Here is a 64,238-nt window from a genome sequence, read left to right on the forward strand (position 1 = left end):
TTAAAAGCAACAATAGCTATAACATGCTATGCTGTATGATTTACAGATCTCGACGACTATATTTTGCATATCCCACTAATCATCAACAAATCAACTACTACAGCTTAGTATGTTATGTAATTCAGATACTGAGTTCCTCCTCCCCTTACAGTTCCATAGTTACTTTTCCTGGAATTGTGTTACTTTTCCCATTTTAAAACTCTGTTAGTGAAAACACATCCCATAGTTCCATTTCTGTGCAGTGACCTACATTTTCAGTAGTAAATGTATCTTCTCTTTTTCAAGCTTAGCTTCCTTGATCAAGTGTGCCATTTTAGCCAAGAACTCCTTCAGATTTCCCAGCAGATGTGGTTCTGCTTCCAAGAGCTGCACCCAGATCTTCCAGATTTCTGACTTGCTATACAAAAGGAGAATTTATTGTTTCCGGGTCAATATTCTGGTTCAATTACTTTTATTATTTTAGCTTATCCCAGTTCTAGTTGAACATGAATAAATCAGCATGAAAATGTATGTTAAGACTGAAACATTTCTATTGCCAGCATTGAAATATCCATATTTCCATATAAATTGTCTTGGAAGTGATTCATTTACAGGTAAATCACACAAGATTGTGGGTAAATGAGATGTAATAATATATATGCTAACTTGGTTTCAATCACATCAATTGACAAGTGTAATACTTGCTGCTGGTACTTGGTGTTCCATACAGCTGTAGATAACAGCTGCAAAATATGCTGCATAAGGTTAAATGGAATATCTAGGGATACAGGGCAGGAGGAGTTACACAAACAAACAAAAGATTTCTAACTATGCTAAACAAAGCAGCTAAAACTAATTTTGCTGGAAAATCAGAAACAGATTTTACACCTGATTAATGGAATTTGGGAGTTCTAGTAAACAAACAAAAATAAAATGCCACAAGTCTTGTTTTTGTCTATCCTTTCTGTAGTGGGTCTTTGACTCCTGTGATGGTGCTTTATTTTTCTGGTGCTTGGGGAAATTTAATTTTGTGTCTTCTTTAGCTAAAATTGCATGGCCAAAACCCAAGGCTTTGCTATTAGATTTCAACGGCACAATAAAAGAATTTATAGACATCTTGTAAAATGGATGGAGATAAGATCTTCATCAGTCATCTTTCCTTTAAAGCTTATGTGATCACCTATATCATCTTCCACTTTTAAGGCCCTTATATTAATTTAACCCTTTTGATTTGTATCAAATCCATTTCTCTTTCACCCTTTCCCATTCTGCTTCCATTTAACTGTGAGAATTAGTATGAAACATATGTAAAACTATCATATTGTTCTTACTCTTCAAAGACATTATCAGCTCCCAGTTGATTAATGAAAGACTCAAAGTGTTTTTTCTCCTCACTATTAATTGCCTCCAGGGACAAGTTTGAAGTTGCCTTCATGAAAGCTGTCTTCCACTTCCTTTATTATCAAGGTCTGTGAGCCCAAAAAATGCCCTGCAAATAAACAAATAAAATCATGCCACATGCTCATGTGGCTTAGTAAAGTATCATGGAGCTACTATATGAAAACTCCTTAGTGCAGTGTTTCTCAACCTTAGCAAGGTTGAAGATATGTGGACTTTGACTCCTTGATCTCCATCCCCTCTAAGGCCATCTATAACAAGATAAAATGAAAAAAAGTGGGCAGGTGGAACAAAAGAACTGACTTTTGAATTTTTATCAAGGTTTGCTCATTCACTATTGAACTCCTTAATCACACTAAAACGGAGTAACTGAAAGCTTCACTTTACCTGCATATCAGATCGTGGAATATAAAACTTCTTTGTTTTCATCAATCCCAGTTCTTGTCCATGACTTCAGAATTAAAAAAACTCTTCTTCTGAAATAGAATATCTTTGTAGACTTTCACAGGGGCTTCTTCTTGCTCCCAAGGACTAATTCTAAATGTTCTGCCATTAGCCAACATTCTCTACTTGTACATGATTGACAGCTTGATTGGGTGGGGAGGATGTAAACATCCTCAGTAGCCATTTTATTTTGACATAAGAGTCACATGTGGCACAGTATTACTATTTAACTGCACTAACATTTCACTCACAAATTTTTGTACAACAAACCAAGCCTTAGCTAAGTGAAGCATAGTTTATATAACACACTGAACCACAAATTATTTTTTTCCGATGGCTGTGAATTCAGATAATTCAGAACTTCAAGATTCTTCAGAACTTGAAGAATCCCGTGGTAATTTAGGGCAGCATTTCTCCACCCCAACAATTTCAAGAAGGGATAGGGATTTCAAATTCCAAAATTTACCAGCTAGCATGCAGGGTACGGAATTATGGGAGTTGAAATCCTCATAACTTGAAATTGCTGAGACATAGAAACACTGGTCTAGGGAAAGGGTGTCAAACTCATGGCCTATAGGCCGGGTGCATGACATGCTGGCCACGCCCACACCCGGTTTAGCAAAGGGATGATGACGTGATGACATAAGTTTGACACCCCTGGTCTAGGGCATTGTATAAATCCAAGCATGAGTAACTGATCAAAGTGAGTTGGTCCATGTGTACAGTATCAGTGCATTTGCTTGCTAATTGAGACATTTTTAAATTAAACTCATTCAAAGGTTATAGGAATTAGAACCAGGAATATATATTTACATACTTCAGCATCCAGTTTGGACAGTTATAGAAATTTCCTGATCTAGTAAATATTCCTGGGTTCTGAAGTTATTGGCTACCTAAGGCTTTAAATCTACCTAAGTAGATTTCCTGCACCTGGAAAGAAGAAAACATCTTTTATATGAGTGATCTGTTTTCATAAGGAACTACTTTCATAATATCTGATCTCTAATTTCTAACTTCCTGGTTCTAATTTGGCTGTTACTAAGCATCAAACTCAGACGATAGATCAACAATGCTTATAGTCTGTAGACATTTTAATTTCCCCCACACAAAGATTTTTGTGGCTTATGATAAAATATATATTTAAAATGTCCAGCTGGCAGGTGTGGGGAGGCTGTAGCATGTACATAGTTTGCAGACAGTTCTGTGCTCAGTACCCAGCTTTTCAAGCTGATGGATCAAGGAGAACTGCAAGAGGAAAAATATACTCCCTCCTACCATTTTTAGGGGGGAATCATAAACACTGTAAAGCAAGCTATAAAACATGTTTAACATAGATTTTGAAAACAGAGAAATTCTCAAGAATCCATGTTTGGGTCCCAGTCCATGTAACATACTGCCAAGCTCATTCAGTTTCTGTAGCCCACTTTCCTCTCTCTCTCTCTCAAAAGTGCTGTTACCAGTTGCAGCCTAGTGAGCAACTTTCTGCCCCATATAGTGTCCACATTGACAAATAAGTTCTACATGAGTTTATTACATGCCAAAAGCAAATAACATATGTACTTTTTTCCTACATTGGCTGCTGGAGATTTTGGGCTACCTGTATTCCAAAATCAAATCCTAGTACCACTTTGGGAAAATCTTAAGAGCTACATAAGTTATCTCTTATAGGCATTGTGTTTTATAGGCATTTTCTGCTTTTAACAACCGCTGATGAGATTTCACCTTGTGAAAAGAGGCACAATAAGGAAAAGTCAGTGCATTTTAATATGCTGCACTTGGCTTGTTTTTTTGGCAGCAACTCAGTTTCGGAGACTGGATTCACAGATGTTAAGCCATAGTTTGTTTAAGTACAGGTTCTAAAATAAGTCAAGAACTTAGCTGGGTTCACTCAGTCATAAACCAGGAATTCCAATCTACTGTAATTTAGGGGTACTTTAGGTCACATGCTAAACCAAAACCAGTCAAAAAAACATTATGTCTTAAAGTTATGTATGAACCCAGACCCAATTTCCACCATTAAAATAAAATCTAACTTCAATATTTTTTTAAAAAAAAAAAAGCCTTCTCAGCCAAGTCAGAAATAAAGTATAACTTGAAATTTAACCCTGGCTGAACTCTTAAGAAAACTTACCTGTCAATAAAAAGACAGAGCATTTACGGTGCTCTATGGTGCAGGATTCATCCACTTTAAGAGATGGTTCCCTTTTTTTTTTCAAGAGGAAGTTAGTGCAATTACAGAGCAGAGGAGGGGGGGAGGTTTCATCTGCTGGTTCATTTCACCAGCTGCTCTGAACCATCAATTTGTCATTTTCATTCTTGCTCAACCCACCTCTGGTTTAGTTAGAAAAGGACTATCCCCCCACTTTTAAAAAAAGATTTAGGCACCATTTGGCTTCAAAGCAGCGCTTCTCATGCTGGGCAATTCTGGGAGTTGAAGTCCACATGTCTTAAAGTTGTTAATGTTGAAAAACACAGCTTTTAAGGGCATGCTGGAGGCTACATTTCACAAAGCAGTGAGACTGAACTCAGGAGAACACCTAAAACTGACTTTGTTTCTTTTGCATTTAATTCAGATTAAATAACATAAGGATTATGTCCCATTCTTTTATGTATGTCTGTAATCTTATATTACATTAAATATGGCATTTGATAACTTTTAGCATTCCCTGAGGACAATCCTAAGATTCTTAGGGACCATTCATACTACTGACATATATTGTATTTCTCAACATACCTTTTGGAGAATTTGGCTTTTTTCCACATTTAATGCAAACTTAGAAATTTGTTACACAGTTACTATTTGTTGTGCTAAATGTAAGTCAGAAGCTCAAAATGAAATTATTTTTCAAATCAACTCTACACAGGACATATTTCCGAGTAAATAAAGGATGGCAACAATTTATCACAAATTCATGTCAATCTCAGTTCATACATCTGTGACTGAGGTAGAAATATACTAATACTTCAATATTGTATAATATAGAAAAAATATAGTTTATGGCATATAAAGCACATATTTATGCAAAGGTGAAGTCATGAATTTCTATGCTGGACGTTTGCCTGAATCTAAACTGGTCTGAGATGGCAGTCAAGAATTTTTTTTTTCATTCGGGTTACCGTAATTACTATTTTTCCTAACAATACCTGACTGTGTAGTAACCTACTTCCCTTTCTGCTACATTGTTGATTGTTAATGCACATTGATTAGCTGTTATTAAAAGGGACATTTTAACAAGCAATGGTGCCTTTGAATTAATGTGTGCATTGCTTATCTCATGCTAAGTTAAGACTTAGGCACCAGATGTCACAATCAAAGTTAGCCTGGATAGAAGCCATAACATCCTACAAAATTCAACTGTATTATGAGTTGATCATTCTAAAGGGTCAATATGATTACAGACCCAGGCTCTTGGTTTTTTAACCTAATTCATAGTTTATGTAAGAAAAGCACTTCAAATATTGCAGAGTACGATAGTAACTATGGACTTTTGTATTTTATTGGTAATCCCTAGAGTTTAGACTGTCTTATCAAGAACACATTGTATATTAACTTTTTTCCAAGCAGGATTTATTAAGTGTTTCTAGATTATGCTATGAAAGATATGGAAATCTCATACAAACCTCTCTCTCTCTCTTCAAGACTACTTGTATAGAAACCAATCAATTGTACTCTAATTTCTTATCACTTTTTCCTAGGTTTACACAATGTCCTACGGTAATTATAACAGATTGTTTTGGCTTAGTGTATGGATCTCAGCCACTGTAATTAATGATCCAATGTCTTTCTGTAAACCCAGATAATGGTGACTTATTCAGTAAACCATAATTAAGCAAACTAATTATTAAAATACAACAATGGAAGAGGCTGTGCTTGATAGAATTGCTATTTCTATACTTCACTTATCTATGTTTAATTGAATCATGATTTACTTACTGGAATGTCAGGTTTAAAGGAGATTGGCTAGTCTGTAATTCAGTAGATTGTTCCACTGAGTTTTTATCTTGATAAAATCTTTTGTAAAGTTCTTTACCCTCTAAAACTATTATTTTTAAAGGTCAATCAAATGTCATCACTGGATGGAGCATTAGTTTGCTCAATTCTAAATGATGCATGCAAGAAATTCACACCAGACAAAGTGCTGTTCCATTATGAAGTGCCTTTATTTTACTCCAAGACTTAGTTCAGCAGCATAATATTCACAACTGGATTAATGCTCAAGAATCCCAGCATTATCCTGAATGTAAAAGTGCAACTGTCAAAGTGTCTAGAGAAATTCTAACCAAAAACTTCAGACGACCCTAAGGAAATGTATTATATAAAAAGTGCCTGAAGCTGTTTTTTGATAGGTTGGCCCTTGTGCAGATGGCATGAACCAACATGAATCTCCAAACTCAAGCAAGCAAGCTTCTCTTTCATGGTTAGAACTGAATGTTTGCAAGCTGCAGATGACCTGTTAAAAGAAGCAATTTCCTACAAACACCACGTTACCCTATAGTGACAAAATTCTGATAAGGGACCCTTGTCCCTAATTTATTACAAAAAGACAGCAATAAAGCCATTGTGTAGGTAAGCAAATTTGCCCTTAAAATGGGTTCCAAAGTTTTGATTATAATAAGGCCTGAACTTTTGATTAGAATAGCACACTGTACCCATGATTATTTGATAGGAAAGTGCAGCAGCAAGTATTCATAATAACCCCAAATTCCAAGTAAAAGTGATCTGTAAATTAGATTATCTCATATTAATTTAAGTGATATAATTGCCAGTTTGGCAATGCCTCTTATTTGAAGTCACTTGGAAAACACAGGCAGCTGTAGGAATTAGAGAAAGCAGGTCTGGGCTGAGTCCTTATATCAGCTTCTATCACTAAGTTGCTATACCAGTGAAATAAGGCAATAGAAAATCAAAGATTATAGTACATCAACCCTTGCTGGCACACCCTATTTTTCTTCACTAATCACTACAGTGCTACATAATTACAAAATGAATGAACTGCATTAAAGATGATTCAATAGCTAATTAAGTTGGTATAGAATATACTGTATGGAAGAAGCAAGACAGTAGTGAAGTATCATATTTTATGATTATACCTCCCACAAATATTATGTGTTGCATCTTCTGTTTTTTGTGTTATTGGGAGACAATTATATCATATTCCTGTAGTTATATAATAAAAGGACATATAAATTACCCAGAAAAATAACTGGTAAAGGCTACAATATTTACATATTTACAACCCTACCCTCTTCACAGCAGTGTTACAGTTTAATGCACACTTGTTCCCACCATAACCATAAATTCTTCATCTTTTAAGAAAATCCCTTACCAGCCTGAAAAAACCCCCAATCCATTCTCCCCCTCCCTCACAATATTTCTTTAAACACAATAGAGTAAAAAGATGTAGGAAAATCAACGTCTAAGATATTGTCCTATACTATTCTATTGATTCCTAGACCTGCACCCGCATATAGTGAGTCATCATATCAAGCTTTTCCTGAGGCCCATAAAAGGTGACAAGTGAAATGACACATAAAGCAGACCTCTGCAGCTAGCAGAACTTAGGTTGGCCCTTTCTTGTATCCATCAACACTGGCCCCCTACACACTTGCTTTAGATATGATCTCTCCTGCTTCAACAAACATACATAAAGATTTTACAATAATTCATTGCACATAAGGCTCCAGTGCTATCAATGATTTGTTTTTTAAAAAAATCATTCTGAAGTGTTGTACTAGTGCACTAAAACAGTTTACATAAAATAAGAGATTTCTGGCTCTTCAGAGAATGAACTGTAATGCTGATTAGCTGGTCCTTCAAAATAGCCATCCTGCATGAGTTCACTGGGTGTGACACCCAGGTAGATCATTCCAGCTGATAATAATAAAGAGAGGTCAAAATCTTCAGCCAACAGAATGACATGGATGGACTTTGCTTGCAGTGTTGTTATCATGGCTTTGGCTTATATGGGCTAGTTCGTCGCTTTGAACCATAAAAGTCTAGAAAAGAGCAGAAAAACAAATTTACTTTTTTACTACAAGGGATAAGACCAAGTGCCCAAATAGGATTCAACCATGTCCATAACTCTACTCACAGATTTGAGTGCAAACATCAGCCAACAAAGTTTGAGTTTGAGTTTATTGGTCTTGTATGCCGCCCACTCCCGAAGGACTCCGGGCGGCTTACAATAAACAAGGGAAGGGGATAAATAAACAAAACAACACTTTAAAATAACACAACAGTCACAGTTTCCGTGGGGCTGGATATTCCGAAAGCCCCCCGGCCTGCTGGAGCAGCCAGGACTTAACGGCTTTGCGGAAGGCCGGGAGGGTAGTAAGGGTCCGGATCTCCACGGGGAGGTCGTTCCAGAGGGCTGGAGCTGCAACAGAGAAGGCTCTCCCCCGGGGAGTCGCCAGCCGACATTGGCTGGCAGATGGGATCCGGAGAAGACCTAACCTGTGAGATCTAATCGGTCTATGGGAGGTAATCGGCAGGAGGCGGTCTCTCAGGTACCCAGGTCCGATGCCATGTAGGGCTTTATAGGTAACGACCAGCACCTTGAAGCGGGTCCGGAGACTAATGGGTAGCCAGTGCAGCTTGCGGAGGATAGGTGTGACGTGGGTGTACCTGGGTGCACCCACAATCGCTCGCGTGGCTGCGTTCTGGACCAGCTGAAGTCTTTGAACACTCTTCAAAGTCTTGCATCTCCAGAACTGCCATAGCTTTGGTAAACCTTAATATTGTAGTGTTTGCTTGTGTATTAGGGCACACACTCAGGAAATACATTTGAAATAATAATTGTATCACCAAATGCCAGTTTTTGTTTCCTTTTCCTTTCTATTGTCACAGGAGACATGCAGCCTGATAAATGTGATTAGGCAAAACGAATACTCCATCTATAATCTTACATATTTTTAAACCAAATACATAAAATGCTTCAACAGTGTCTTTATACACATATTTGCTATGTCTACAAATTAAAATGAATTTACTTGCACAATTTCCAATGATGAATGAATGCTAAGTTTGTTCAAGATTAAATTCACACACACAAGCTGACATATCACACTGTTCTTAACATCATCTGTGGAAATTATGTACCTTCTAAAAGTCAAGACACAAATGCCCAATTTTAAATCCAGTATTAAGCTTTTGAACTCAAATTGTGATTTTTAAAAAAAATGGGATTTGGGTTTTATAAAATTTCATTTCAGTTCCCGTTTTGACTATTAACAACTCCTTAAGTTAGCACAAAGAACAAATAGACCTCCTCGTTCTTACCTTTGATACTTGTCTGCTTTCTTTTCAAACATCTGGGGGAATCAGCCTTACAAGCTTCAAGGCCCACCTGCCCTGGTCTTTCTGTCTTTGTGTGCCTCTTGAAGAGTGCTGGAGGACTCCGGCTCTTTTCCCCTGTACAGCTGTTTTCCTTTGTGTGTTCCAAGAGATCTGGAGATGGCAGCATATTTAGATGAGAGACCTTTTCCCATTTGTAATTCCCTTCCAGTGGGGTTTCTGTTTCAAAGTCAAAGTTCCACTTTTGCTGGGCTTCTTCCAGCTGGACCTTCATCAAGGACTGAAAGTCCTTCTGGAGCTGTTCATGATCAACCGGTCCAAAGAGATTTCTGCATAGTTTCCTGCTGCAGGAAGGTTGAAGGATTTTACTCTCAGAAAGAGGCATGTTTCCTATTGGGAGAAAGATCAGGAGTATTTAAAAAAGGAGAGGTTACTTTTTGCCTCCAAGCCAGTAACAATAAAAAAATAATACAGTAACTAAATCTCCTTGAAAAACCTATCAGGGTAACATTAAACATTCTGCTTCAAATTACTGGAATATGACAAAAATAGCATGATTTAATGTAATTAATTAAAGAACTTCAGTATGTTTCAAAAGAGAGATAATGTATTGAGGCATCATTATATCTAGTGACACCAGCTAAGTCTGACAGAACTGAAATTAAAATGTCATTAGAAACCTTAGTTAGAAAGCAAGTGTGGATGAGTGGGACCCTTTCATATTCTGGATACAAGCCATATCTCTAAAAAAAAAAACACATAGAATTGTACTTATGAGATGCTCAGGACATATTTTACCAAGAGTTCACCCTGAGAAAGAAGCATATCAGGGAATATTTGAAGAATTAAAGTTTCTTTGGAGTAACTTTTACTAGCTTCCAAGTAGATGCTCTTTGCCCTATACATGTCAGTATTGTTCTTCCTAATGTTTAAACAGTTTTGAACACAGAAAAGAGTTGCCCAATAGTTATAAGTAATGAAATGCTTCTAATCCATGGAGAACTAAATGATTTACACAACCCAAATGTTAACTTTGTTGTCTCATGTAATCTTTTCCTTACTGGAACATTACCACTAGGCACCAGAAAAGGCAGGTACGATGCAAAAAAAATAATAATCCTACATTTAAGATACAGCATTTTGCACTGTGCAGATATTGTATATGTTAAGATGGCCTATGAAAGTGGAAATTTCCATTGTCAAATATCTACTGTTTATACATCACCATTCAGATAGGCCTAATGTTTTATTTCAGAATTTCTGCTTATTTTCTGCATTTATTCACTCCAAAATATACTTCATACAGCACTCAAATATTTCACCTACTTATATTCTGAAGTACTGTTAAAATAGAGATTAGAACAACATCAAACTCTGTGTGTATGTGTATGTGTGTGTGTACAGACACATATACATACATACATATGTGTATATTAGCAATAGTACCTAGACTTATATACTGCTTCACAGTGTTTTACAAATGTCACCATATTGCCCACAACAAGATGGGCACTCATTTTACCAACCTCGGAAGGATAGAAAACTGAGTTAACCTTGAGCAGGTCAGGATCGAACTGCCGAACTACTGTGCAGCGGTCAGTCAGCAGAAGTAACCTGCAGTGCTGCATTCTAACCACTACGTGACAACGGCTCTAATGGAGTTTGCATTAACTACTTCAATGTATTTGATATCTTTAACCAATAAAGAGCTACACTTTGGTGTCTGTTCATTACCTCTCCTTCATTACAAAGGATCATCACAAGGCAAGTAGCTAAGGCTTATATTCTGTATCCATCCAATGAGGCCATCCTGCATTAATGCCATTTTTCAGTTATGAATCCCATTAATGAAGAGCAGACTACTAGAGAGCCTCCAAGCATAATTTCTGACTAGTGTATAAACTAAAGACCCATTTCATTCTTTGGCAAGTCACCTTTATTTGAATATATATGCATGTTTCCATGCAGAAGCTCTGGATCAAAAACACAATTGAATTGCAATACCCATGTCTCTGTTTTATTTGGTCGATTCTTTCCCAAACAGTTTTGACATCTGCATTGCCCAGCATACTGATATTGCTAAAGAAGAGGCAAAGAGATTAAAAATAGTAGCAGCCTTCACATGCCCATTACACGCAGCTATGCCAGATGACATCAGACATCAGAGCACTAGTCACATCAGAACAAGTCCAGGCAGGTTCGTAACTGCCAAGGACAGGCCACAGCTTCATGAGTTTTTAATTCACCACTTCAAGTCACCAAAACAGGATGCTTATCAGATATTTGCAGTTCTCAGCTATTTACTCCACAAATATTAATCCTGGATTGCGTTTCTTTATTCTTGTTCTTTCATTGGGAACCAGTTTCCAATGAAATGGCAGGCATGTAGGTCTGTGGAATTCTGAAAGTTGAAGTCCATACATTTTAAAATTGTTGAAGTTGAGAAACATTGGCCTAGCATGCAAACAGACAACAAGCTAGTGGACTTTTGACATGCTTCAAAAGGAGTGAAGGAACAACCAACTGTAACAACATCTGTCTGACAACAGTGCTTGCATCTCAACTGAGTTAAGGCAATCCACATAGCACCAAATGGATCCCAGATCACAAATACTTGTAGATCGATGTTTGGAGGGAGGTATCATTAAAATATACCATATTGTATACTGTATGCTTTCAATATATGACCAAAACAACTCTGGGCAAGATTTTAGATGGCTTCTCCTAACGCTCCAAAACCCCTAATCACTAGAATTCTGCACCAAAAAGAGACCAAGCTAGCTCTATTTTTTATGACCTTCTACCAGCAGGCAAAGTTTCTCAAGACTACACATTTCTGGTTTCCAAACCAACTTTAGTGAAATATATTTTAAGTGTTCATTTCTCAAAATATATCGTTTTAAGTGTTATTCAGAACTTTGTTGCCTTCCACTTGACCAAATATGACAAAATATAAATTTAATAAAGCAGTTGAATACACACATATACTGGTTCAGTTATCAATGAATTTAAGCAATAAGTTTTTAAGTATTTTTTATGTCATCCACATTCCCCCAAAATGTACAATTAATTTTAAAAAGTAGTCTTGGTTAATTCTAAGTAACTGAGTTCCATTGTGGACACTTGTATACTAATACACTTTGTGGACACTTGTATACTAATAGGAGCTCTGTAGTGCATTAGTGCATCTGACTTGAGAAAAGAGACTTATTTGTGGCTTCATATCCCCAACCACAATGGGTTATAGCGTAGCGTGTTCCTTGAACTTATCTATTTACTGATTCAGTAAGCATAACTATGTTATGCAATTGTTTTGGGGATTTGTTCTCACATCAAAATTCACTATGAATTTTCACAAGTGGTTCCACTACAATGACTTGGTTCCCAACACAGAATAGAATAGAACACCTCAAGTTATTAACCGTGGTTACAAACCATAATGATGGAATCCTCCTAAATGCTAAAGCACAAAGAAGGAAACCGCATTACAACTTACACCATGAATCCAGCCTTGCTGCCTGTCACACAACTGCCAAAACTAATGTTTTAGTTTGGCTAGTAGTCCAGCTTCTCAGTACCTATCAAAACCAATTGCTCTGGGATCGTTACCACTAACTTCCCCATAACTTCCCCATCGTTTTCCAGAAATGTTGGTTTACAACAGGGATCCCCAAACTTAGCAACTTTAAGACTTGTGGACTTCAAGTTGCCACGTTTGAAGACCTCTGGTCTACAACAACTCCCATACTCCCCTTAACTTCGGCTGCTGTGAGTTGTCATAAAATTATTTGCCACCTCTTGTTATCAGGAGACGGATCTCCGTAGATAACAACGCCTGCTGATGGAAGGAAGTACAGAAGAAGACGTAGCCATCTGAAATCGCAGCACAAATTTAGCCTCCGCTTACCCTGCGAACTTGAATTTACCGTAGTTGCTCTCTGCCAGCGCCAGCCAATCAAAATTTAGGTCACCATTGTTGAAACAGTAGCTATCCTCCCTCTCTCGCCGCCAGCCCCCCTCCCCCCCGCCCTTCCAGCAGTTCAGCGACCCGTCTCGCGGCTGCAAAAAAAAAAGTTTGTGTCGCGCGATTGCCCGCTTTATTTCAACGCTGCAAACCGCTCTGTCTCTCTCTCTCTCTCGCTTCTCCCACTCGACCCCCGGCGCAAAGCCAAACAGGGGGACTTCCTTATCACCCCAGGAGGAGCCGAGGAGATATGCGAGACGCTCACGAAGCTCGCCCGGGCGGGAGGGGGTGTTGGTGTTGGGTTGGGTTACGTCATCTGGTACCACAGCAGCCGCGTCACGTGCCGGGTTGGAAGTTGCGAAATCGCACTTGCCACACAGGCCGACAGGATTCGCTGCCAGGAAATGGGAAACGTGCGCCGAATTTACTACGGCTCCGCCTCTTTTTGTTTTCCTTCCCACACAATATTGGCCCTTTAGGGGCTTTAGGATTGGAGCTCTTTGGAGGTGCGTTCTTGACTTCACCCTACCCAGCCGCCTTTGTGCAAAGGAATGAGAAAACTCCAGGCTCAACCCACGCCCGCCAAGTGGCATCTTTGGGATTTAACCTAGGTGCTTCTTCCTTAAACCAGCTTTACGGTCTCTACCCCACTCCCTATCCATCTCTCTCTCCCTCCCCCTTGTTAATAAGGGAGGGGGGGAAGGATGGACGAGAATTCCACAGCTGCTGAAAGTTCATAACTCGGACCAGTAAACAAAACCAGCCTCCGTCTAGCCGCTTTCCTGCCACCGCCTCCAGCGCGTGCCCGAGTTTGCGCGCCACTCTTTAAAAAAAAGGGGGCGGGGGGGTGGGGCAACAGCATAGCCGGGCTGAATTATCTAAACAGAGCAAGAACAAAAATAAAACTCCGTTTGGGAACAAGGAGTTCCCAACCGAGACAAGAACATCGGCGGGGCGGGGCTGGGCGGAGAATCGGAAGAACTCGTGCGTCTAATGGCCCAGCCCTTCCAGTGACACGGGCTATTTCTGCTCACAGAAGCCGAGGGAGACCTTAGGGGAAAGACGCCTCTTTCGCCAGGAAGGTGGCATACCTTCCCTAATCAAAACGAAGGCGTTTCCAAACGTCCCCAAACTGGCAGGGCTGGGCCTACTCTCTTACATCAGCCCCAGAGAGTGACTGTCACTGAATCACTCCCGACGGCCGCCGCCTGACTTCCCCACCCTCTCACAAGCGGCAGCCGCAGCCGCCTCCTCCACGCCAGGGCATGCCCTGACAGAATCCTTTCCTAGGCAAAAAGTATAGCGCAGCTGCTGACCCAAGAGCACCCCTTTTGGTGAGGCTGGAAAAGGCTCCTATAGCTCCTCTTACAGGGACTCGGCTCTGGCCGTGGGCATCACCACTACCCTATTAGACACGCACGCACCCGGTTCTAGAAAGAGCGCACAAATCAGTTTCGCCTCCGGGAAAGAGAAGTCCTCCTGACAGAAGTCTTCTTGTCCTGCTTTCTTTTCTTTTTCGATTTTATCTCCCCCCCCTCCCCAAGAATGTCTCTCCGATTATCAGCCCAAACTTGCTACTTCTCCTTTTGCTGCGACGTTTAATTTTGGTGTTTAAAAGAGAGCGAGCGAGAGAGAACGAATAAATTGTACTCAAAGGCAGGAACATCGCAACCCGTCTCTGTCCTCCGTACCGCGGTCTCAAAAACTAGATTTTCGGGAATAGGCGGGCAAATCGACCGCAATTCAAAGTTCGCCCATCGAAGAGATTTGAAGAACTTGGGGAAAGAAGCGTCCCAGCTGACGCTCTCACTTCCAAAAACGAGTCTAAATCTCATTTGGCGAGTTATCTTCCTCCTGGGAGCAAGGAGGGAAAGCGGGAAAAACAACCCCACCATCACCTAATGGGCAGCGAGAGGAGGTGGGAAGAACAGGTGGAAGGACGAGGACGTCTCTAGGGGAATGCAGAATCTGCTAAAACCGGGATCCAAAGGGCGGGGAAGGCAGAGAATCACTAGGGCTACTCGGTTCAGGTTCCATCGGTCCGCTGATCTTTCCTTTTCCTCGCCAGACAACCTTCCATTTCATAGTCACAAACTGTATACAGGGAATTAGTTAATTAGCCCATCGTAAGAGGCCGCGATGCTCCATCCAGAGCCTCTTAATCCAGAAAAGGGGGGAATAGCAAATTCCAAAAGAAAGGAACATAATCCCAGCCCCGAAGCACACAAACACACACACACACAAACCCAAAAAACACAACCTGACAGTACCTGCGCGCGTCTGGAATTGCCAAAACAGCTCTCCCAGTCCAGGTAAGGAGATAAATAGAACTCTGATATTCCTATAAAACGGGACCATATATTCATAAACGCATCCGAACAACACGCCCATACAGCACTGATGCCATCATAGTCCAGCACCCTCCCTACAAACAGACGGGAGGGGGGGAGGTGTAGGTTAGATGCAACGCTCACCTCTCTCAGCCGCACAAGGAAAAGCGCCCTCTGGTCCGCAATTCTGAGCTCCGCCGCTCCTGCAAGACTACATAAAGCCTGCAGAAGCCCGCCTCGCGAAGAGGCGGGGTTTTGCTGCTTCTCTCCCTCCTAGGAATTTCCGAAGGTCCGCCTTGCTAGTGAGGCAGCTTGCTTCGGATCGTTCGTGCTCTCACGCACTGACCCTGGGAAGGAATCGGACGCGTCCACACCGAGACGTGAGAGGTAGCTTAATTAACTTGCCCGGGGTTAATTTAAGAGTCTCTCTCTCTCAAAAAAAAAGTACAGCCTCGACTAAATTTAAATTCAAGCAGCCTAAAACCTTTTTAGGTTTTCTGTTCTGTATTAACAATATTCACAGCTGATTCAAACAGCCTGAGAGAGGAAATTATGACCATTTTTTTTCATGGATGAATAAATAGAATAGCCTTTCACAATCCAGTGGCTTCCTCTTCTACTGGACTGTGGTACAATTCCCAGTGAGTATCACCCAGAAGTGCAGTTTAATTCAGACTATCTTTGTGTGTAAGAACAGATAGAAATACAAGCAGACTGATTATTATTACCTATATGAACGGCAGGGAAGACAGTAAACAGTAACAGAGTGGGAAGGGACCTTGGAGTCATCTAGTCTAGTGATGGCGAACCTATGGCACGCGTGCCACAGGCAGCACATGGAGCCATTTCTGAGGGCACATGAGGCATTGCCCTGTCAGCTCCAGTGCACATGGGCATGCTGACCAGCTGGTTTTCGGCTGTTTTTCGCCCTCCAGAAGCTTAAGGGAAGCCTCCTGAAGCCTCTGTAGGGAGAAAAACGGCCCAACGGGCAACCCGGAAGCCCGTTCCCAAACTTCCGGTTTGCGCATTGGGCTGTTTTTCACCCCCACCCACCCCCCACCCCCGTAGGGAGAAAAAAGGCCCAACAGCAACCCGGAAGTCGGAAAATGGGCCCTTTCTGGGCCTCATGGGTGGGGAAGGCCATTTCTGCCTTCCCCAAGCTCCTAGAAAGCCTCTGGAGCCTGGGGAGGGCCAAAAACGGACCTACAGGGCCCACCAGAAGTCAGAGAATGGGCCATTTCCTCCGGAGGACCATCACTGATCTAGTCTAATCCCTTGCTCACTAGGGAGACCTATACTAGGGAGTCAAACCACTGACCTTTCTGATCGATAAGCTCAGTGTCTTAGCCACTGAGCCACCTAACCAAGCCTGACAAATTTCTGCTAGATATAATGCCATATTCAGAAAAGTAATCCCCATTCAAAAACTTACCCTCCTCAAAATGCCGGGCACAACAGACAGTGAGGATAGCTTAGTCTTGAAGGCAGTGCTGGATTTAGGAATAAACCAAAGAAGCTGCATTTTACGGCTTCACAATCCACAGCGCCTCACAAAATTTCAGAACATCAGTTTGTTGATTTTGCAAACAAATTTGTTATTCATTATTAATAAAGGTGATGCTAATTGTCAGCATTTTGTGTATATATATATATTAATGTGTCAAAATTGTTTAAAATGTATTTAATATTTAAGTACTAAAATTGTATTTATGTATGTATTTAAGCTGGCCGGAACATTCTGGAAGTTGGAAGTCCAGAAGTTTTAAAGTTGTGAAGATTGGACATCCCTGCGCTAGTATCTCTCCCTTCCCTCTAATACGGAAATAAAGACACATTTGTGGCCTTCTTCCGGTCATCTGAAGTCAACAGCCTGATGTCTTTTTATAGTTTCTGCAAGTATATTTAATAAACTATTATGGTTTCCAATATACTCCTCTGAACTGATTGTTGAGTCTGTGCACTGAAAAATATATTACCTACATTCACAATCTGTATCAGGAAAATCAAAATTACCTGAACCTGTTTTTTTATCCATTCATTTTTTTTCCGTCTCTTTAAGCTCAGATCCTAGGAAGTGGTGTTGTCTGATAAGGCCTTGGTATGTGAATAGAGCCATTTAAAGCAAAATATGGAGCCTAAAATATTTACATTTGTTTAAATTAAAATAATATTTTGATAAAATAATCACAAAATTAGGATCCTTATTCTCATATTTTATTTGCCTGAGGATTAACTTCAGCTCTTTACTGTACTTGTAAATGCAGATCTCGGTGTGTACATGTGTCACCTCTTCTGTGGGAGCTACATTGGTTGCCAATTTTCTTCCAGATGCAATTTAAGGTGCTGGTTGTCACCTTTGAAGCCCTTCATGGTTTGGGACCCAACCCACTAGAGTGAAGAGGCAAGGAATATTGTGGGTCCCATTCCCTATGGAGACACATATGGTGGGACCCAGAAAAAGGGCCTTTTCTGTGGTGCTCCCTCCCTCTGGAGCATCATTCCCCTGGAAATTAGACCCTGACACACTCTTTCCTGAAACCTCTGAAGACATGGTTCTGCCAGTGGACCTGGGGAAGCCAGAGCGGGAAGAGACCATTAAATGGCTGGAATGGGTGTGTGTAGTCACCGGGATAGCGGGCTGAGGGGTCATTTTATTTTTATTTATTATTATTATTTCTTTTATAATGTGTTTTATTTCCTGTAAGTGGGTCACCTGTGAGCTAGCCATATACATTTTACAAATAAATTCATAAAATGAATAGCAATAGCACTTAGACTTGTATATCACTTCATAGTGGTTTATATCCCTCTCTAAGCAGTTTATAGAGTCTGCATATTGCCCCTAACAATCTGGCTCTTCATTTTATTTCATTTTTTTATATTGGAAGGATGGAAGGCTGAGTCAACCTTGACCCTTGTCATGATTGAACTCAGAGGTGGTATTCTACCGGTTCGGACTGGATCGCCTGAACCGGTAGACCAAATTGCAGGTGGCTCTGCCCACCCATGCCCAGCTCTATGCCATCCCATTTAGGCCCTTTTTCCACCAAAAGTGCATGTGCGGAAGGATCTGCGCATGCTCACATTTGTGAAACAGTAGGGAAGGTAAGTGTATACCATCCCTGACTGAACTTCTGGCATTGGGCAGAGTCAGACCACAATATTACATGCTATCCAATGCATCACCACTGTGCCATCAGGGCTCTAAATGAAGGATCACAATAAGCCTTCCCCATTCTCTGGTGGCCTCCAAATGTATTGCATTTCAGTTCCCATAATAGCCATTAAACCAATATTAAATTAATTAAATTAAGTTAAATGCCACCCAGACTCACTTGATAGTAAGATGGATGGCATATAAATTAAATAAACATAATAAAGGCTGGCTGCAAGAGAGAATTAAAACCCAATAATCTGGATCAACATCATATATTTGTTATATGACAACATCATATATTTGTTATATACCTTGTCTCTGGCCAATTTCTTTTTAGAAAAGACAAGATTTCCTCATTGCAACTATATAGGAGAAAAAAATTTATAACTCTGGAATATTTTTTTCATGTAGAAAATCCAGACTCCATAAATAGCAGAGTCACTTGGTTGAGTTCAGCGGGTATAGAAATTGAATACATGAATAAAAATTAATATGTGTTGTTTCCCCTACAAATATGAGTTGTTGTCCTCTGAGTATTGCTGAATGTCAGTTGCCAAGATGGTTTATCTCTGGCAATGATAGTTCAGGTTGTTGAGAGTTGTCACTCAGCAACTTTTAGAGAGTCGTTCCTCCATTTGAATATAGTAATAAATGTCTACTGTTGGGACAGCATAAAATCTCTTGGGGTTGGAATCTGCAAGGGAAGAGGGAGTAGCAGCAAAATTTACCAGTCTCATAGAAAATCAGTGCATGTGTAAAAGATACAGGCTCCATGAACTCATAGTATTTCAATATAATACAAAAGTGAAGTAAACAGCCAGTAGCTTTGAAAATTCACTTGTACATACAAACAGTAAATATCCTCTTCCAGCATTCACTGAATAAGCTGATTTCAAATTTTAGCAAAGAACATGTTTGGGCATAAAAGACTGAAGAGACTGCATCCTGGCTACATTTATTATTTCTGAACTAATAAACATATTTTCAAAGGAAAAGGACTTTTTCAAAAAAATAGTTTATTCAAAAAAGATTAAAATATAAAACACCAAAATATTTGTAATAAAAAAATACAACAAAAAATACATTAACAAAAAATGTATTAAAAAATAACTAAAACTAACACATATACACCTCCTTAGTATAAAACAATATTACAGTAGTTTCCCACCCCTAGCGAAACAGGCCCAACAAATTTCAAGCTGCTAAACTACTGAATCTACTTGCAAATTGTTAGCCTGTCAGCTATAATTTTGAAAAGAAGAAGAATACTATATAGTACAGTTCTATATTGTGGTCACAATTATTGTACACGAGCTGTATTTATTGTGCTGTGCTTTCATTTACCCTTCGCAATTGAAAAAGAACTAGATTTGATTCAAAGCTGATTGCTACCTTTATTTCTGGAATAAAGAAGCCTGCATATTTACCAGCTGTTCAACTGATGCAATATCTTCTTCCCATCATTTCCTTTTTATTTCACTATATCCCATTCCTTCCTGTTATGTTGAGGGTTTTTTGTTTTTTTTGTTTTTGGTTTTTTTTTTGAGACATTTTAAGTTTTGCTAGGAAAACAGAATTAGCAAAGATCCTGTATGTCATTCTTGTTCATGCCAGTCACTGGCTTTGTTTTTTGTTTGTTTTTCTCGTTAGCTCAGACCCAGTTTGGTGACCAACCTCTCCACTTCAGCTGGTGTAAGACCTCCCCCTGGCAAAGGGCCGCATGTGAAAGATTCCCTTGTTGTACCCAGTCTCTCTCACTCAGCTAAACAGAGCAGAGAAATTATGTTTACAAAAAAATAGAGTAGAGGGCCTGGGAAGGCATTAATTTCGTGCCAGAAACAGTTATGGCTGGTGGCTGGAGTTAACAACTCAATGTGAATTTTAAAAAAAACAAAAAACAGCACCTCTTCTCCATATGTTTTCAAATGCTGCCAAAACAGTGGGAAACTCCTATAAGTGGAACAATAGCAGAAGCTGTTTTCTTTTTTAAATAGGATCACATGCTTTGTTCCATTGATAGCTGTGAGCTAACAACAGAATGTTCCAAAATGTGGAATTTATGCTACACTGAAAACTAGGCCATATGATAAGAACCAGATCAATGTTGCTCATATTTCTTCTACGTGCCCTGCATTTTCTCTGCAGCTTTTATCATTACAGCAATGATTCCTAAACCTTGCCACTTTTCCTTCCCATCACCCTCCTCTCTCTGTATTGCACAGGACAAAAAGGAAGAAGGCCTAAATGCAAGGGGAGAGAGGATCTTATACGAACCTGTCACTATGATAAGCATGGAATCGGCAGGCACTCCCCTTTAATATATACTTGTCAGAAGAACACAAAATAGTGCTTAGAAATAATTCTGCCAATTTTGGTTTAGCTTGAGAAATAGTGGCTATATTTGCCTTAATCAGCTCCCTGTGATGGCAAGAGATATATTAAAAAGGAGAAGTATGTTCCATACACCTTCCTTGGATCACGCTTCCTGATCTACTTGGCATTTTAAAAACTTGTTAAATTTAAATCTATAGAGCCAAATATGCCACAAAGAACAATACAGAGTAACAGAGTTGGAAGGGATCTTAGAGGTCTTCTATACAATTCCAGACAAAAGGCTGTCTAATCTTTTCTTTAAAATCTCCAGTGATGGAACAGCCACAACATCTGGAGGCAAACCATTCCATTGATTAATTCTCAGTGCCAAGAAATTTTTCCTTAGATCTAGATTGGATCCAAATACCAACCATATAGCATTATGCTTATTTGCAAAAACACCTTTCAACTTCGCAAAGGTCTCACTGGCAAGGTGAAAAACATTGAGAAAAGATAGTTTGCTTTCTAGTGCATAACTATTTTGGGACTGACCATGCACATGTGGCAGCCATTATGTGTGAGGGCATCCACCACAGCCTCAGTCTAACTGCTAGGAAGGTATTAGTTTTGCATAGCACATAAAAACTTAAGCTAACCAGACAGGCTGTTTGCAATTGGATGATTCAGTGAGTCATGTGAACGTAGCCAGGGACTAGTCCAAGAGAACAGAGTGAGTGACAAACCTGAACCCAGAACTCACTTCTGCATGCTTTCTTCTTTTAAGAAAGCAGGTTGGCTTTAGGAGGTTTCTCAGAAATGTCTGAAGGGGGTTCTGTTATGCTAATATTGGATTAGTCTCCCAGTTTGTAAATATGTGAATTAGAGCAAGTTATGTAAGCATCTGTTTCTGAATATGCTCTGAGACTGCCAGCCAAAGAAATAATTGTCAGGTGGTTATAGATGTAAAGATTTAAAATAAAAAATTAATGGTCTGAAAAACTGCTCCAGATTAAAAGTGTGTGAAATAGTTCTTGGAAGAGCAGAGAGAGAGCACAGAAGGACCCAGTATCAGTATTTCTCTCCCTTACAAGAGGGGCAGGCAACCTTTGACTGGATGTTGGCTCAACACTGTTAGGAGTGAGTGAAACTGAGGCCACAGGCAAAGTGTGTGGTGTTTTGTTTTGTTTTGTTGAGGCATAAGTGTATGGGACTTAGATCATTCAACTTGGTAATGCTTCTTGTGGGAGCTCCACTAAGATGTTCCCTGCCTTAAAATAATAAGAATAATAATTATTATTTTTCTCTTATTTTTCAGCAATAGAGATCTGAGGAAGCTCTGAGGCAGGGATGTCCAGAGGGTACAGTCAAACGTGTGAAGGTGGGAATTGTGAAACACATAAAAAATAGGCAGAGCTTCAATTGCATTGTTGTGGCTGTTGTCTTGACATGTTTGACTGTAGACACTTCTGCTTCAGAGCCTTCAGAGAAGAAATTCAGGGACCACAGGCAGTCCTGAGATCATAATTTGGCCAACAGGACAAAAAATAGGCTTTAGCTCCACAAGTGAAATTGACAAAAAAAATGCTACCATTCAGGTTTCCAACCACTTCCTATCGATTTCTCTTTCATTTTGGTTTTCATTCCCCACCACAAAAGGCAGAAGGACACATGTCAAGTTTACTAAGCAGGTTTAATCTCATTGAGACACTTTGAATTCTCCTCTCCCTTTTTGTGGGTATTAGTTCTTCTGCTAACTTTGAGTTTCTCCAGCATAGACCTTTCATTTGACTATATTGGATTGGCTCCAGCACTGATTATAAAGTTAAGACTTCTATAACCATAATTGAAGCCATACATGTCATTTCCGTACCCACCCCATTCAGTTTATAGGTGAAAACAGCAGTTGCTCTTTATTATTATTATTCATTGATCTCTGGTGTTCACTAACCAATTATTGACTGGGTTACAAAAGAGTTCATAAGCAAAGAATATCTGTGTATTCCCTCTACGTTTTCCTCCCTGCTGTGAACTCAATCTGAATATAAAAGAACTGTTGTTATCTGTAAAACAGCTAGCAGCCAGCCAGATTTGGGGTTTTGTTCTTATGACCTAGAACAAAGAAGTTAGAGTATATTGTCACACTCTTATTGTTGCCATGTGTTGAGAGGTCATTGCCCAATCATAAAAGGCTTTGTTTATTTCAAGCAGTACCAAATCCCTTTTTATTCATGTCAACTGAATGAGAGCAATATAGCTTATGCATAGCATTACTTTTGGTCAGCTGAAATTCCATATGTCTAGCCTCCAAAGTAATCTGGACCGCAGTAATCTAGATGACTGCATCTTGGTATAGTAGCAATAGCATTTAGACTTATATATCGCTTTACAGTGCTTTACAGCCCTCTCTAAGCAGTTTATAGAGTCAGCATATGGCCCCCAACAATTTGGGTCCTCATTTTACCCACCTCGGAAGGATGGAAGTCTGAGTCAACCTTGAGCCTGGTGAGATTCGATCTGCCAAATTGCAGGTGGCTGGCAGTCAGCAGAAGTAGTCTGCAGTACTGCACTCTAACCACTGTACCATTACGGCTCATAGTGATATAGAAAGCTCTCTTTGCTGTAGTCTAATGGACAGTCAGATATTCGCAATCTGGTCTGGTAGTTCTTCCTTAATCTGATTACTCCTCAAAAAAGTTATTGTTGGGTATTGTGGGAATTTTCAGGAAACGTGACAGCCTTGATTGTCTTTGAATGTGAGAGATTTAATGTTTTTGTTAGGATTTTCTTTATTACATGCCTATATATTGGAAGCAATCAACAATCTACATAAAGCAACAATTCCTCAAAAAGCAAAGTCAATTCAATTCAAATTAAAAACTTTTGTCTTCTTTAGCACCTTGTGTCTTTTAACCTCAAGCTGCAATTTCTCACATAATGTATCTATTTCTACAAATGAATTGACAATTCAGAGGACAGCGCAGTCAATAATATTTATGTGTTTTTCATGATTCTAATATAAATGAGCCAAGATAAGTGTATCTGGAATGAGAATATATTCTTCTCTTGATTACCTCTAGTTCTATTTCTCTGCCCTTCTATTGTTTCCATATTATTTATTTTTAGACTGAAAGATCCCTGGGGGGAGGAGCCTGTCAAACCTGTATTTTGTAAAACACTACACACGAGTGGTACTACGTGAATAATAATTATTCTTTTATACTTTATACAGTTAAAAGGTTTAACTGGCCCTTTTATACTATCCTATACTGTACTGAATCTTTAATTAAATATGAAACTTTGCAGTAAGTTAAACAAGCGTTCTTTTTCAGAAAAAAACAAAAACAATATTATATGAAGATTTTAAAAAGTCTTCCTGAAAAGTAGAACTGATTTCACCATCAATAATTATGTCATTCATTATCTAGCAAAAATTTATTCGATTGCCCTATGATCAATCCATCAAAAACTATTTGAAGCTCAAGATCTCTGCCCTTACAAGATTTAGCTGGTAAACTGTTTAGTAATTTCAATCTTCCACTGACAATGCAATCATGTCTTTCAGTTAAACCAGAGTTAATCTATATTGGGATTACAATTCACAGAAGTTAAATTCATGCCGAATTCTGGAAATATATTTAAATACAACTGAAGGATACCAGAATGGAATGATTGATTTATGTGACCTAGAAGACAGTAGGAGCTTAAGTATCCAGAGTTGTGTGATATTGAACATATGTTGGGATAGAGAATTATCAAAGTATGTTGCCACGGTTACAGATAGTTTGCCTTAAATTGTGTCAGTTCCCCATAAAAAACATTAATTTGAGTTCCCCCTGAATCATAACCTTGTTTATTTATCCATGACACAGCATTCTGTGTGAATCAAGGTAACTATAGTTTGTTCAATAAAGCATGGAACGTCAGGATATATAAAGCAGATCATAGACCACCAGCTCATACATCACCAGGTAAATAATCTCTTCAGTGGGATGTGATTGTGGTGATTGCTTCTGTAAATGCTAGATCCTATCTTACTCTCTCCATTTCCTATACCGGACACTCCCCAAACTGTGAACAAAAGGATGCTCTCCTCATGCTGATTATTCATATCTGCTCATGATTTTTGCACTCTTAGAGCTTCATTTATTGCATTAATATTTTTTCTCATCTGTGAATAATGGTAACTCTCTGGTAATTTACACTTACTTTGTTGAAGAAATATGTACTACAAAGACGACCATAATGAAAGGTGAAATGATGTGCAAAATCTGTTTGAAAAAGAAGAAAATATCTTGGCTGTTGATATAATACACTGAGAAGAAAGCTACCCTGCATCTAATTGCTGTGCTATCTTCATCAAAAAGCATGCTATGATTTCATCCATGCTGCCCACAGCACTAGTTCCTAATGTTAAAACTGAGAGTTGCCTTCATTTAACATTAGTTATCTATTTCACATTGTAGATTAATGAGACCAGTTGGGATATGTTTGGACATGTCCAGATTTCTCTGCTTAGCTCTGTGGTGTGATTGCTTTCCCATGTGGCTCACTGAGATTCTTCTTGACGATTGCTTCCAGATTTCTAGCAGCCTTCCACCGGTATCACATGCAGCTCTTTTTAAAAAAAACAACTCTGTATTTTTATTGTTTAGACCTCTTTAATAGGCAAAAATAAAATAAACAGACAGGAGTCTTATGAGAAATGCAATTACTTGAGGCATTTCCCACAATTTCAATTATATAATATAGATCAGGAAATTGAAGCCAGGAGATAAGGTATACAAGCCTTTGGTTCCCATTCAGGATCCCTGGAGACGCTGCCAGTTTGATTTCTGAATTTTTCCCCATGCACCAAGCATTTGTATACACAACTGTTGCAGGCACTCACACTTTCAAGTCTATCATTATTCTCATATAGTTACATCTCTAATTCATTTAAAAATGATTTATGAAAGCCCTCTGTTTTGTAAGAAAGAAAACAAGATGTTTCACTAGTGGTAAATGTTCAGTTTTCTCTGCTTGACAGAACTGAAAAGATAGTATAAACATTTCCCTACTGCACCTCACACAATCACTAGTGTGTTGTAGGAGACTTGGTATATACCTTAGAACATTGTTTGGATTTGTTTATTGATGACCTATGGAATAAATCACAATTGGCTATATTCAAAGGGTATGTTAAGCTATAGGCCATGGTATATAAGCCATAAAGACTGATTTCACATAATTTACAGCAAAACCGCACAAAATAATTACATTAAACCACACAAAATAATTACATTTAACATATTGCATGAAGCAGACAATTGCCTGAACTCATAAATTGCACTAAACAATGGCTTGATAGATCCTGGCTCCAATAAACTGGAAAAATGGCAGCTTAAAAGCCATTGAACATCCTAGATCCCAGAGACACCAGAAGGATGAATGGTGAATAAAGGGAAAATGTTGAACACTCAAAAAATAAATAGTAACCATTTGTGTTATTCAATCCATGTAACAGGCTCTCTAATCTCAAAATAACATAGAATTGAGCTGGAAACTATTGATTGGCCACTGAAGATGACTACAGTTGTCTAATAATAGACTGAAGAAAAAGTAGCAACTGGAATGTTACTGCTGTCAAAAATTTGGAACTGCTGAAGGACAGTCTGTTTAGTTGGTGGAATCACAAAATTTTAGAGGAGACAAAGATAGTGGAATAGATTGAACAGAATCAGTATAGCTAAGATAGAAAGATGAGAAGATGAGGATTGGTGGAACCAGAAAGAAAAATATAAGTGAGAAGATGACAGAAATAAGAAGGTTAATTGCTAAACCATTATGGCACAGAAACGTATGGCTATTGGTGCTCACAATCCAGGTAGAAAAATGATTGGAGGAAGACGACATCAGACATTTCTTCCCCATCTTAGTAGCCTCAGCCTGGGCAAATGCCATGGGAAAAGTAAGTGATCAGGTGGTTGAAAGGCTAGGCTACCAAACAGCCAGTAATAAATAAGAGCAGATAGCAGGGCAAGAGGGATCAAGAACAGTTTTAGGTTCTGATTCAAGGACCAGGAACACCAATCAGTTTGCCACCGGACCAGGCAGGCTAAGAATTGAGACAAATTGAGAAGATCTGATGGAGTCATGAAAAAAACGATAGGCATAACCAAGTATTGATGTGGGGGGAAGATATGATCAGAGGTTCTGGATAGTCACAATGGTTAGGTATACTATTGTGTATTTGAATTTAGTCATGGTTGTTGTTTTTGTTATTTCTATTGTCCCCTGGTAATAAACAGTTTCAGGGTACAGGGAGGCCATTTTCTTCTTCCAGTTTTGGAAAATCAATTTTCTTGTTTATGGCTTAGTGTTCTGGGTGAATCCAGCCAACTGTGATTTATTCAGTTAAGCAAACCATGGATTCAGGATGCAGCGTGGACATAGTTTTGGCCACTACCCAACTTCCAGATTAATGGATCTTTGGGATTTTTCTTACATGGGTTAGTCAAATGTATGTAGTCTGGATATTGACTGGGGGGGGGGGGACGAGACCCTGAGGTTATATTTTCCCATTAGTTTAGAAAGGTGAGAGCATGCCACTGTCAGTCTCCACAATAGCCAGCAGAAACAAGATAAACTATTCTAAGTAAATGTTGAAGCTCAATCTATTTAAACAAACAACTAGGAACAGATGTCAAATGGTCATTTGAATAGGAGGCTGGTTCTGTACATTAATGACCTCACTGGATTGTTCAATCATTCTGTAATCAGGGTGGAGGCAAGTTGGCAAACCAGTCAACCTGGAACCCTGAGGGAAATGCCAGTTTCATTCCTCTCCTTTTTTTATTGCAGGGTGACTATTTGTGATATGAATAATCCATTACCCAGTAATAAAATGTCTCAGAGGTAATTCTGCAATAGAGGAAAGAAGATTCATTTGAAAAGGAAAATTCTGTGTGATGTGCCTGGACATGTTGCTTTTTCTTTCAATGCATATACTGTATAATTAGACCATAATTATATATACAGCATATCATTAGACCCCTACATATAAATTGGCCAACAGATTTCAGTGGAAGATGATACAATAAAGGAAATTGAACAGCATGTTAAATGTGATTGGCAGGTATTCTGCAAGATAAATGTAGTTTTCAAGAGCAACTTCCCCCTATGGTTCAAAATAAAAATTATCGATCAGAGTGTGCTACCTGTTCAAACATATGCCGATGATGCATGGACACTAATCTCACAATCAATTGTGTGTGATTGTAAGATTTTATATATATACATGCACACACACACACACACACACACACACACATATATATATATATATATATATATACACATACATATACACATACACATACACATACATATATGATATATATACATATATATCACGGGTGGGTTCCTGCCAGTTCTAACTTCGACAATAGAAGATGTTCCACAAATCTACCATGCCATTTAGAACCGGTTCCAGCTACCTCCCTCCGCCCATCCGCACCACGCTTGTCCCACCTGCCGCTCACTGATTGGCTGCCTCACCAATCACCCCGCCTCCCTCTAAGAGTCCTATCTAAACCTTAAAATCTTAAAGCTGTCAAGTTTGAACATCCCAGATTTTTTTTTTCTAAAGGGTTAGGGGTGCAAGGGTTTTGTAACTTGACAGCTTTAAGACTTGCGTGCTTCAATGTCAGAGTTCCTGAGCCACCATGACTGGAGGAGGAATTCTGGGAGTTGAAGTCCACAAGTCTTAAAGCTGTCAAGTTTGAACATCCCTGGGGTTTTTTTCTCTAAAGGGTTAAGAGTGCAAGGGTCTTGTAACTTGATAGCTTTAAGACTTGCCTGCTTCAAATGCCAGAGTTTCTGAGCCAACATTTTGGTTGCTAAGCAAGAGCGTTGTTAAGTGAGTTTCATCACATTTTACAAGTTGGCCATGCCCACCCAGTCACATGATAGCCAAGCCATTCCCACTCAGTCACATGGATGGCAAGACACTCCCACCCAATCACATGGCTGGCAAGACACTCCCACAAAGCAGGCCACATCTACCAAAGAGGTTCTAAAAAATTTTGAAATCCATCACTGATAAATATTTAAGTATATCTTTTCATGTGACAACACTGAAGTAATGACACTTGGCTAAAATGTAAAAGTGTGTGCGTGTGCGTGTGCGTGTGTGTGTGCATATGGGTAGGTGGGTGGGTGTAATATAAAGACAATTGAGCCCAAAGTTTCTGTTGCTAAGTGAGACATTTGTTAAGAGAGTTTTGCTCCATGTTACACCCTTTATTGAAATAGTTGTTAAGTGAATCACTGCAGTTGCTAAGTTAGTAAGATGTTTGTAACATGGATCTGGATTGCCTATTGACTTTGCTTATCAGAAGGTGTCAAAAGGTGATCACATGGCCCTGGGACATTGCAACCATCATAAATATACATGCCAGTTTCCAAGGGACTGAATTTTGAACATGTGACCCTGGGGATGTTGCAATGGTCATAAATGTGAAAAACAGTTATAAGTCACTTTTTCAGTACTGTTTTTTTAAGTTGAACAATCACTGAATGAATGATTGTAATTCAAGGACTATCTGCAATATTCTGGGTCTAATGTGTAGCTATGTGCATCTTGTTGCGAACTGCATCCTATTGAGCTAGCTGCAGTCTAATACCTCTGGAAAGCACCAGCTGCAAAAGTCTGATTGGATGATGTAAGTTTTCTTGTGTAAATAATCCTTCAATAGTTCAAATGAATGTTGAAAGCATAGTGTGAAAGAGACTGGGCTGCCCTGATTATGTCCACATGGTAATAAACATGTGATAAAGCAAATAATGAAGTAGAGTCCTCTCACTCTCAAGCAACCACTTATTTTTAGTGCCAAAGCTTACATATGGAAATGAAGTTATTCTTATTGTTCTTTGCATTTAAATAAAAAATTTCATGCCAGTACCCTCACATGGTAGTCCTCTGAGCCATAAATTAATCCCTAGAGAGGGGAGAGGAAGAGGGAGAGAGGGAGGGAGAAAGAGAGGGGGGAGGGAGGGAGGGAGGGAAGAGAATGATATCTTCATCTGAAATGTCTAAGAATGAACTGAAGAAAAAGTAGCAATTGGAATGTTACTGCTGTCTAAGATTTGGGGACGGTTGAAGGACAATTTAGTTGGTGGAATCACAAGATTTTAGAGGAGACAAAAAGATAATTGCATAGATTGAACAGAATCAGTTGAAGAGCATGTTTGCCCCCAGACCTCTGGGAGAGAAACTGGTCTTGCAAACAGGCAGCAATCTCTTCTTTTAGAAATTAATAACTGAGAACAATGTTTTATTCCATATCCAGTACTTTCAGATGTTTTCTAAAGAGGTGGAACTAAATACTTCCATTATTCTTTCAACTCCAGATAAATGGGGCGGGAGGGTGTTTTATGATAGATGATTTAAGAGGCAGAAAATAAAATGCATTTAGGGTCAAAGCAACTAGAAACAATTATTCACCATTATTTTATGCAATGGATAGACACATTTATTTATTATGCAATTCAGTTCATTATGTTGATAATGAACTGGTGACTCAGAAATGCATTAATACGTCTACAAAATTGATATGCTAATAGTAAATATTTTTGATGGAATCTAATGCAGCTAGTCCTCACTTAACAACCACTCCTTCAGCAACAGTTCAAAATTACAATAGCACTGAACAAGGAAACTTACACCCGGTCCTCAAAGTTGCAACCATTGCAGCATCCCCACAGTCACATGATCAAAATGCAAACACTTGACAATCAGCATGCAATTATGACAGTCAAGCATCCCATGAATACATGATCATCATTTTGTGACCTTCATTGCTGGCTTCTGACCAAGTCAATGGGAAAGATGGCAGCAAGTTGCAAATCACAGATATGTGACACGACAAATAACAACCATAGATAATTTGCTTTATAACTGCAATTGAAAGTGCTATCCTAAGTCAACATGGTCCCATGAGTTTTTGCTTTATAACCATGTTGCTTAGCAATTGAATTGCCAGTCCCAATTAATTGTTAACTGAGGATTCCTTACATAAGCAGAAGACCCATCAACAGATTTGAGTAAATCCCTAAATTGGTAAGCTTTTTTCCAGGCCGAGGAGAGGAAGCAATAATTATTTAACATGAAATGTCACCTTCTATATATAAAACTAGGCATTGGAGTGGGGATAATACAGAACAGAACACCTTAAGAAAACACTCAATAGCTGAAACTATGAAGATATATGCTTCATGTACATTTCTTTACTGCAAATCCCATTGAGTCCTTCAAATACTAACTTAATTCCCGGGACTTATATATATTTGCTTATCTGAAAGCTATTCATTGCCACCCTAATATCTTTCTCATGCAAATACAGAAAAATGGCACTTCCAGATATCCAGAGAAGAAAGCCGGCAGAATGCTGCCTTGTACAATGTTCTAGATTTGACCGGGGCACTATTCAGCTCTTATGTCTCTTGCCTAATATAAACCCACACCAAAGTTGAATGTGCAACTCTGTGGCTTGCTAGCAGCAGCATCTATCTGCAGGAAGCCAACAACTATTTATTGAGTCCCAACTTGCCATATGGGTATTTTATTACCTGAGCCCTCTCTTTATTTCGAAGGTTTCAGTATTCTGATTTAAAATGCCCATGAGGGTGTCTTATGTCCTTTTCCAAAGAGAAAGAGAGAGAGAGAGAGAGACAAAGGCTTCCCACTAGAAAAGTTACTGTTTCACACCTATTGTGCCAAATGCATCTATAAAGAGATGTTGTAGTCCGTGGAAATTGGTCTCTTAAGGTTGCAATTGTATACATATATATATGTATTTGTATTCAGGCCTCATTGTGCTCAGCAGGGCTTACTCCCAAGTAAACATGCCCTGGATTGTGCCATAATTCTTTGATGGATTTTGTTATCTTTACTGACAAGCATCTTTTTTTGAAAGCAGAGAAACGTGAACTCCCTTAATGGAGCTCATGCTTCAGTCAGAGCCTAAATGAAACCTGTGTTTGGCTGAATGGTGCTCACATCTGAGAGAGAGAGAGAGAAATGTTTCCCCACCAGTGCTTTGAAGTGCCTCTATTAAGTGTTTTTATACTAATAGGATTTTCCCAGGAAAGAAAAACAAAGCACAGAATGCTTCATTAACACTGCCCCTCTACTAATTTGGATCGTTTAATTGCCTCCCTCCCTGCTATGCCATATTCAGACATTGTTTACGCCATTTAGAAAGCATCTTGATGGGATCCAAAATGCAGCAGTATGTAAACACAATCTTGCCAAACACTACGTGGAAGAAACATATTCTGAAACAAATTCTCTTGGCTGAGGGTGGCATTGCTGGTCCAGGCGGTCTGCTTGATTCATTCCCTGAATTTCATTCTTTCTCCCCATTCATTTCCAGTCAGATTTATTTTGGAGTTCATTCCCTAGCATTAACATAATTGCTCCGGGGATATTTTCTTGTATCTGGCAAGATTTAGGCTGATGGAAAGAAATGTCATTGTTTGAAGGCACTGCACTGAAAAGACAGCAGGGGCCATCTAAGTTTTTCTTCCAACATTTTTTTTTTAAATTATTCACTTGTTGCAGTTGCATTGTAACTAAGCATCCATTCTATTAAACAGGTGAGAAAGGTAAAGAACCAGAAGCAGCCCTGAACAGAGATAGAGGAAGTGGGAATGGTTTACAAGGATGGGAATCTATAGAAAGGTACGGCATTTTGGTTATAATTTTGTTTCCTTCTCTCATGCCTTTAATTACTACTTCTTTTACAGTTTGTACTTTAGCATAAATGTTGCTTATCCTGGAAGGGAAAATAAGGCAATGGCTATACAGTAATAATACAATAAAAATAATCTGTGATCTTTGACCTTTCCCCAGGTATATTCTTACCAAACTGATTGTGGTTATGATTATCATACACAAACCAAATCCATGGATAGTTCATAAAATTGCTGACATTCATTAAAATCTTAATTTTTTCTACTTAATTATATAATACATCTACATATAAACTGCTGTAGTGTAGTGTAGTAGCCTTGAAATATTTTAAACTATGAATTTTAGGTTTCCCTCTGAATACAAGGAATTTAATTCTTGCAGGCATGATCTGTATATTCCTTGCCATTGCCCCATTTGCCTGCTGGACTGTGCACATTTTTTTCCACAAAATATTCAATTAAAACAATGGGATTTACTTAGAAGTTAAGTGAACAGCAATTATATTTTAAGAAGTCTTACCCTTAATGTAGTTCCATTTTTATTTATGTGGGAGTAAATTAAACCCAAAGATGTTTATTTCTACTTGAAATAAATGTATTGCATTGATCAGTTTCCAAAAAAGAAGGATGTAATTATTAGCAGGAGGTAAGCACAGCACTTTTATAACTGAATTGCTGGCTTAATGTTTTAATAGATGAGAATAAAGGAAAATCTGCCTATCCAGGGTAGGTGCTGAGAATATGAAGTATTGAACTTAGTAAAGTCCAGTTCAAATCAGCGCAGTTCCTGATGACTATACAATTATGTCCAAATAGTTTATTGAAAACAGAAAATTAATGGTTTACCACTACTTCTTCGAAGATTTTTTTCAAGTTCCCAGTCCCAATGATCCAGATATTTCCTGGTAGTCTCCCATCCAAGAACTAGTACTGCTTGCCACTAGTTAACATTTCAAAATCAACTAAGATTGTCTTTATCTAAATGGGTTTAACATTGAAGGCCGCAGCAGTTGAATTATTAATATTATAATTTATATTATATCTACTAATTCCAAGATTTTCAAAATCCAATTCAATTCATAGATCTTACTAGTTCTAAAGTATCTTAGTTTTGGCTCCCTTTGCGTGCTAACCAGCTGTTCTCAGTTTTGTGTTATGCCAGACTGCAGCTGGCACTTTTAACATTCTGCAACTTTTGTCTTCAAATAAGATTTTCTTTAGCACTCAGCCTAATGCTAACTACAAGGCAAATTCAGAATGACAAACTATATTTCAATAAATTAAAATACCAAAAATAATAGCCTTGAATTTTCCTTATTTGGGAAAGGTACTAGAAAACTATCCACCATCCCATAATGCCTCCTGCCCCCAGAAAGCTAAGTGGTTTATTACAGGGCACTTGAAAAAGCAGAAACATCTTTCACTTTTTTCCACTCATCCAAATATTGAAAGGATTTGTGGGGGCAGAGGGAGGAAGTTGGCTGTTCTTAAGTACCAAGATCTCTTTAATTAAATGAGTGGAAGAAAAAATACATATATTGATCTGCTAGTCAGTCAGCATCATGTTCAAATCAGGTTCATGCAGTACTCAGATTTCTTATATCTTGGCCTTAGATTATGTCTGATATATTTCTGCAATATATCCTAATAATTGGCAATTTATACACTGCAAATAACCAGTAATTCATAATAAAAAGTGTTACTGGTAGATATGGTGCTGGTGCAGTGTGCATTCTAGATTTAAAAATGGAGAAGAAATCTTTTTCTTGAAAAGTAATTTATCTAATTATCATTCTTACAAATTCTTACTTGTAATAAAGTACTGTGGATTATTGTGTTGAATCAGTTATTTGCTTCTAGGATGTTGCTGGAAAAGCATAATTAAAATGCATGCCCTTGAATAGATTACATATGCATGCATGCACACATGAATGTTAATCATCATGCTAAATTTCGCACCAGCCCACAGAGCAGTGTAAAACATTTGTACAATGAGTTTGAATCCTTCCTTCCCCCTCTGCTTGATTTTCAGACTTCAAGAAGGGGTATTCTGAACTAAATTAAGTTTCAAAAAGCAATATTCTATAGAGCTATGATTGGGGAGGGATCTATCTATGGTTTACAACAGTCTTAAATTATAAATTAAGTGAATTAAATGCTATTGTACTTTACCCAGAAACTCCATCTCCATCTCATAATTGGGAGTTTCTTTCTCTTTTTCATCAACATCAAATGCAGAAATCAAAATGCATCCACTGCTTTAATTAGCCCTCATAAACATACAATAGCCCTGTTTTTATTGGATCATCAGGGCTGCTACCTATTAAAAAATATCAGAAATATAGTACTTGTATTAGGAATCTGTGGCTGCCATGGCCAAAGTTGCTGTTGTTACTAAGGGATCAACCACACACAGCTCTTCTTTACTCTTGGCTGTCATTACTTAATCTCTGACACTTGGAAATAATTACAGATGTGTATAACTTGGCAAAGATACGCCTGATACACAATATTATTCTATCTTCTAGGTTCATGTTATGCCTTAGGCTACAGTAGCAGCCAAGTTTACTCATCAGATGATATGGGGATGTTTGAAACTGTCTATACAGGGGGGAAAATAGACTCTGCCATGCAAGAAAATTTCTGAGTGTCTGCCCAGGTGTTAGAGAGAAAAGGGGCTTCCTAATTTAGTTATTGCAGTTCAAGATAGTTCTGTAACCAAGTGAACCTCAACATCAACACACATTTTCCTTTAGCAAACAGGGTAATTTTCCTGATCACCAGACTTCATTACAATACCGGTGCTGTTGAGATAGGGAAGTGGAAGAGGTCTTGTTCTGGGAGCCAACAGCCACTTTGACCCCTGCTTGTATTGCTGTTGCAGGGGAAAAAATGATAGTCAATAATGATGAACTGGAACGTTTGTGAAAATTAGGATTAAAATTGCCAGGGATTAACAATGTGGGGGTGGAGATTGTTTTAACCTTAAGCCAAGGTAGAGTAGTGGTTAATATTAGATTGGGGCCAGGTTCAAGTTTCCATTTCATTATGGAGCTTTTCATCAGTCACTTTCTCTCAGGTTAATTGGACACACGAGTGATTCGTGCATGATATCTTAAGGATTAGAAGGAAGGTAGGAAATACAGTGAACATAGTAAACCTATACACTCCTGTTAAAGTGCCAGGTTTTTGAGATGTTAAAAAAACCAGACCAAGATAAAACACTTCAGAATTTTCCCCACCTTTAATATAACATATAAGCTGTGCAATTCAATTGAAAAACATTGGAGGGGGAGGGGATAACAAAAAATACTGTAAGTTTGCACATCCTTAAACTAATACTTTGTTGGAGCATCTTTTAATTTCATGACAGCATTCAGTCTTTTTGATAGGAGACTTTCAGAATGGCATGTCTTGCCTTGGGAATCTTTGGCCACTCTTCCTTGCCAAATTGCTCCAAATCTGCCAAATTGCAACAGAGACTCCTATGTATGGTCCTCTTCAAGTCAGTCCCAGATTTTCGACTGGATTTAGATCCCACCTCTGGCTGGGCTATTCCAAACTTTTGATCTTCTTCTGGCGAAGCCATTCTTTCCTTGATTTGGAGGTATACTGTGGATTGTGATGTTGAAAGGTAAAATTCCTTTTCATCTTCAGCATTTTAGCAGAGGCCTAAAGGTTTTGTCCCAGAATTGACTAATACTTGGAACTGTTCATAATTCCCTATACCATGACCAAAGCCTCCGTTCCAGCTGAAGAAAAGCAGCCCCAAAGCATAATGCTGCCATCACCACTGATCTTCAGTGAGGGTACAGTGTACTTTTGATGATGTACTGTGCTATTTTTGCACCGAACATGCTTTTTGGAATTATGGCTAAAAAATTCAACCTTGGTTTCATCAGACCAAACACATTTCCCCACATGCTTTTGTCAGACTACATGTAGGATTGTTTGTTTGTTTGTTTTTGCAAAAAGTAGCCAAGCTTGGATGTTTTTCTTTGTGAGAAAAGGCTTCTGTCTTGCCACCCTAGCCCACAGCCCAGATGTATGAAGAATACAGGAGACTGTTGTCACATGTACTTGCCAGAAATTCCTGCAGTCCTTTGATGTTGCTGTAGCCTCTTGGCAGACTTTCGGACCAGTTTTCTTTTTGTTTTTCATCAATGAAAATTGAAATCCTTGTTATCATCTTGGTAATATCACTGTTGTGCTATATTTTCTCCATCCGTGGAACATTATCATCCTATGTTCCATGGAAATTTTTTGTGCCCTTTTTCTGACTGATACCTTCCACCGATAAGATCCCTTTGATGCTTTTCAGGCTCTTGGCAGACCATGAATTTTGCAGTAAGAGCAACTGAATAAATGTCAGAAAAATCCTACAACAGCTGAACTTTTACTATGCAAAATACTTTATACTGGCTTGATCAGAGTCACTTTCATTGGTGGCAGGTGTATACTAACTTCTATTTAACATCAGTTTGAATGCTTATTGGTTAATTCTGAATGCAGCCACATCCCTACTTATAAAAGGACATGCACACTTGTGCAACCATGTTATTGTAAGTTTCTGTTATTTTTTCCCCTCTAAAATTGTTATTTTATAGCTGTAAAGCAAAAAAATAATGTAGAATCAGCCTGATTCACACTTTAATATAGTTGGTTCTGGTTGTTTTATTGCATCTTTACTTGATTATGTTAAATAATTAAGCTCATCCATTTTGAATAATAAGTGTGGACAGATGTTGAGAGCTTCAGTTTTTTTAAAATAAAAATTACCCAAAACAATACTGTACTGGCATCTAAAAAATTTGTCAAATGACTAAAGCATGGAGCTTTCCGGACTACTGTACAACTCTCAAGATTGCCAACCAATCTGGTTGCCAGCTAATAGGCACAGATCTCTTGTGTACTTATGGTTTTAGTTCTTATTTTGCCTTGGAATCACCATCCATCAAAACTAGCAGACCTGAAATTCTATCTTTCTGTGAAATGACATACAAATGCAATAGAGAATGTTTGAATCGAATCTTGGCCAGTTCTATTGGGCCTTTCTAATATCTTTAAATCTCTTTTTAAAAAAAACCTTAGAACTGAAAAGAAAGAAAAATTCTGGCACTTGTAGCTTCTCAATGAGTATTGCAGCGCTATGACATGGCAATTTTGAAGCAGGGAAAGTTAAATGACAGAAAAGGCTTTATTTATTTCACCAGCTGTTGTAAATTGACAGTAAGTTACAATAAAAACAAGAAAGAGGAAGTGTATTCCAGCCAGCAGGACCATATAAAGCAGGCTTCATCCTGCTTCATCACCAGTTGAGTTTCAGCAACTGCAGCCAAATTCTCACCATTGACCTCAATGCCCGCAGTAGATTCCACAGCAACATAATTATTTCAGCTAACAGGGGACCCAAACTGTGTAGGATTTTAGAGAACCGGTACCGTACATTTTCCCTGGAAAAGGATTGGTAGCAAATGCAAGCTTTTAGCACTGTTGGCCTTTTGAGTTTGCCAGAGAACAACCCTGGTGGCTGAATTATTTGCTGATTGATATTTCTGGATTAGAGATAAGGCAACTCAGTACAGAGTACATTACAACATGAGTAAATGAATCACGATAGAGTTGATGTTTACAAAAGGGGGGGGAAATAATCTACACATTGGTATCAGGATCTGATGGGAGCACATTTGGATTGGAAGGATAGAAAAACAGGAAGAAGTAAGTGAACAGGTGAACTAGATTTATATTTCTTTTTCTTAATATCCTGCCTCTCATTATTTTGCTCACCAGTTCTTCTTTTTTGGATTTGCATGATGTCACTTATTCCAAAAAGAGAATCTGCTAATGAATATGCATGGATGTGTATAATCTTTGCTAATAAACTTTCAGTAAGTCAAAGCTATAGTTGTAATAGATACCAGAATGGGGACATGTAAATTGTATCAGCTACTGTACACTCACAGAGTTCAGTATCTTTCAATAAACATAGCTTGAACAATCCTGTATAATGGAATAATCTTTAGGTTTTGTGAAAAAGATGTTAAATGAAGAAACGTGTAAATGTTTACTTTAGTCATCTGCTTCAATTTTATCAGCATCCAATGAAAACGGGAGATGTTAAGATTTCAGTTCAATATACTCTGCAATTTTTTCCTTTACTTGAGTGGAAGGTATCAATTGAGAACATACATTATTTAGAAACCTACAACTCTCATCTGCTAGTGATTGTGATTCCTGGGAGAGTCAAAAAGATAATGCAATTTGGTTGGCATGTCTCCTGCTGTATCTTTCCTAACCAGACACAGTATATTGGATAAGACTGCCGTTTCCATTCTTGCGTGCTTGCTAGAACTCTCATGGACCTCACAACAGAGAGAAATGCAGTGCAATTGATACCCAACCAGCTATAGATGCTGACAGAGTCAGTCAGTTTTGCTCTCTCCAATACCACATGCAGCCAGAACAGGTTCTTTCTCATCTGAAATTCAATTACAAAAGCTTCATCCTATGCTTCCCAGCTTCTAGCAACTAAAAGTCTGCCACCCACTGGACTTATGGTTTGGAGATCGTAAGGAAATCATGATTTGTGTCAATACACTGCTATGCTCTCATTAAATTGTATTACTAATTAAATGTGTCTGTTGGAAAACATAGGCCAGGATTACACACTGCGCAGAGCCAGGGGCAAAAAGTATAGTGGTAGGTGGGCCTGTGGTCTGCCAGTATTCTTTTTCTAACCCTCAGATTTCATCTTTTTTGCAGGAAAGGAGGCAAGGTGCACAGTCTTAAGTTCAGAGAGGGCTTTATATGTCCATTTCATACTGTAGGACCCCCCAAACCCTCCTGAAATGGATTTTGGATTCACGTATTCTTGGCGTACAGCCCTTGGTATTCCAGACAAAGCCAGAAGTGCCCATAACCCACCAGAGGTTGTTTCAAAGCAACTGACCATTGCAATGCAGGTCACAGTTGCATAATCAATGTTCCCAAACTACAGAAGAAATGCTAAACTTTAAGCAGCAGCTGATGCTTTTTATCAGGCTTGCCAGATATTCAGAATATTTTATTTCTGCCTTACCACACTGGAACTGCCTGAGCTACAGCCAGGTTGGAGAAACTGAAATTAAAACAATTGGAAGACGGAAGAAATATGCACAATGTTCTGTGTCTGAACTTTTCTAGGCAGGGAACATCTGATTTGGGTTGGTCTGCCCCTGAACTGAAACATGTGTATTTTAGATGTTTTGTTCTAGACACAGACCAAAGGGAGACTGTTTCCAGTATGGATTGAAAAACAGATTCTATGCTGGATACTGTGTTGATCGTTGCAATTGAAATTCCTTTTTTGCATTCTCCTTCTGGACTAGTGGAACAGGATTGGGTTCATACTGCTGTTTAAACTGGATAGCAGATGACTTTGGTGACATTTCCATTGTAGCCCTTGACTAATAGAATACCCTGGCCCCTTGAGATCCGACAAGCTATCTTTTAACTGACCTGAAGGCAGGGAAGAGCTGGCTCCCACCCCCACCCCTCCAAGAAGTGGGATGGAATGAGCTCAGAGTGGGAGAGAACATGTGGTTTGTATTAGGGAAGTGTGTTGTGTCCAGTGTCCAGTTTTTCTAATTATTGGTTGTATTATTTTGGTTTTATTGTGTATATTTTGTGGTTTTATTTTTAGTTGTAATCCACCCAGTTTGGTTTAAGATTGGCAGCAAATACAAATGTTTTTTTAAAAGAAATAATAAAACTGCAGTCATTTAAAAACAACCAGGCACAGAGGACCATACTGGGCCTGGGGAAAAAACTGCCAAGGGAATTTGTTGCATGGCCGCTGGGCTCAGAGCAGGACTGGTGTTGTTCCTGGTCTTGTAGTGACTAGTGATAACTACCTGGGTAACTGACTGCAACCTCCACAGCCCCAATTCCATTTTAACTGCTGTTCTTATCATTTCAGTTTGATTCAAAGTGGTGGAATGTGTGTTGGTTAAAAGGATTTCTGTTTCCCATTTTTGAGATCAGCCAGTTTGAATTTAAAAGAACATTTGTCATCCCCCAAAACATTTATCCAAATAAGGCTGCTCTTATATGGAGCAGGAACTAATTTTTCCACCTGATGGATGATCGCATTACAGTACTGCTTTCTAAATACATGAAGATTCCTTTCTTTTTCTATCCAGAAACTTGTTTTAAAAAAATTTTTAACTTCACCATCATGCCAATTTTAGACTAGTCAGGGGCCTTTTTCAATCTATCTTCACCTACCCCAAGCCCACTATAGTACCCACTGCTCAGAGAAATTAGGGCAAAGGTAAAGTCAGGGCCAATGTTTGCTTGCCTGCAGAGAAAGACACTGTTAAGGAGGCTTCAGCTGAACCCAATGCCAAGAGTTCTTTGGTGGTGTTCAGGAAGAACCCATTGCTGAAGCAATTCTATACACTGCACAAGCACAGATGGCAATCGTAGATATGCCCCCACTTTCTCAGCAGCCCAAGTTCTGAGAAGGTCTGAATTCCCAGCATGGGATGATAATGATGCTTCAAACCACAATGGGACAACTCACCATGGCCAACATGCTGTGGAACAATTCAATGTAGTCATTTAAAATAAATTTAAAAATATTTTAATTTTGTAACTCTTGTCCTGTGATGAGTTGTCCCATGCTGAGTTTGCCATGGTTCTACAGTGAGTTGGCTGTGTCGAATTGGCCATAGCCAATCTACTACCAAATGGATATGCTGAGTGGCAAAAGGCAGAATCTGATGGAAGCACCTGTCCTTGAAGATTCATGTCTTTGGTCTGCAACTCCTACAGATAGGAAGGATATGGGCATCTTTCGATCTCTGATACTTCATTTCCTATTTAGACATAATTGGGGTCTCCTTCCCACCTCTAGCAGTACTAGATACCTGTGTTGTTGATTAATACTGTGGCTGTGTGGCTGTTAGCTATTTTAAATGCTTGTATTGTACTTTTGTGTTCCCTTTCCCTCGAGTTGTTCGCCGCCCTGAGTCCCCCTGGGAATAGGGCAGCATATAAATAAAACAAATCTCAATCTCAATACTAAGTTTTCTGTTAAGGCAAAGCATCAAATATGAAATATATGGTATCCTTCAGATGATAGATTTTGAATGTTCAGCCATTCAAGTGGCACTTCATCTAATTTTCTATGACTACCACATCCCCATACCTTTTTCAGCAACTTGAATTGTGCCTTCCTCTCTGAATCACTAGGACAGGGCAATAGGCCCAAATACTGATTTCCATTCCACCTCAGACATTTGATTCCATTGAGATGGAGGTTACTTTTTACTTCTCCTTCACCATCTACCAGTGGGAGGTGAGCTGTTTGCTGCTGTAGACCCAGTACTTCCCAGGTGAAAGTTGTTTCATGCAGATGCTAGATGATTTATATGGAAAATGAGAAGTGCATAGCCATTAACAATGTTGAGCTGGTTATTGGGTCACCAGCACTGAGTCATGTGCTGCCAAATCTTAGCTGTGGCTTTATAGTTGCAGTAGAGCCAATCTATGAAAAGAAACTTGGCAACTTACATTGAGTTGACTCCAGCAGTAGAGTCCAGCCCATCACACAGCTTTAATGGACAAATATTGTAAGATTACTGTTTATTTTACCTGGGTATGAAGAAGAGATACATGATCCCATTCGGTGAAAATCCCAATTACTTTTTAAAGAGGCTGTTGGACAGGTATCCACCTCATGACACTGACTGCTAGTTTCTTAGAATGGGGATTCGGGGCATGTGTGCATTTCAGTGTTTCTCTGCAATGAACCTCAAGTGCAGAAATAGCCAGACTGGCAGTTTATGCATTTTCTTCTTCAAAATATGCTTGAAGAACCTTGATTCTGAGGATGACATGGCATTTGGAACCCAATCACTGCTGTCCTGCAATGGCCAAAAATTCTTACTTTTGGCCATTGCAGGACAGCAGTGATTGGGTCAGTTTGTGACCCAAGGGTGAAGGAAGCATCTCTGCCTGCTCCTGAGAACTTTGGTTGCTCAACCTAGCTAAGATCAGATTTCTGTGCAGCTAAAACAAGGAATTTAGAGCCTAGGATTCTGCTTGGTAAGCCCAAGAACACCAATCTCAATTCCAGCGATCTATTGCCAGACAAGAGTTGCTTTCCAGAAGCAAGTTGAACCTGCTTGTTTTGAGCAATGTAAAGGTCTCGCCAGATCCAGTAATAGTTGTCCAGCTATACACTTCTCACCAACTAGGAGATCCTGAGCAAGACAAAGTTCTCTCGGCTAAGTGGTATGGCAATATCACAATTCACACCTGAAAATGGATTTGATTACATGTCCTCAAGGTGACCATCCCTTTGCTGGACCAGTAAAGGTCTATGTCCTTATCTCAAATGTCCAGACTATTCTATCAACTCACCTTGTCAAGGTCTTAATCTGTTATTAAATTGCCAGAACAGGCAAGAGATCAGTGGGTCTCTGACTCATATCACCTGAAATGCACATCGGATGAGATTCATGATTCACTGATGTTAATTCAGAATGCCTTTTTGTGCAGTTTCTTCAACTTCAAAGGCATCTTGAAAACTCCCAATTAACAAGATGAGTCTGTACGCATAACTAAATTCAGCAAGATATTACCATGTTCTCTCTCCCCCACCCCAAACCTCAAATTTCTGCAATGGCTTTTTTGGTTCGGTCAGTTTTCAGCTGAGTTTCTGACAGTGCATTTGAAAGCAAAAAAAAAAAAAAATGGTAAATGGGTTGATTGGGTTAAGTTTGCCCATGGATGTTGCTCATTCTTTCTCCTTATGCCTTTCATTTTATAGAAACTTTAGAAAGTTTTTAAAAATGCAAAGACTATTCTGTATGGATTGTGTACAATATTCTTGTGCACCGTTGATACAATTGATTGTGCATATTACTAAACAAGCATGCTTGACCTATTGGTGCAGTTCTGTCCCTGTAGCATTTAGATGTGCAAAAATAAGTTATATGCAGAAGTCAAGTAAGTATTGGATTTGGTGTTTTGACAACAAATGTAATTCATTCTGTATATACATAAATATAATCCGACTGGAATATAGTATTTTCTGCTCTAGAGGACAGGATTGATTGGAAGTGTTCTCTTATGCACAAGATAAGGTAGCCTAGCTCTTCTTGCATTTCACTAGAATGCCTATACCTCCAGTGAAAATATCTGCTCTTATGTATGCAAAAGCTAAGATTTTGTGAATTTGGGCTGAATAAATGTAGATGGTCACTAAATGGCAGCAAAGAAATTACCCTTTTCCTGATCAGAATACATCTGGCCATAACATTTGAAAACTCAGGTGACCGTTCAATACCTAGAGGGTCTAGGTGTTTCATATCCTCTACATAAAACGTATCATTTTCCAAGATTTTGTCAGTAACTATTTTTTACTGAATCTTCAATTATTTATACAGGATTTCCACAAAATGTTTGTGTGGATTCAGTCCAAATGTAAAATGTTTTGTTGTAGACCTCATTTATTGGTTTTCTTCCCTTTTAACCTTTTATTTTTAACTTAAATGTAAGGTATTTTTAAATGAACAAAAATTACAAAGTATAAATTGACCTGAACAATATCGAATATATTGACCTAAACAAATATATTGACTTGTTGATTCAATTAAAGTATATATTTAATAATTTCACTGGAAGAGTGATTATTTTCTATAGACTTACTGACAAACTCCAAGCTGATTTAACTTCTCAAAAGCAAAAATACAACTATGCTTATGTTGCTGTTCCTCATCAAGTACTGAAGAGTAGCATCTCCTACTTCCTAGCTGAAACTGACAACTACAAAGTTACCAACTGATTCTGCTCAATGGTTACTGAGGTTACTATCAGTATCTCAACCTGTGACGAGCACAATTTTAAATTTATTTACATTTGGTACAAGTACAACCTGAAGAAAATGACAAGTCTTGATTATAGTAACACAGGTTAGATGTAATTTTTCTGAGTCAGTATTCAAAATTAAATATAGTGCATTTGAGAGTATTAAAGTATAGTGACCACCTACACTATCATAGTCTATTTTAACTGAAGAAACTTTTATAACTGTACCACATACCTCATCCAAATACTGTATGATGACCATTTAGTATAAGAGCCAAGGTGGCGCAGTGGTTAGGGTGCAGTACTGCAGGCCACTTCAGCTGACTGTTATCTGCAGTTCAGCGGTTCTAATCTCACTGGCTCAAGGTTGACTCAGCCTTCCATCCTTCCGAGGTGGGTGAAATGAGGACCCAGACTGTGGGGGCGATATGCTGACTCTGTAAACCGCTTAGAGACGGCTGAAAGCCCTATGAAGCGGTATATAAGTCTAACTGCTATTGCTAATCTCCAAGTGCACACATTTTAAGATTAATTACTTTATATTATTTTTCCTATTAAAGGAAACTTAATTTAGCAATTAAAACTCCACCAGTTTTTGCTATCACATATTATACAGAGGATTCACAGAAGAAAGTTCCAGTAATCTAAAGGAGAAGATCCTTTCATAGATCTCAATGCTAATTGGGACAAGAACAACCAAGTAAACAATTGTTACTACTCTGCTTAGGCCAAATAACAAAATTATATACAGCTATTCCAAGAATATACCCATTTTTTTCTTGGATCTATTAAACATGTACCTGAATTACCAGGATTTATTGCACAATTCTTTCAGTGAGGCTCTGTAGTATATCCCCTACACAAGTTTCAGAACTTTATGTTTAGGGGAGATTTGCAAACTTAGATCAAATTTAACTAAGATATTCAAAAGAATAGAATATAAGAAGTTGCTTAGTTATTACTCTTTAAATACATACTATTCCTTAAATAATTATAAAAATGATGAACTGGAATTCAGCATTTAGTTTCTTTTTAAAAAATGCAGCTTTGAGTTTGGCCTACTTCATCAAATGAATTTAACTATGTTAGGTGAGTTGACTTCCAACTCTTTCTACTAAGATTGCATTACTATACAATCTTGTGTATGTGGGGGAAAATACTACCCCATCCTTGAGTCCCATAGTTTTACATATCCAGACACAGTAAAAATCATCCAATCCTTAGCAGTTCTTAAAAGCAGGTAATTTCAACTTCAGATGAACAACATGACATATTTACAACATGTCATTTATTATACAAAAAGAAAGCCAAAGGTGTACCTTCTTTTCACATAACTGTAAGGACCGACCATATTGTTCTTGGTAACCACAAAAAGGTGGCTGCCAGTATCTAACCTGAAACCCTAGAATTACCAGCTGGTCTCCCATCCAAGTACTAATCAGGTTCCCTAGATCCCCCCCCCCCAAAAAAATCAGTCATCAGCTACGTAGCAGACAGTTACTTTTAAATGAATAATCTCATTACCTACTTTCAACTAGACATTCATTGTCTATAAGCTTAAAGTAGACCTATATGCAAAATAAGCAAGATCACATTTATTCTTCTCAGCTGTTCTTAAATGACATTTGAATTTATTAGCTGTGAACTAATAGTTTAAAGAGCTATTTCCACAATGGGCTACTAAAAGATGAGCTGTACATGGAATGTTTTATGTCTGATATAACTTGACAGGGTATATTAAATCTTATGAAGTTCCTATTTGATACCATTTGAAGACCATTAAACATTTAAGATCTTTACATTATTTTTAAAAAACATAATAAATTAAAACAGATTTATTTCCACTGGCATGGATTTAATTTAAATGCATGAGACCAATAAATATCTGGGTACAAAATCAATGTATATTTTGGCATTCAAATCACAAACCATCAAAGGCTTATGTGGATAAATATTGCATGCAATATTTAGGGGGAATTTTAAAGCTCTGTAAATGTAAGAAAAATATTTTTTTATTAATTTTTACTTGCAGGGCTTCAAGCTAACTTTTGTTGTTAAACCTTGAATTTTTAATTACTCAAATATAAGAGTAATGGAAGACAGCATGCTAAGCCAAACAGCACTAGCGTTTGCTTGGAAGTTTGAATGTGCCTTCAAACTATTAAACATATTTTAATTACGTTATACCTAAGTCAACTTGCATGTTTTATTTTGCACGAATGGTTGTCAAGATACAAGAGTTAAATCCTTAGAACGATTTGTAACAAAAACTTTAATCTCCAAGAGTTTACAGTGACAAGACAATGTATGCACAATGAGGAAAATTTCTATCTACAATGTACCCTTATACATATGTACTTATCCAAATTAACAGTTAATCTGCATTACAAATATTTTAGCAGTAGTGCTCTACATAAAAAGATGTAATAGTTAATTTGAATTTTGCACAATAATGGCAATTCTGGCATAAATCAGAACTCAAGACAGATTTAGAAAAAGGCTGGCTACAAGTTTTCAGTCTTATTGTTTGCCATTAGTTTATTCTGGTCAATTAAGCCTCCACATTTCATACTGCAGAGATTGTCCATTCACAATTATAGCAAATATTCATGATTTACATGTCTATGTGTTAATTTATTTTTTAGTTTACTTTTTGCAGATTCTAGAAAATGACCCAGCAGACTATGAACATTTGCTGCTGTAGGTTTATTGAAGATTTGTTTACCTCTGCAAGGTAACTGGCTAACATTAAAATAGTTTATGCTTAAGGGTACAATGTAGAACAGGTTTATTACACTTTGAATGATCTGCTCAAAACCATATACATTTTCACAACTATTACATGTCACCTGTTACAAAAAAAGAAATTGACAGCTAAAACATTTTTAAAATGCACCAAGCTTTATGAGGTCTTAAACAAAACAATGTTCTGTACATACTGTCTTCAGACCAAAATGTGACTTCCTGTACACCATTCTTCCTGAAGTTCTATTTCCTGTCATTTGACCTGGAACGGCTGGAGTATACACAAATGATTTAGATAAACAATGATAAATGGATATATTTCGATATAATGTAAATATTATACAAGTTTAATTTACATTTGAATATTCAACTTGCCCTCTATATAGTCAAGCAATTTTTAAGGACAATACATTGTATTTTAACATATTTTTAATCACTCCAGTATTTGAAAGTGTCCATATATTCTTACCTACGAGATCTGGAAAATGAACGGGAAGGCTTATGATTTCTCTCCCTTGAGAGTGATCTCTCTCTCCTTCTATCTCTAGAAAGGGACCTGTAAAGGAAATAGTATCATGAAGTTAGTTGCATCAAAAATCAGGTTCCAAAACAGCATTCCCCACCCCACTTTTTGAGCACCAGGGACCAATTCTGTGGAGAGGTTTTTCCATGGATCAGAGGGGGCGTGGTTTTGCACGTCGCCTGCATCCCGCAAAAGGGGCTTTGCTTGTTTGCACAGCCAATTTCTGGCATGCCGTGGCCCGGTGTCGGTCCAAAGACCAGGGATTGGGACTTGTTCTAGAAGATAAGTATTTATCAGTCTCAAATAGAAAGAGTGCGCTAAATACTTTCAATTAACACTTGTGGCTGATGTATACATATACTGTTCTAGTGATTTAGAGCTGTGATATATTAAGCTCTATCAATGCTTTAGATTCATGCTTGGCAATCCCTAATAGATTCCATATGAATATTTAGCACCAGAAAGTCAAGGATGACTTCAGAATAAACTGTGAATAAAGTATTCAGCAAAAAATTAACAATTCAATTTAGATCTTTGGCAAGATATCTTATTCTGAAGCCTCCCAATTCAAAATTAAGTTTTCCCTCTTAACAAATTAAAAAATAGAAAAGATCAGTTTAAAAGGTTGATTTAAAACTATTATATTATGTTCATCCATGTCCTTCCATTCTGTACAGTCTTTCTCAACTTTGGCCACTTCAAAGGATATGGATTTCAACTCCCAGAATTCCAGTCAGCAAGCTGCCTGGGTAGTTCTGAGATGTCAAGTCCACGTCTTGAGATTATTGTGCTTGAGAAACACTGATCTAAATGTACGGACCATTAGTGCATTACAGTCCCCATTCCCAGATCTACAAAAGTAAGTCTGTTTGCATGACTTACTGAATTTGTGAAACATTTTCATGACACAGGGAATGTTTATTTGCATCTACGTACGAAATACTTTGGCAAGGCATAATCAGCCTCAACAATTTACCTGCTACGACTACGGGAAAAACTCCTCCTCCGTGGAGATCTGCAATCAAAAAAGAAAGGTGAGTCTTTTAATCAATTCAACACAACTGAGGTGAGGTAATTCCCAACTTGTCAAGTCACTGTTGGGCCCAGTGAATGTGCCAAGATAAATGGCACCCATCGTCCAGCAAAATGGAAAGATTCAGGCATTAAAAAGACTCAGCGTGATCAGCATGTTTCCAGCCATGAGTTTGTTTTAACTAATACCATGTCATAGCAAACCTGTCTCCAATGCAGCACTTCCATCTCAACTAAATCCTCTGCCTAAAAGACTACACCAAAGTCCCACAAGTAGTTCCAAATTGGTATAACTAGTTTTTTGGAACCCATGCAAGGCAGAGTACCAAGTGAAAGATTAACGCACACAGTGACAATGACTAATTAGAGCTGCATCTGTGAATGTAATTTTTAACATGTCATAGTGTGTTTAGTCTAAAGAACCTTAGCTTGCCCAGTTTATCCCATAAAGTAATTGTTCTGAAATAGTTAGTAAAACAATTTAAAGGTGAAAGGAGGTGGCAGTTTTTTTGCAAGGAAAACAAAGTTAGCAATTAAGTTTGCCCAACTCACATGCAAATATACTGCAGCTTAGTTATTTATATTAGATTCCTTAACACCCTTAAAAGTTTTATTCAAGCAACATATGTATGTTACCACGAAATTATGCACAGCCAGCCTTTGATTGAGAAAAAATAATTACTTATAAGCCGCTTACTCCTTATTTTAACCAGCAGTAAACTGTATAAGCAGGAAAAACTTACTAGTTTTTGGTTTCAACAAGCTAGAAATGGTGAGGTGAGGCTGCCGGACTGACTGCCAAGAAGAATTTGCTGAAAAGGTTTTGCCAGATGTTGCGTTGTATTTAGTTGGTTGGCGAAGGGGGTGTTGTGGATTTTTCCTGCTTTTTTGTTAGCCGAAGGCTGCTGCTGTAGTTGTTGTGAAGACATTTGGTAAATAAACAGCTGAGCTGATTGGCCGGGAATGTGTGGGCGGTCGAGGTGGCTGCTGCCGATTTGGTTAAGGTTGGAGAGAAGGCTGAGAGAAACAGCATGCTCGGGAACCAAAGGGCGGTGCAACCTGACGACTGGCCATGCCTGGGTCATGTGAAACGACACCAGCCAAGCTGAATGGGGCGCGCTGGTCACATGACGCTGAAAGGGCTAGTTGACTGGCTAATGCAGACTCAGAGGGTGGTGAGAAGAGACATGATGGTGACTCTGTAACGGGTTCATTTTTATTAATAAATGGACCAAAAAGCATAAAAAAATGAAAAACAAGCCATCAGTACAACCATCTAGCAGCTAACAAATACTCCTATTGTGTTCTACAGTGAAAGGGAACAGGTTTCATTATTTTGTATGGACTTTATTCATCTGCAATAGGTTGAGATCAGCCCTTGCAGAAATCAGGTTTTAAGTACTGAAGTGAGTATTTAACACTTCATCAATTATCCAGGTCAGAGATGCATTACCAAGCAATCTGCTTTTGTTTGGGGGAATTCATAACTGCAGAATTCAAATGAGGCAATAATATTTCAACAGACTTAATACAGTCGAAATTTAGCTGAGTAACTATTCATTGCTTCAAAATCCATAAAACAGTTGCCTGCTTAGCATCACTTGTGCTAAAGGAAAAGCAAACTGAGTGAAAAAATCCAAGCTGTTGTATGTAATGTTTATCAACAATGAAGCAAAAAAAAAAAAAAAAAAGGCTGAAGTACTGGGACGAAAAAGGGAAGTGACTAGATGAATATACCTCAGAAGAAAAGATGATAATCCACGTTAGAGGATACTATCAACTGGTACAGGTACCCAAGGACAGAAGCCAGTGCTCAATAAAGTGTATCCCTCTAACATCTGCTTAATGCTTTAGAATTTGGTGATTTGATAGACAGTGCAGGTTTTGAAGTCTATTTTGCCAAAATGGTAATACTGCCAACATCATTAATAAAGTTATTTCATCCTGGATACCTGCGGCGAGGTGGAGGACTTCTCCTACGATAGTCATCTCGAGGTCGTCTACCCCATGAGGGAGGTGGGCCACGGTTCCGACTGCGTTTTTCACCATTGGACAGCTCCACCCTGACACGACAGCCACACAATGTTCTGGGAAAGATCATGATTGATATGAATAGATTTAAGTCAAACAACTTAAGGACATGTGCTCTTACAGTTTCCTACACTAGGAGACAGGGAAGTTTTTCAACGTTTTAGACAATTCCTATCCTTACAGCCAGTGGTCAGAATAATCTGAACACTGAATCTTGCAAGCCAATCTATTCCCTTTGTTCCATTGCTCACATACAAGCTATTTAATTATTGCAGAATGCCAACAGCACAAATACAAAAATCCAAAATGTTATTTTTATTCACCTGTTTTCAGAATAAAGGCTAATATTAAAAAAAAATTAATATGCAAATATAATTGCCAATAATATGGTTGGATTGAGTCATTATTCCGTAGCATTAAGAATGCTTAAAATTTTAAGTGCTAAATCAAAATACCAAATGATAGAACATTTCAGTATTTCTAAAATCTGGTAACCATGAAAAAAAAAGCATCTTTTGACTTGCTTTCAAATTAAAATCTTCCCAAGCTAACAATTCATACATTGATCAGTACTTAGAACTACCTGCAAAAATTCCTTTACTTCAAATCCTTTTAAAGGAACATTTTAACATGTTGGTTTTTTCATTATTCATTCCATTCTTAAAAATCAGAATGCTCACTTGGGAGGTTTTCCAAGAAAATCATGAAGTTTACCTCCCATCTAGTTCTCTCACTGCATCGGCAGCATCCCGTGGATCTTCAAATTCAACAAAAGCAAAACCAGGGGGATTTCGAGCAACCCAGACACTCCTCAGTGGTCCATAGTAGCCAAAAGCTCGTTCCAATTCAGTCTTGTTGCCATTGTTCCCAAGGTTTCCTACATAAACCTTGCAGTCCAGCGGGCACGAATCGCGATGCATCTCTGAAATTCATGCAAAAATGGTAATCAATATGGGCAAAAACCACAATCATAGCGGAAGGTAATCCACCTACCGTTTATCAAACAAGACAATCTTATAAATCGCACACGGCTTTATTAAAGATAACGCTAACGATTTTAAAAAAAAAAAACTGTTGTGAACAATCAGCTTCCTAGCTGACAAAGGTACAGGTTTATCGAAAATGTTCTGATGTCAGAAACCGATTCTGATGCAAGTTGAAATCCGAAAATGATCTGAAGGCGATTAACTAACTCAATATAAAATCAGTAAGGTAAACCAGCAGCGACGTTTCCCCCTTTTGTTACATTTCTTCCCCAAATGCTGCTGTGCAAAGTACATATACCACCACATACTCTGGGAAAGCCTTTCCTGAGGTAGGCAGGCGAGCACACCAGTTAAATAAACCTCGTGTTCGTCCACAAGGGAAACATTACACGTAGAAAATGGCGCGCCCTTTTTTAACCGCTTTTACCGTAATAGATTACGCTACGAGAGTCCCTCACAATCTCCGTCTCCCTTTGACAATCAACCCCGTTCACCTCGGGTGCGAGTACAGTAAAAAAAAAAAACACCAGCCCATCAGTTCATCTCCTCTCTCCCACGTACGCGATCAATCCCTGGATCGCAGTATCTTTGACGCTATCCCGATCACACAAAATGGCGGCGGCTCTTTGTCCGCTAATACAACCGCGAGGCCTTCTACGCCGATCCAACCCCCCTTTCCCTCACCGGTTTCCTGGCAAAGAGTGTAAAAGACTCCCGGGAGCGGCTGCCAGTCTTTCCCTTCTTCGCCTCCCCTACGTCGTCCGGCAGCCCCGTGCCCCGTAAGCGCGGTCGGAGTCGCTTGTTTTCCCGCCAAGACTCGGTTCCGCTGTCCCTTTCACTTCTCCCCCACTGGACAAAATGGCGGATGGCGCCTCCACGCCCTGAGTTTATATACCGACTGCTCAACTGGCACGTGACGATAACATTCGCCAATAGTAAGACGCCTCCCTGATGATTGACTTTCTCCAGCGCCCTGCCCATTTCCCGGTGCACAACTCAGACTGAGAGTGCTGGTCGGAGGGCACAGCCGGTTCGCCATAGCAACCGTTATTGTAACCGCAAGGAAGTTGCGAGGGAGGGAAAGGAAGGAATAGGTGGTCCCGACAGTGTAGCCATGGAGGCCTAGGATGGAGCGACGATTAGATCGGTCGTGTTTTGCGCTAAGCGTTTTGTTGCGATGCATGAAGGCTCAAGGAGAGGGTTGGGTTGTTTTTTTCCAGGTACTCCATTCTTTCTGGGGAATAGTTATGTCCCAGTTGATGAGTGTTTTTGAATATCAGGACTATGTAACGCTATCTTCACTACAAACAACATTGTGTTGCGGAAAAAGAGGTTGGGGGGTTGGGGAGTTATGTTTATCCAGACCTCACTTTCCAAACCTTGTAATGTTACAGCTTTGTTCGGATACTGTTGATTCAGCGCTGAATGAAAGTCACTTCGTTCTACATACTTTTTAAAAATTATACCTTGCAACGGAAAACTTTTTTTAAATAAGGAAAACAATGATTAATACATAATTTCTCGTTTCTTAGCTATATTGCTAACTGGCCAAGTATCTTGCTCCTATGTATATTTAATTTGGTTTTTATTGGTTTTACTGTTTTTATTACTTTAAAATGTTTAATATATTTTTTTGAATTGTAAGCTGCTCAGAATCATTGATAATAGCAACTACAGAAATTGAACAAAAAAATAAAAATAAATATTTTGTGCTAATGATTTAACGTATTTGAACTCTAATCAGAATATGAAAACAATTTCAAGGATCAAAACACCCAATTAAAGCGAAGCGTTCATACAATTTTCAGTGGAACCACCTTGCTCTGGTTATCTTTGGACTAAGATGACATGAAAAGAAGCTAAAAAAAATTAAGTTTTTTAATAATTTACTTTTGTGCCAACGGACTCCTAGCAGAAAAGAAGCAACAAATGTTCGCTTCAACAAATCATCAAATGGAAGCTTTGATGATTTGTAAGGAAAGGGGCCTCTGAGGTAATGAAGAAGGAGTCACACATGCTGGGAGAAGTGGCAAAGTGGGAAAACTCCAATTTATGAGGAAGAGTTGTGACAGTTGAGGGTTTGGACTATTGCATCAATAGGGTTTCTCTACCTTTTCCATGATGAACTCTGCCTTGGATTCTGTAAAACAAAACTATTTCACCCGACAACAGTTTTTCCTGCAGTACACAACTTAATGTTGAAGTTTTTCCTGTAGTACACAAATTAATGTTCACATTTTTCCTGCAGTTCACAACTTAATGTTGAAGTTTTTCCTGCAGTACACAACTTAATGTTGATATTTTTTGTGCAGTACACAACTTAATGTTGAAGGCTAATGCCCAGGTATTTCTACATCTGAATAGTTGATATGCAGATTTAAAACCCCACCCCAGTCCTTTCTCTTTTTGCCTGATGCATTTGTTAAAGGCCAAACATGCAGCAAGTCAGTGGGGTACCTGCTTTGTTCTTTTGGCAAGATACAAACTCCTGTCTCCAGTTCCAATATACCACAGCAGGCCTCTGGAAGACATTACAGTAGTCCTTCACTTACAATAATTCATTTAGTGACTGTTCGAAGTTATTCCACCACTGAAAATAATGACTTATGACCATTCTTCACACTTACGACCATTGTGCATCCTCATGGTCACGTGATCAAAATTCAGAAACTTGGGAACTGACCTCTATTTATAACAGTTGCAATGTGTCAGGATCATGTGATCATCTCTTGCGACTTGACAAGCGAAATCAATGGGGAAGCCAGAGTCATTTAACAACCATATTATTAACTGCAGTGATTAACAACCGTGGCAAGATAGATTGTAAAATGAGGCAAAATTCACTTAACAAATGTTTAGCTCAGCAATAAATTTTGGGCTCAATTGTGCTCGTAAGTTGAGGACTACCTGTGTTGTCATTACCTACATTTATGCAACTTGCTAAATTGTGACTCACAGTTTAAAATTAGTGAGCTGATTTTATAATTTATTACATTATAAAATGTTTTTGAACTATAATACATCCTGTAAGTTTCCTTTGGATATGTGAATGCAACAACTGAGAATTGTTATTATGATTTAGAATAACACAAATAAATCATAACTTTTAGCTTCTATAGTTTGAGCTCTAGACCTTACCTTTGCTGTTTGAAAAACATTTATTTTGGTTAATTTTAACTGTTGTTCCAAAAAAGGTTGTGTAACTTGTAAATATCCTTTCAAGGAACCTATGTGACTGATGTCTTATATATTTTGCTCTAAAATGATAGTTTGCAGCAATGTGTCTTAACTATTCCTCTGAAGGAATATTTTTTTAAAAAAACGATATAAATGTGCTACTGGAATTCAAAGAGGAGATAGTATAAATGGGTGGTTGTTTTTGGAGAAGTATCCTGGTACTTCTTTTGGGTTAACTGGTTTTCACAATATAAGTAGGACTTGGTTGACCTTAGCATACCCAAATTGGTGGCAATTTGCAGTTCTTCCATGAGGATGTGTTTTTCATTTTTTATGTCTTTTTTGGAATTTTAAGCTTGTCTGGGGTTCCCCCCCCCCCTTCCTGGTCTAGGCACATACTGTAGCTAGTGCACTGGTGTAGTATCTCCATCTTTCTCCAAGTGCTGATTTTCTCATACCAGATTTTGGAGAAGTCTTCCCATCCACGCTAGCATTGATAATATTTTTTATCAATGTGCAAAGTGAAATGATGGAAAAAATCTGGATAATCAGTAGATGGAAGTAAATAGTCTTTTGCATCCTTCTCTATGATTACAGTCCAACCTAATAATGGATATTCTTGCCCCTGGTCTTTAGTATACAGTAGAATACCATATGCAAGTGAGTAGCTCAAGTATAGAATATAGTACGGTATATACTTTGGCATAGCGTCACATACATGTGAACTTGTTGCACTTTGCCATCTAGCGGTGAGTTAAATAAATCTGTTTGCCTTTCTGATGATGATAATAGTTTCATTTTTTTGCTTTCACTGTTTCCCGTGTTCAACAATTTGGATATAGGTGCCCTACTTTGGATATAGCTGCCCTATTATATTTCATCATCTCCATCACAATAGTTTCCTAGTATTTTTTATGATGCAGAGAATTTGAAGTAATGTCTAATTATCAGGAAGATATACAAATTGTTTTAGCAATGGGACATTCTCAAATCACATTGTATTCAACACAATGTCATTTAATAATCCCATTTTCTTTCTTGCTTACTTGGTCAATTGGGACTAAATAATTTATTTTTTTATATAAAATTCTTCTGCAGTTTTTTGGGAGGGGTGTATTCTTTCAGTTTCACTCCCTCTAGTATCAGTTGTCAAAATAATTTACAATTATTGTTATAGATAGTTCTTGACTTACAATCATTCAATTAGTAACCATCCAAAGTTACAATGGCAATGATTAAAAAAGTGACTTATGAATGGTCCTCACAGTCAAATGATCAAAATTTGGATATTTGGCAACCGAAATGTAGTTACAATATTTGCAATGTCCCAGGGTCATGTGATCTCCATTTGCAACGTTCCCACCCAGCTTTTGGCAAGCAAAGTCAATGGGAGAAACTGGATTCACTTAACAACTATGTGATTCACTTAAACACTGCAGTGAGTTGCTTAACAATCGTGGCGAAAAAGGTGGTAAAATTGCCCATGGCTCACTTAACAGCCAGCTTGGCTAGTAACAGAAATTCTCGTCCTATTTGTAATTGCAAATTGAGGACTGTAATCATATGCTACCTTTCTTCTTTTTTTCTATTCTGGAGCATTATCCCTATTTTTATCATAGCCTTCTTTGCTTGTGCACTCACATCTTGATGCCTCTCTGGCAGTAATCTTTGCTCTTCTGGATTCATTTCTTTTAATAGCTAAAGGTTCACTATGTAATTGTTGTCCTTTACCACTGTAACTATATTTAGATATCTGTAATTAAAGTAATTGACTTCTTCCTTACATTATTTTTGCTTTCATTTCTCCTGATGTCTGAGATGCTTTTGTCTGCTCAACCACCACAGTACTTTTATAAATAAGCATGACAGCCTTTTTCTGAGAATACTCAAGACACAATTTTAAAAATCCAAACATATTTATCAGCCCCAAAAGATTACTTTCTCTTTCTGACATGTATAACACATCAAAAACATGGGTAACTTCACTGAAAAAGGTTTGCCTAATTTAAGAAGTATATTATTAAACTGAAACATGTTAAGGAAAGCATGAAAAAAGATAATGAAAGCTCTAAAAGTTAATAGCTATGGAGAGGTCTAAAGAATTGCACAATGTTAGCCAAAAAAAAAAAATTAAAAAATAGCAGTTACTGTATCTTCAGAGTGTGAAGGATTTTCACATTAAAGATGAAGCAAATTTGTATTTTCAGATCAGAAAAATAGGATTTGAACTAATAGGTGTATAGTATTCAAAAATAAATTTTATTTAAACTATAACCTCTTTGCCAATAAAAGAGATTGCCTCAAATAGTGGACACCCTGTCAGGGATAGTGGAGCTGTTGGTTTTCTGTTTCATTGAGAAAATGGATTTTATGGTTTTGAGGTCACAATCTAGAACTCTTATTATTGCTGACTCTACTTAATTGCAGAAGTTGGTGATAGTTTTCTAATTCAAATTTCCATATTACAAAATAGAAACTTAATGCAAGCTTACAATAAATAAATATATATAGAGAGAGAGTCAGTATTAGGGGCAATCAATGATCAAGTATGTGTATGTATAAATATAAGGCATATATAACAGTAAACTTTGCCTCCATAATGTTTTCCTCCATGCTAACTAGCTTTCCTTAGTGCAATCTTGTGTAGATGGAGTTTGCATTTATTTTTGGTGAATCCAGCCTAAACAAAGGCCCATCAAAAGTTGTTAGCAAACAGCACACACTCCAAATCACATATACATTTGTAATGTTTTGCCACTAATATTTCATGACACATATTTCTAGTCACTCTGGAGAAGTTTTAAGAGTCAAAGGTTGCCTTCTCCTTACCTTAAAATTTGCAATCACATTAAAGCTGAGAAATTAGTTTTTGAAATCCAGAATGGAGATTTTGGGGTGGATTATGACAGTTAACGCTAGCTTTAAAGAAATCTAGTCTGTGTGGTTGTCAATTCTAACAGAAGGGTTACATATGAATTGTTTTACAGTACTACCAGTTACTACAACCAACTGAACCTTTGGACTAACCTAATAGGGTTTAGAAATCCTATTATATTAAATTGTATATTTGAAAAATCAAGTTTTAAAACCATTTTATTGTCTATCCATTTAATACTTTTTCTAATGGTAATCTTCTATATTTTCATCTAAGCCACTACAAAGTACCGAAATGAACAGCAAATACTTTTCAGCAAAGCAAGACATTTTTTTGCCCAGCATAGGAAGCCAAAACTGGGAATAATTAGGCTTTCATTTTTGCCTGGCTGATTTTGGTCTAATAGGAATATCACCAGTGGGGGTTTCAATTTTGTTTACTACCGGTTTGCTCGTGTGTGCGTGCAATACTTCTGCGCATGCGCAGAAGTGTCTGTGTGGGTGAGTGGAGTCTCCCAGCACCGCCACTACCTGTTTCCCAATCTGGGCCGAACCGGGAGCAACTCACCCTGAATATTACCACATTGTAAAGCATCCATAATTTCTTTAGTGCAGAAATTAAAAATGTTGGACAGACCCAGTCTCTGAATCTGGAACTATTTTGATCTTTCCTTGAATGCACTTTCTCAAATATAACAAAAGAGTAGCCATGGCAGTGCATTTGGCCCATGACAGAATGCATGACGTGGTCAGTATCTTCCAGTTTCTCCACTTGACATGAATGGAAACATAATTCTTAAAATAATTGCTGTTCCTTTCAATTCATCTCCATTAAACGAAGGCAATCATAAAAGTTGAACAGCAAATTAGATCAGATGTTTTCGACTTGACTTTGTCTAGTGTTGATTAGTCTGTGAACATGTAACTAGGTAGTTCTTCTTTCATAAAGAAAGAATTTATCTTTATGGGTACCCTGGAAACTAAAGAGAAATAATAAAATTAACCAACTTTTTGCAAGTACCAATTTAGCCATTTTTATTTAAAAGTTTTAATTGGTTACAGTTTTTAACTTTTTCAATAAATGGCTTTTATGCCAACAGCTGACAATTATGCTACAATATTAGAACCCTTAAGTGAAGTTAAGAAGCATGATGTCAAGAAATATAAAAAATCCTAGACTATGCTACCAGGCCTGGGTTGCAAAATTAAGTTTATCACAAGATATCAAGAAGTTATGTATCCTGTATCCCTTTGCTGTCATCTATAGATTGTCTGGGGTTTGGCAGCCCAGATCTGATAGCCCTATCTAGACGAAGGGAAGAAGATGAAGTTGTATACATATTAATATTTATTTATTTTGTTTCTTTTTTGCCTCTCATTAAATAATCTGAATTTAAAATTTCATCATAATGTGTACTTATTTACTGTGTGAAGTTTGTTTGCATAAACATGGTTTACTATGTAAACAATAAATGTCTATAAATTACGCTATAAACTATGGTTTACAAAGTGTAATAGCTCTCATTTTTCTCTTGCTGTCTCACACTTATTTATTGGTACCTCAACTGATCAATATGCAGTGGGCAAACCTTTGGTGGCTGGAGTCTACATGTTATAGAAGGCTGAGAGGAAGGGGGACTTCTGTGTTGTAATGAGATGGAGAGTGGCTTCTCCTTGTCTCTTGGTCTAGGAAGGATAGGGCATTGCTGTTTGTTTAAGTAATTTAAGTCTCATTGTGGGGCTTACACTATAACCACTCTATTTGCTCATCTCAGAATCATATTACTGATTTTCAACTATTATGACAGGGGTCCATAACCCCCAGGCTGCAGCCCACTATCAGACTGTGGCCTATTCAAAACCAGGCCCCATGAGTAGAGGGCTGGCATGCACTTGTACAGCCTGGTTCTTCTCTCTCCCCCACTAGGACACCAAGCTACAAAAGGCTGGGGACGAGGGGTGAAATTCAGCAGGTCCTGACAGGTTCTGGAGAACCGTTAGTGGAAATTTTGAGTAGTTCTGAGAACCGGCAAATACCACCTCTGGCTGGTCCCAGAGTCGGGAGGGAATGGGGATTTTGTACTATCCTTCCCCTGACACTCCCACCAAGCCACACCCACAGAACCGGTAGTAAAATATTTGAATTTCACCACTGCTGGGGACCACTGTATTATGACACACCAAAATCTAGTAGCACAAATAATGAGAATGCAAGGGGTTTGAAACTCTGAAGATATGAACTGCCTTCCCTTACTCTTAACACATGTCTTTTAGCATTCATTGATACTGATTTTGAAATACATGTCAAAAGGTGTCCAACTTTTTTTCCAGTTTTATTTATTTATTTATTAAATTTTTATTCTCCCTTTCACCCTCACAAGGTGAGCCTGGGTAGTTTACAAGTTATAAGAATAACAAGAAGAATAAAATAGAACAAGAATAATTAAAATATAAAAATATTAAAAATTACTCAGATTAACTCATTGTTAAAAACTGTACTAAAAGTACAGTTCTAAACTATTCTAAGTGAGCTAAGAGATGGATGAGATGGGGGTGAGGTCCTTCTTATTCCCATTTGACTGAATTGTGCACTCCATGATTAAAACAAAAAAATCACCCATGACTTGTTATTGACTCACTTATTGTACTATTTTATGATCCTATAAAGAAACAATATTGCAGTATCAAATATTTGGTAATATTTCAAACTAATGATATCCTAATGTCTCAATCACTAATAAGGGTATATAAGTAAAAAAAAATCCTTCCAGATTAATTGACTTCAGACAGAACACGTATTTCATTTATAAAAGGGCAGGGGGGAAGGTCTTATGGAATATGATGCACAGCACAGCTCATACCTATTGTTCATGAGGCACAGAATAAGTATAAAAACAGCTGTGAAGAATTATTCTGCAGTGTGGAGCAAGTTCACCGGAGTCCAAGTAGCATCAATAGACTCCAGCAGGTCAGCCTGATATACTTCAGTAGAAGATATACAATAGTGAGTATTGAGTATAAATCATTTACAAAATTCATCAATAAGTGATTAGTATTCTTTAAAATTTGAACTATTATCTTGTATTGTTCATCAAGCCTTTTTTGGGGGTGGGGGAAATCATTGCATTTGCTTTATGGTTTTTGAAGTATATTGTTTTATAGGCATCTGTACTTGGTTTTCTTCTACGATATGATCCTTCCCTAACTTGTCTATGCCGGCTGGCACTGGGTGCTGAATTTGAAATAAATCTGGGCAGTATTTACATGAGGAAGTCTGTAACCAAGTAAATATATACATTTTTTTAATGAAAGGAATAATAGGAATGTATTTAATAACTGCTTTATTTTGTCTTAAATACAAATAACATGTAAATCAAATATGATGGTTTTGTAATATTGAACTGATACTGTCATTCTTATGGTACTAGTATTACTTGATTGATATACATTAAAGCAATGTGAAAGATCAATTACCTTTACCTCTTTTTGATTGATATATATTTATTCTTATTAGCAGTTATTTAAAGATGGCATGTTATAATTGTACTTCAAAGATTATAATTTCATCTCATTGAAAAGTTTGCAGGACCGAAAAAAGATTTCCTTGTCAGAAAAACATCTACAAATGGCAAAAATTTTATCCATCTTTTTTCTTGCTTGCTTTGCAACATGTCAAGAAACAGAAAAGTAAGAATTTCATATAGTATTACATAATGTATTTTCTCTTGTTTTGCCTCTTGCATGTGAAATTAACCGTTAAAATGTAATGATACCAGTATTTTACTAGATAAAATTGTAGAAAAAAAGTTAAAGCAGGAATTTAATGTTATCTTTTTCAACGTTATTTTTCATTTAAAAATTGGTGACATTTTCTTTTGAAGGCAAAGTTATCCTGTAGCCAGAAAATAGCAAAAATACGGTAAATGTAAGACTCTTCTGGTATTCTGTTCATTCAAGAGAGGATTTGGAGAGCATCAAAGGGAATCATAGGTACTGATGCTGAATACTTTGAGTCAGACTGAAAGTTCACATTTAACCTTCTGAATTCAGAACCAAACTAGACTTGATGCATTAAGAGGCTGAGATTTCTAATTCTTCCAGCCATTCTTTCTCAGCTTAGCCCAGCTAACTTCAAAGGGTTGCCATTGTGGAGAAGATAGCAGGAGGGAGCATTATGTAGACCCCTTTGAATTAACCAGAAGCAAGGCAGAATATCAACCTAAATTAAACAATCAACAACATACAGTATTTCCATTTGAAATTTTTGAAAGGCCATTAAATGCTTAAGCAAGGAGTTGGATGGAATATGACAGTGATGGTGAACCTTTTTGGCACGAAGTGCCCAAATTGAAATGTGTGGGCATGTGTCGTTGTGCCAGAGTGCCGGAAACCCGAAGACCAGCTGGCTGGCACGTGCATACCTGTTTTTTCCTGACATTTTTTTGGCCCTTTTCAGGCTGTTTTTGGCACAAAATGGCCCGACAAACAGCCTGAAAACAACCCAACAAACAGCTCGTGTTTTGCCATTTTCAGGCCGTTTTAAGGGCTTTTTCAGGTCATTTTTTGGCTGTTTTTGGCCATTTTCAGGCCGTTTTCCATCCCTCTAGCGCCTGCGAAGACATAATACGCCAGAAACAAGAAGAGTAGCTTGCAACGCGCATGTGCCCACAGAGAGGGCTCGGCGTGCCACAGGTTCGTCATCACGGTAATATGACAACAGAATGCAATGCTGTGTTCTTCTGTGTTCAGAGTCTTAATCTTTTCATCTTCCTTTGTTAAGTCTGTATCGGAAAGTGAAAGAGACTGCAAATGTTTTGTTTTTCCACTCTAAATATGCTTCTGCTTCTCAAGATACTGATTTTTCATATTTCAGTAAAAGATCTGTGACAGAACACCAGCTGCTGAACGATAGAGGAAGAAGCCTTCAAGGTTTAAAGCGACTCATGTGGCTCCATAATGCCATGGGGGGAGTGCATACAGCTAGTGGCCGAGACCTCTCCCAAGCACATGTCCTGCTGACCTCAAAAGAGCAAGATCTCTCAGATCTCTATGACACCATGGATAGAGAAGAAATGTCTGATATGATGGAGCCTTTATTGGTAGAGCTCCTGGGGAGGGACATACCTTTTACCAAAATACCAAAAGTAAATCTGCTGCACTATCTTAAGAATGGAAAAGGCCATCAGCTCCTGCAAGATCTTTCTGATTTATTTCAAATGGAAAGCCAAGATGGCAAAAGAAATCTTAATGCTCAGATGTAGATTTCTAATCCCAGCTGCTGTCTCTTTGTCTGTGTCTATTGCATCACCTGAATTATGTACTTATGTTCTGAGTTAGGACAGAAATAAAATAATGCTGTAATTAGACATGCATGTTTCTGCCATTTATTACTTCTTCTCAGTTTTTACAAACAGTAAGGATTAGAATACTTCACATTTCTAATTTAAGACAATGGGCCTACTATGAGAGTTTGCTTCTACTGGTTGCACTCAAGAAAAAGTGAACAGATTTTAAATAAAATTACTGGAATAATCAATTGAATCAAAAATAATTGGGTAAAGAAACCATTGAAGTATATTTGTGGAAGAATTACTTTGAATTAATTGGCTGTAATTTTCCAAATTGTTAAAAGTTAAAAAAATGATATCCAAGAGTTCTTGAGTCTTTAAAGACTAGTTCCATGAAAAAAGGCACGATTTTACATGTTCCAATGATAGAAATACTGAATGGAATGTGAAATGACAGAAGAAACAGAACATGTGTTATGTTCACTATTCAAATAAAAATACAAGATAATATTCAACTTTCTGGGCTTTCACTCAAATAGGAATGTAGGCTTATTTTCTCATCTAAGACAAAAGCAACTTATCCTTAATGGGAGAGTTAATCAATTGGGTTTGATTATCAGTCAAGAATAGTGCTTTGCTAATGTTAATGCTGTAGATGCTTCATAACCATCATAACATTAATAACACAAGTAACCTAATTCTGATTAATGTATTGGACGTATATGTGACCAAACTGCTTGCTAGGTCCATTGTGCATGGCAATATTTTTCAGGAGTCTAGCTGAATGTCTATTAGATGGTGTTAGGCATAAATCTGTTTCTTACTTTTGGGACATTGCATATATTTTTGGCACCTTTTCAGAGAATCTCTTGACATACATCACAATTAGATTAAACATCTGTGTTTCTTTGTGCTAATAATAAAGGTTGGGGTTTCTCAGTTTCTAGTTTATTTGGAAATAGACTAATAATGTGCTCCATGATACTCATCAAGATTTATTTCACATAAACAGAGAAAAATTAACTCTTGGCATTTTATTTTTGAGACAAGAAAACATACAGGACCAGTTCCATACATTCTGAAGGAGTCATAAAAGACACGAGCACATAATAAG

The 64,238-nt window shown here is 38.0% G+C and overlaps 3 protein-coding genes across 6 annotated transcripts; 1 reads left to right on the plus strand and 2 right to left on the minus strand.

Annotated features, from left to right (window-relative positions):
• Positions 1-5,958: 5,958 nt before the first annotated feature.
• CDKN1A (cyclin dependent kinase inhibitor 1A) lies at positions 5,959-15,640 on the minus strand. 4 transcript variants are annotated; one of them, XM_032218351.1, is made up of 3 exons: positions 15,554-15,640; positions 9,101-9,505; positions 5,959-7,818 (listed from the first exon to the last, which is right to left on the minus strand). In XM_032218351.1, the coding sequence occupies exons 2-3, from the start codon at positions 9,498-9,500 to the stop codon at positions 7,769-7,771; spliced, it is 450 nt and encodes a 149-aa protein (XP_032074242.1). In that variant the 5' UTR covers positions 9,501-9,505; positions 15,554-15,640; the 3' UTR covers positions 5,959-7,768. The 4 variants fall into 4 exon arrangements, with proteins under 4 accessions (XP_032074242.1, XP_032074241.1, XP_032074243.1 ...); XM_032218350.1 differs by lacking the exon at positions 15,554-15,640 and adding an exon at positions 15,350-15,545; XM_032218352.1 differs by lacking the exon at positions 15,554-15,640 and adding an exon at positions 13,023-14,023.
• A 31,016-nt stretch (positions 15,641-46,656) lies between these two features.
• SRSF3 (serine and arginine rich splicing factor 3) lies at positions 46,657-52,650 on the minus strand. The gene is made up of 6 exons (XM_032217612.1): positions 52,470-52,650; positions 51,514-51,721; positions 50,721-50,855; positions 48,713-48,751; positions 47,683-47,769; positions 46,657-47,484 (listed from the first exon to the last, which is right to left on the minus strand). Exons 2-6 carry the CDS (start codon positions 51,717-51,719, stop codon positions 47,457-47,459), a joined length of 495 nt encoding a protein of 164 aa, XP_032073503.1. The 5' UTR covers positions 51,720-51,721; positions 52,470-52,650; the 3' UTR covers positions 46,657-47,456.
• Positions 52,651-60,374: 7,724 nt separating this feature from the next.
• Positions 60,375-63,113, plus strand: LOC116509408. Its single transcript, XM_032218564.1, has 4 exons — positions 60,375-60,389; positions 60,999-61,120; positions 61,416-61,523; positions 62,710-63,113. The coding sequence occupies exons 1-4, from the start codon at positions 60,375-60,377 to the stop codon at positions 63,095-63,097; spliced, it is 633 nt and encodes a 210-aa protein (XP_032074455.1). The 3' UTR covers positions 63,098-63,113.
• Positions 63,114-64,238: the final 1,125 nt, after the last annotated feature.

This window comes from Thamnophis elegans, chromosome 5 (genome assembly GCF_009769535.1).
Source record: "Thamnophis elegans isolate rThaEle1 chromosome 5, rThaEle1.pri, whole genome shotgun sequence".
NCBI lineage: Eukaryota > Metazoa > Chordata > Lepidosauria > Squamata > Colubridae > Thamnophis > Thamnophis elegans.

What these genes read in the sequence shown, in the direction of transcription:
- LOC116509408 (XM_032218564.1), top strand. An exon ending in ATGAGGAAGTCTGTAACCAA is followed by an intron (nt 61,121 to 61,415) that starts GTAAATATATAC and finishes CTCATTGAAAAG; the next exon opens with TTTGCAGGACCGAAAAAAGA. An exon ending in ACATGTCAAGAAACAGAAAA is followed by an intron (nt 61,524 to 62,709) that starts GTAAGAATTTCA and finishes TTCATATTTCAG; the next exon opens with TAAAAGATCTGTGACAGAAC.
- CDKN1A (XM_032218350.1), bottom strand. Translation starts at nt 15,470, where the DNA reads ATGGGCGTGTTGTTCGGATGCGTTTATGAATATATGGTCCCGTTTTAT. An exon ending in GCAATTCCAGACGCGCGCAG is followed by an intron (nt 9,506 to 15,349) that starts GTACTGTCAGGT and finishes TTCTCCCAATAG; the next exon opens with GAAACATGCCTCTTTCTGAG. An exon ending in AAAGCAGACAAGTATCAAAG is followed by an intron (nt 7,819 to 9,100) that starts GTAAGAACGAGG and finishes GCTCTTTTCTAG; the next exon opens with ACTTTTATGGTTCAAAGCGA.
- SRSF3 (XM_032217612.1), bottom strand. Translation starts at nt 51,719, where the DNA reads ATGCATCGCGATTCGTGCCCGCTGGACTGCAAGGTTTATGTAGGAAAC. An exon ending in TTTTCCCGTAGTCGTAGCAG is followed by an intron (nt 47,770 to 48,712) that starts GTAAATTGTTGA and finishes TTTCCTTTACAG; the next exon opens with GTCCCTTTCTAGAGATAGAA. An exon ending in TCATTTTCCAGATCTCGTAG is followed by an intron (nt 47,485 to 47,682) that starts GTAAGAATATAT and finishes TGTATACTCCAG; the next exon opens with CCGTTCCAGGTCAAATGACA.